Below are 61998 nucleotides of genomic sequence, written 5' to 3'. Positions count from 1 at the left end.
AGATAGATTCCTATTTAAAACAGGGAATATTAGACTCTGGCTCTGGTATAATGCTGGTGGACATATCTAACAAATGAAAAATACTGTTGTTGGATAGGTACCTGGAGGCTAAGCCTGTGATAATTCTGTGGACCAGACCAAGTTGAATTAACACTTCAATTGTTTTCACAGCCAGCCAAGCTGCTTAAAATGCTCGACTGTCAGACGAGTATGAGGGGGGAGTTTAATTACAATTCTTACAAGCTTGTTTTGGCTGGTCTGTAGCTGATTCTTGAGATGTTTGGGGCTGCTGGGGGACCATGATGTGCAGGCATAATCAAAGTGACACTGGATTAGTGCACTTGCCAGAGTCTTTAGGGTGTCAATGTCAAACCATGTTGAGGATGCTGGAATTCATATTTTGGATGAACTTGCGCATGCCTTAAGGAAACATTTGAAGTAGCCTAATCAGATTAAAACATTATGACTGCTTGTGTTTATGCCACATACAGTGGGGCAAAAAAGTATTTAGTCAGCCACCAATTGTGCAAGTTCTCCCACTTAAAAAGATGAGAGGCCTGTAATTTTCATCATAGGTACACTTCAACTATGACAGACCAAATGAAAAAAAATCCAGCAAATCACATTGTAGGATTTTTAATTTATTTATTTGCAAATTATGGTGGAAAATAAGTATTTGGTCACCTACAAACAAGAAAGATTTCTGGCTCTCACAGACCTGTAACTTCTTCTTTAAGGGGCTCCTCTGTCCTCCACTCGTTACCTGTATTAATGGCACCTGTTTGTACTTATTATCTGTATAAAAGACACCTGTCCACAACCTCAAACAGTCACACTCCAAAATCCACTATGGCCAAGACCAAAGAGCTGTCAAAGGACACCAGAAACAAAATTGTAGACCTGCACCAGGCTGGGAAGACTGAATCTGCAATAGGTAAGCAGCTTGGTTTGAAGAAATCAACTGTGGGAGCAATTATTAGGAAATGGAAGACATACAAGACCACTGATGATCTCCCTCGATCTGGGGCTCCACGCAAGATCTCACCCCATGGGGTCAAAATGATCACAAGAACGGTGAGCAAAAATCCCAGAACCACACGGGGGGACCTAGTGAATGACCTGCAGAGAGCTGGGACCAAACAAGGATGCAGGATTTGAGTCCCTGGCGGTGTAGTGTTACTGATGGTAGGCATCAGTAACACTACGCCGCCAGGGACTCAAATCCTGCAGTGCCAGGTGTGTCCCCATGCTTAAGCCAGTACATGTCCAGGCCCGTTTGAAGTTTGCTAGAGAGCATTTGGATGATCCAGAAGAAGATTGGGAGAATGTCATATGGTCAGATTAAACCAAAATATAACTTTTTGGTAACTCAACTCGTCGTGTTTGGAGGACAAAGAATGCTGAGTTGCATCCAAAGAACACCATACCTACTGTGAAGCATGGGGTGGAAACATCATGCTTTGGGGCTGTTTTTCTGCAAAGGGACCAAGACGACTGATCCGTGTAAAGGAAAGAATGAATGGGGCCATGTATCGTGGGATTTTGAGTGAAAACCTCCTTCCATCAGCAAGGGCATTGAAGATGAAATGTGGCTGGGTCTTTCAGCATGACAATGATCCCAAACACACCGCCCGGGCAAAGAAGGAGTGGCTTCGCAAGAAGCTTTTCAAGGTCCTGGAGTGGCCTAGCCAGTGTCCAGATCTCAGCCCCATAGAAAATCTTTGGAGGGAGTTGAAAGTCCGTGTTGCCCAGCAACAGCCCCAAAACATCACTGCTCTAGAGGAGATCTGCATGGAGGAATGGGCCAAAATACCAGCAACAGTGTGTGAAAACTTACAGAAAACGTTTGACCTCTGTCATTGCCAACAAAGGGTATATAACAAAGTATTGAGATAAACTTTTGTTATTGACCAAATACTTATTTTCCACCATAATTTGCAAATAAATTCATTAAAAATCCTACAATGTGATTTTCTGGATTTTTTCCCCTCATTTTGTCTGTCATAGTTGAAGTGTACCTATGATAAATTACAGGCCTCATCTTTTTAAGTGTGAGAACTTGCACAATTGGTGGCTGACTAAATACTTTTTTGCCCCACTGTACTTATATGTATATATTCTTATTCCATTCCTTTACTTAGATTTGTGTGTATTAGGTAGTTATTGTGGAATTGTTATATGACATGTTAGATATTGCTGCACTCTCGGAACTAGAAGTACAAGCATTTCGCTGCACTCACAATAACATCTGCTAACCATGTGTATGTGACCAATAAACTTTGATTTGAGGCGAAGGTTCACAGGACAACGATCATAAGCATACAAACCAAGACAACACAGGACTGGCTTCGAGACAAGTCTCTGAATGTCCTTTAGTAGGCCAGCCAGAGCCCGGTCAAACATCTATAGAGAGACCTGAAAATAGCTGTGCAGCGACACTCCCCATCCAACCTGACAGAGCTTGAGAGGATCTGCAGAGAAGAATGGGAGAAACTCCCCAAACACAGGTGTGCCAAGCTTGTAGTGTCATACCCAAGAAAACTCAAGGCTGTAATTGCTGCCAAGGTGCTTCAACACAGTATTGACTAAAGGGTCTGAATACTTATGTAAATGTGATATCAGCTTTCTAATTTTTATACATTTGCAAAAATGTCTAAAAACCTGTGGGGGGTATTGTGTGTAGATTGACGAGGGGAAAAAACTATGTATTCCATTTTAGAATAAGGCTGTAATGTAACAAAATATGGAAAAAGTCAAGGGGTCTAAATACTTTCTGAATGCAGTGCATGCAGTCACGCAAACAAACATACATACATATATATACAGTGGGGAGAACAAGTATTTGATACACTGCCGATTTTGCAGGTTTTCCTACTTACAAAGTATGTAGAGGTCTGTCATTTTATCATAGGTACACTTCAACTGTGAGAGACGGAATCTGAAACAAAAATCCAGAAAATCACATTGTATGATTTTTAAGTAATTTATTTGCATTTTATTGCATGACATAAGTATTTGATCACCTACCAACCAGTAAGAATTCCGGCTCTCACAGACCTGTTAGTTTTTCTTTAAGTCGCTCTGGATAAGAGCGTCTGCTAAATGACTTAAATGTAAATGTAAATGTAAGAAGCCCTCCTGTTCTCCACTCATTACCTGTATTAACTGCACCTGTTTGAACTCGTTACCTGTATAAAAGACACCTGTCCACACACTCAATCAAACAGACTCCAACCTCTCCAAAATGGCCAAGACCAGAGAGGGTGTAAGGACATCAGGGATAAAATTGTAGACCTGCACAAGGTTGGGATGGGCTACAGGACAATAGGCAAGCAGCTTGGTGAGAAGGCAACAACTGTTGGCGCAATTATTAGAAAATGGAAGACGTTCAAGATGACGGTCAATCACCCTCGGTCTGGGGCTGCATGCAAGATCTCACCTCGTGGGGCATCAATGATCATGAGGAAGATGAGGGATCAGCCCAGAACTACATGGCAGGACCTGGTCAATGACCTGAAGAGAGCTGGGACCACAGTCTCAAAGAAAACCATTAGCAACACACTACGCCGTCATGGATTAAAATTCTGCAGCGCACGCAAGGTCCCCCCGCTCAAGCCAGCGCATGTCCAGGCCATCTGAAGTTTGCCAATGACCATTTGGATGATCCAGAGGAGGAATGGGAGAAGGTCATGTGGTCTGATGAGACAAAAATAGAGCTTTTTGGTGTAAACTCCACTCGCCGTGTTTGAAGGAAAAAGGATGAGTACAACCCCAAGAACACCATCCCAACCGTGAAGCATGGAGGTGGAAACATCATTCCTTGGGGATGCTTTTCTGCAAAGGGGACAGGACGACTGCACCGTATTGAGGGGAGGATGGATGGGGCCATGTATCGCTAGATCTTGGCCAACAACCTCCTTCCCTCAGTAAGAGCATTGAAGATGGGTCGTGGCTGGGTCTTCCAGCATGATAACGATCCGAAACACACAAGCCAGGGCAACTAAGGAGTGGCTCCGTAAGAAGCATCTCAAGGTCCTGGAGTGGCCTAGCCAGTCTCCAGACCTGAACCCAATAGAAAATCTTTGGAGGGAGCTGAAAGTCTGTATTGCCCAGCGACAGCCCCGGAACCTGAAGGATCTGGAGAAGGTCTGTATGGAGGAGTGGGCCAAAATCCCTGCTGCAGTGTGTGCAAACCTGGTCAAGAACTACAGGAAACGTACGATCTCTGTAATTGCAAACAAAGGTTTCTGTACCAAATATTAAGTTCTGCTTTTCTGATGTGTCAAATACTTATGTCATGCAATAAAATGCAAATTAATTACTTAAAAATCATACAATGTGATTTTCTGGATTTTTGTTTTAGATTCCGTCTCTCACAGTTGAAGTGTACCTATGATAAAAATTACAGGCCTCTACATGCTTTGTAAGTAGGAAAACCTGCAAAATAGTCAGTGTATCAAATACTTGTTCTCCCCACTGTATATACACACACACTGCGTTTACACAGGCAGACCAATTTATTTTATTTTTACTAATTGGTCTTTCGACCAATCAGATCAGCTCTGAAAAAAATCTGATGTGAAAAGATCATGTGATTGGTCAAAAGACCAATTAGTGGGGGGAAAAAAATCAACATTTGGCTGCTTGTGTAAATGCAGACATTCATGCTAAACACAAATCACAACTGTTTCTAACATACTTATGATTGCTAAATACTGCACAATTTAAACACTTGCCCCCAATCCCCCTTCCCAAAACACGTGTAAATATTGGACTTTAAATTGTGCCTTAATGTATTATACTTATGCTAAGATGTTTATTCTATTCTACTGAGCCATTTACTTTATGTTCGTATTCTTAGTTTATTATTTCTTATTCTTGTATTGTCAAGAAGGAACCTGCAAGTATGCATTTAGTTTGGACGGTGCATACCATGTGTCCTGTACATACGACTAATAAAACTTGAAACATGTCCGCGCAGACAACAAAATGTGTGCGTTCGTCATGATGCTCCGAAACTGTGTCCATCCATACACACAGTCTTGTGCAGCAGCCTATAAAATCTAATTTACTATACAACTAACTGTACGAGCTGGGCTTGATAAACTTGAAATATAAACCTGAACAACACTGCCCTCATCAGGGCACCAAAAGGCAACAAACCTCGTATATACTCCTTTACTGTATGAACCACTCTGGTATGAATTTATGAGGTTACTTAAAATGCCCCCTTCAGGACAAGAAAAGATCTTACACCTAGGAAACGAAAGACATGAAATTGTTTTATTTAGGCCTATTTCCAACTTCTGATGAAACAGGAGCGATAAGAGAAAGCAAGGGAAAGAGAGACTCTGGCCTTGGTGTTTAAAGTCAGTAAACAAGGAAGGTAAAAAAAAATCAGATTTCTTGCTGTGAAACCATAGTCTCTTCTCACAAAAACAATCACTTTGCGTTATTCATCTGGTCAGGTCTTGCAAGCCCCTTGAAGACGTGAATCTTCCCAGCCCCGGTTAGCTCAAAGTTGTAGTCTATTGTGACGTAGGGAGGCTCTCCCACAATTCTTGTCTGTAACAGAAAGAGGATGTGGACTAAGATAAAGCAAGAATATGTAGCAAGAATGAGTGACTGAACCAAAATAACCTGATAGCAAAAGCTGACACCGATGGAGAGGAACAGGACAGGCCTGCAATATTTGAATGGTTGGGTTTGGCAGTTGTGATTTTTCAGTTTTTTATGCATATGTTTAATAATAATTTATATTTGAGTGTCAAAGTCAAACAAAGACATCTTACAGATGATTGAGGAGCGGAGAGTACGACACTGCACGCAGTGTTTAGATTACTTAGTGTTTGGGATGTATCCTTTTGTCTTACCTGTCCTGTGAGGAGGATGTTGGGCAGTGTGACAGCACACAACAGAAGACCGTTGACCTGACGGAGGACTGAGGGAGCTACAGGTGTACAGATCACGTGCCATGTCCACACCCCCAAAGGACACCTGCTGAGAACAGAGGGAGATCCTCAATTGCATACTCCTCGCCTCCTTCCTCAAAACCCATTGGAGGAGAAGGACCTCTGGATGGGGTGAACTCAGAGAAGTAGGGCAAGAAAATCTCTGACAAAGGCTTATATATCAGCTTAATGAACAAGTGATACTGGCAAGTGCAGAGTGGGTTTGTCTTTTCTCCAAATAAAATGGCAAGTATCTTCCTTCAGCAGAAAAATTAATATCCATATCCATGGCAACCAAGAAAGCTGTTGTCTTGTTGGGACTCTTACATTTCGCCCGGGCGCCCCACACCTTCAAACTCTGGGTGAATACTGAATAGAGTATCTCCACTGGAGAGGATGGGATTCAGAGTTGCCCTCCCCCAGGGCTGACTGGGCAGGAGGGTGTGTCTGCCAGCCATGTGATGACCTCAGGGGTGAGTTGGGGGCACATGACTTTATCCCCACTACTGAGCTGCACCACGTGAGAGACGGAGCAGAGGCAAATGATGTCCACCAGCAACTGAAAGCCAAAACCTGAAGAGGCAGACACATGTCAACAGGTCAGTATGAAGAATTCAACAACAAAAAAGTATTAATTACTACGCATTATTACTATGCATTATTTATTTGTTGACATGTGTGCTTGTTTCCCTCCTTTTTGAGGATTGGGTGAAACATGAACATGGCAGCTTGGGACAAATGTAGCTGTTTTTTCCCCAGGTTGCCAAGAATATGGCGTGACCTTTGACCCAGCCCATTGTGTTGATGACTATGGGCATCTCTGTTATACAAGCGCCACAGGGAGTTGAGACTCCAGATAGCGGTCCAGGTCTGTTTCACAGGACAACTGGCCATAGAATCAAATCAAACTGTATATGTCACATGCGCCGAATACAAGTGTAGACCTTACCGTGAAATGCTTACTTACAAACCCTTAACCAACAGTGCAGTTCAAGAGTTAAGAAAATGGCGAGGAAATATTTACAAAAGACTCAAGTAAAAAATAAAATAGTAACACAAGAATAATGAGGCTATATACAGGGGGTACCGGGGGGGGGCTTATTAATTGTTTGGCAGTCTTATATCATGGGGGTAAGCTGTTGAGGAGCCTTTTGGTCCAAGACTTGGCGCTCCGGTACGGTTTGCCGTGCGGTAGCAGTGAAAACAGTCTAATCTTGGTGACTGGAGTCTCTGACAATTTTATGCACTTTCCTCTGACACCGCCTATTATATTTGTATGTGTGGAACTGCTATGCTTTATCTTGGCCAGGTCGCAGTTGCAAATGAGAACTTGTTCTCAACTAGCTTACCTGGTTAAATAAAGGTGAAATCAAATAAAATATAGGTCCTGGTTGGCAGGAAGTTTGGCTCCAGTGATGTACTGGACCGTACGCACTACCCTCTGTAGCGCCTAACGGTCAGATGCCGAGCAGATTCCATAACAGGTGGTGATGCAACCAGTCAGGATGCTCTCGATGGTGCAGCTGTAGAACCTTTTGAGGATCGGGGACCAATGCCAAATCTTTTCAGTCTCCTGAGGTGGAAAAGGTTTTGTCGTGCCTTCTACACAACTGTTTTGTTGTGTCTGGACCATGATAGTTCATTGGTGATGTGGACGCGAAGGAACTTGAAACTCTCGACCCGCTCCACTACAGCCCATGTTAATGGGGGCCTATTCGGTATGCCTTTTCCTGAAGTCCAAGATCAGCTACTTTGTCTTGCTCACATTGAGGAAGAGGATGTTGTCCTGGCACCACACTGCCAGTTCTCTGACCTCTTCCCTATTGGCTGGCTCATCGTTGTCGTCTGAAAACTTAATGATGGTGTTGGAATCGTGTTTGGCCACGCAGTCATGGGTCAACAGGGAGTACAGGAGGGGACTAAGTACACATCCCTGAAGGGCCCCAGTGTTAAGGATCAGCGTTGCAGACGTGTTGTTGCCTACCCTTACCACCTAGGGGCGGCCCGTCAGGAAGTCCAGGATCCTGTTGCAGAGGGAGGTGTTTAGTCCCAGAGTCCTTAGCTTAGTGATGAGCTTTGAGGGCACTATGAGTGTTGAACGCTGAGCTGTAGTCAATGAACAGCAATCTCACATCGGTGTTCCTTTTGTCCAGGTGGGAAAGGGCAGTGTGGAGTGCGATTGAGATTGCATCGTCTGTGGATCTGTTGGGGCGGTATACAAATCAGATGCTGTTGATGTGAGCCATGACCAGCCTTTCAAAGCACTTCATGGCTACCGACATGAGTGCTACGGGCGGTAATCATTTAGGCAGGTTACCTTCGCTTCCTTGGGCACAGGAACTATGGTGGTCTGCTTGAAACATGTTGCTATTACAGACTTGGTCAGGGAGAGGTTGAAAATGTCAGTGTCAAGTGTCTTACTTGACAGTTGGTCCGCGCATGCTTTGAGTACACGTCCTGGTAATCCATCTGGCCCAGCGGCTTTGTGAATCTTGACCTGTTTAAAGGTTTTGTTCACATCGGCTACCGAGAGTGTTATCACACAGTCATCCAGTACAGCTGGTGCTCTCATGCATGCTTCAGTGTTGTTTGCCTCGAAGCTAGTATAAAAAGGCATTTAGCTCATCTGGTAGACTCGCTTCACTGGGCAGCTCGTGTCTGGGTTTCCCTTTGTAGTCTGTAATAGTTTTCAAGCCCTGCAACATCCGACGAGCGTCAGAGCCAGTGTAGTACGATTCAATCTTAAACCTGTATTGACACTTTGCTTGTTTGATGGTTCGTCGGAGGGCATAGCGGGATTTCTTATAAACATCCGGATTAGTCTCCCGCTGGTTGAAAGCGGCAGCGCTAGCCTTTAACTCGATGCGGACGTTGCCTGTAATCCATGACTTTTGGTTGGGATATGTACATACGGTAACTGTGGGGACAACGTCGACAATGCACTTATTGATGAAGCCAATGACTGAGGTGGTGTACTCCTCAATGCCATTGGATAAAAACCGGAACATATTCCAGTCTGTGCTAGCAAAACAGTCCTGTAATGTACCATCCATGTCATCTGACCACTTCCATATTGGGCGAGTCACTGGTACTTCCTGCTTTCGTTTTTGCTTCTAAGCAGGAATCAGGAGGATATAATTATGGTCAGATTTGCCAAATAGAGGGGCGGGGGGAGCTTTGTATGCATCTCTGTGTGTGGAGTAAAGGTGGTCTAGGATTTCTTTCCCTCTGGTTGCACAGGTAAAAATGTGGTAAAACTGATTTAAGTTTGCCTGCATTAAAGTCCCCACCCACTTGGAGCGCCGCTTCTGGGTGAGCATTTTCTTCTTTGCTTATGGCCTTATAGATTTAGTTGAGAGCGGTGTTAGTGCCAGCTTCGTTCTGTAGTGGTAAATAGACGGCTACAAATAATATAGAGAACTCTCTTGGTAGATAGTGTGGTCTACAGCTTATCATAAGTCGGAAATCGGTATTTTTGGGCGCCGATTAATTATATATATTTTTAACCTTTATTTAACTAGGCAAGTCAGTTAAGAACACATTCTTATTTTCAATGACGGCCTAGGAACGGTGGGTTAACTGCCTTCTTCAGGGGCAGAACGACAGATTTTCACCTTGTCAGCTCGGAGGATTCAATCTTGCAACCTTACAGTTAACTAGTCCAATGCAATAACAATCTGACTCTCTCTCGTTGCACTCCACAAGGAGACTGCCTGTTATGTGAATGCAGTAATCCAAGGTAAGTTGCTAGCTAGCATTAAACTTATCTTATAAAAAGCAATCAATCATAATCACTAGTTAACTACACATGGTTGATGATATTATCTAGTGTCCTGCGTTGCATATAATCTGACTGAGCATACAAGTATCTAAGTATCTGACTGAGCGGTGGTTAGGCAGAAGCAGGCACGTAAACATTCATTCAAACAGCACTTTCGTGCGTTTTGCCAGCAGCTCTTCGTTATGCGTCAAGCATTGCGCTGTTTATGACTTCAAGCCTATTAACTCCCGAGATGAGGCTGGTGTAACCGAAGTTAAATGGCTAGCTAGTTAGTGCGCGCTAATAGCGTTTCAAACGTCACTCGCTCCGAGCCTTCTAGTAGTTGTTCCCCTTGCTCTGCATGGGTAACACTGCTTCGATGGTGGCTGTTGTCGTTGTGTTGCTGGTTCGAGCCCAGGGAGGAGCGAGGAGAGGGACGGAAGCTATACTGTTACACTAGCAATAATAAAGTGCCTAAAAGAACATCCAATAGTCAAAGGTCAATGAAATACAAATGGTATAGAGGGAAATATTCCTATAATTCCTATAATAACTACAACCTATATTGAAGACTCATGTTTAAAGGAACCACCAGCTTTCATATGTTCTCATGTTCTGAGCAAGGAACTGAAACGTTAGCTTTCTTACATAGCACATATTGCACTTTTACTTTCTTCTACAACACTTTGTTTTTGCATTATTTAAACCAAATTGAACATGTTTCATTATTTACTTGAGGCAAAATTTATTTTATTGTTGTATTATATTAAGTTAAAATAAGTGTTCATTCAGTATTGTTGTAATTGTCATTATTACAAATTTAAAAAATAGTCCCCCAAAAAATTGCCCGATTAATCGGTATCGGCTTTTTTGGTCCTCCAATAATCGGTATCGGCATTGAAAAATCATAATCGGTCGACCTCTAGTTGGGAGAATGTAAAACATCAGCCATGTTCTTCGGTGCCATCTTCTTAGAAGATCATGTGCTCTGGGGCCCACTGGTGTGTGAGGGGGGGACCTAGAAACCACAAGACAGACAGACAGACAAGGGTTCATTAGGGTTAGTTAAGACCCCAAACATTTATAGGGTTTATTAAAATATTGCCGAAATGCAGGTAGTTCAAGTGTACTTGCCATTTGAGTAATGAATGCATTGGAAATTGTATTTACTGCACTAAAATGTATTGCACATGTGATTGTGATGGAAGGCAGTATAGTACATACCCAGCAGTGGCTCTCTAACAGTAGACAGGGAGAGACAACCTGAGGGAGTGAACTCTGTCTGGCCCAGGTCACACTCCAGGTATTCTACACTTGCAGTGCTGCGCAAGTGCACACACACACACACACACACACACACACACACACACACACACACAGTTATTGCTATGGGCATTGTATCACTGCAGAACCTTTCAACCAAACAAACAAAGTAACAAACACTACTTACTGGTTTAGTAAGGTACTGATGAAGTGACGGTTGAAGGTGGACTTCCCAACATTCTTAGCACCACATACTAGAATAACTGGAAAGCCATCTAGCTCCTCTGTAGATGGAAAATAACAATCAATAAGTAATCTAGTTAAAACATCTCAGTATCCCTCATGTGGAATAAAACGTTGTGGCGAAATCTTGTACAGAGCCTTCACCGTGCACTGCAACTTTAAGAGTGCGTCAGCAGTCAGGAAGGAGGAACTAAAGATAGTTCTTCCAAATAGCTCTTCCGGCTCTGTGTGGGGCTCTCGGTTGGCGCGGCAGTTTTGACAGTGTGTGCAACTCTTTGCGAAAGTCGTGTTTGTTTTCAGTGTGCTTAGTTTGTAAAGTGTTGAAGTCAATCGACAGTTTTTACTGCCGGTGTTACTGCTCATCGTGTTTGGAATGTTTTGGGACCGCTCCTGTCATTGATCGCATGGATAAGTAGCAACTAGGGTTAAAAGGTTCGGAATCTTTCTGATAAATTTCAGGAATTTTTCTGGAAATTTTCCATGGGAAGCTTAGCCCTGGAATTTTGCTTAAATTCATCAAAAAAGTTAGCTTATAACAGTGAACCTTTTTTTGTGGGATACACAACGCAATTCTAGGTCTTGTGGCATATTATTTTGGTTAAACTACCCCCCAATTCAATAGAATTGCAACCCTCTGCATGCACAACTCATTCTTCAGTCACATGTGCAGTGCACTCTTCCATTACACATACAGCTAATTCTCAAGATCTTGCACACTAATAAGATGCTATTGAGTCCATACTACTACACTGTTTGAGCCAAGGACTACATGCTTTCTGGTAAGTTTTGATGACAATACTGGGTGGGGTAAATATATTTTATATGACATACATGATGTTTTGTTAATGAGTACATAGTAGCCTACAGCAAAGTCTGCTAAATCATTTCTAACTTGTTAACAATTTCTGCTAGTTAGTTTTTGCTACCATGTGGGTTTTAGCTTGTTTGAGCCTGCTAACTGAGGAGTGTTAATTCACCTATTTCCATACATATTTCATTTTTTTTTTAAATCTTACAAATGAGTTGTTTAATGTAACTGCTTAACTATTTCTCTGTTTTTTTTACTAATTTATTTTCTAATCTTACAGGAAAATGCCCATGGGCACTATCTGATGTGTGAAGACATTTCACTGCAGCCAATGTAGAAGGAAAAGCTGTGTACATTTGCAAATAATGTGCCAAATCATATGTGAAGAATGCCACAAAGATGCAGAATCATCTGGCCAAGTGCATCAAGTTCCCTCAGCGCTCACAACAAGCAACCTCTGACAAAAGTCCCTCTACTTCTATTCCAGGTGAAAATGATGAATCAGACACCTTCTTGATAGCAACAGCTCATGGTCCTCATGGAATCAGAAGTTGTTTTTTTTTACTCAATAGAAGAATGTAGTCAGAAATGCTGATGAATGTCTGGCTCAAGCTGTGTATGCAGCTGGTTCACCTCTGATGCTCACAGGCTATGTGTATTGGAAGAGATTTCTGAATGTTCTTTTCCTAGCATATACCCCTCCAACTAGACATGCTTTATTTTCTCATTTGCTGGATGCAGAGTTCAAGTGAAGGTCAAGCAAATCATAGAGAAATCAGACTGTATTGCAATCATGTCTGATGGGTGGTCGAATGTTCGTGGGCAAGGAATAATTAACTACATCATCTCCACCCCTCAACCAGTATTCTCAAAAATCTTTATCTTTACCCCTCTCTAACAATACCACTACAACAGAACATGCTTGTCTATAGAAAAGGACTGAAGGGGAACTGTGTGTCATGCTAAGATAGCAGGGCTGTGTGTGTGTTTAACTGCACAAGCGCTAACAACGCTGCTGAGAGCCTCCCTGCAGGTCTGTGACATCAACATGCCTCCGGCTGTTTTCCTCAGTGGGGTCATGCAAAACCAAATGTCACCTTTATTTAACCAGGTAGGCCAGTTGAGAACAAGTTCTCATTTACAACCGCGACCTGGCCAAGATAAAGCAAAGCAGTGTGACAAAAACAACAATACAGAGTTACACATAAACAAACTTAGTCAATAACATAAGAGAAATCGGGTGGGTGTTGCTATGGTGACCAGTGAACTCAGATAAGGTGAATATTTACCTAGCAAAGACTTATAGATGACCTGGAGCCAGTGGGTTTGGCGACGAATATGTAGTGAGGGCCAGCCAACTAGAGCATACACGTCGCAGTGGTGGGTAGTATATGGGGCTTTGGTGACAAAACGGATGGCCTTGTGATAGACTACATACGGTTTACTGAGTAGAGTGTTAGAGACTATTTTGTAAATGATGCCAGAGAACGGTGTGTCCAGCAAGTCTGAGCTGTCTCAGATGTCTCTCTATCAATGAAATGTATTTATAAAGCCATTTTGACATCAGCATTTGTCACAGTAACTCTACAAAGAAGAGGCAGGCAGCTTATAGCTGGGATTGTAGTTGCCACTAGAAAGTCAAAAGTGTAGCCTAAAAGCCTGCGCACGTACCTGACTCTTTTGCATGACCATAGTCGTTTCTTTTAAAATAAAATCTTCTAACTCACTCCGAAATCCTCTGACATAAGAAGTACTAGGATACCCGTTCACACCCTGATCAGCAAAAGTTGGATACCAAGCAGTACATCTCCGTTGATTCTCAGAAACCCCTATAGCTAACAAATGCAAATCAGGTTGACACAGTGCTTTATTGTTAACTAACGTAACTGTTCCACCATGTGAAGCAGCCAGTCGCCATCTGATTAAAGTTACATTATTTGGCTAACCGACATCCCACCATAAACACCGGCGGCTACAGCGTTCGCTTCCAATTTAACTGCAAAACGAGCTTGCTATCCACCTCATATTAGTTAAGATACTTAAAATAGGGATCATTTGTGACAATAACCAGCAACTACACCGTCAAAACAAAACATGTTGTGTCTCCGCTCATTACCACAGCCACAAAGTCATATTTATGACTAAACCCCGCCTATTTCTCTTATTGAAATATAATCATAACCTTAACCACAGTGCTAATATTATGCCTAACCGTACCCGTAAGACCAAAAAGCTATTTTTAGTTTTCATACGTTTTTACGGGCATTTTGACTTTGTTCCTGTGGTAACTAGGGATATTGCTAAAACATAATGAACCTTCAAGGAGTTCACGCATGCTCAGCTGTTCATGTAGGGTGCGTTCGTATATTCACTCTGGCTATTTAATCCAATTTCAGAGTAAATGATACATTTACGAATGCTCAACGCCCGTAGAATATGGCCGGTATCAGTAAACGTCGGCAAAAAAAACGCAATTAAATGGTTGCCAGCAGCATAGTTAGACACCAGCGCTCTGGATAACATGAAAACAGCCCTAGCCTCTGCTAGGGCGAGTAAAGTAAAATGATCAGAGTGAAGTGTTCTCTAATTTGTGTCTGGAAGTAGCTAGCTTGGGTGCCTGACTGCTGTTGTGTGGTCAGAACGCTCGAATCAACTCTACTCCTCAGCCAGAGCGTCCAGTGTACGCTCCGAGAGCGAAACGCTCTGAATTTACGAAAGGAAAATCTGACAACGGTCTGAATTTACGAACGTCCTGAGCGCACTCTAAGTGCACTCCATATTGAATTTACGAACACACCCGTAGCTAGCTGCTTGTGGAGTAGACCGACAGCTGACCATGCATCCACAAAACTGAACATAAACTCGAATGCAATTCTATAGCTATACGATCGTATAATTTAAACGTGATGGTTACATTCTAAATTACACACTATTTCAATTCAATTTCACAGCACGGCGCTAGCGTAAACGTCACATCCGGTCTCAACCGCCTGGCCTGGACCAAAAAGAAAGCAATTAATGTTCCTGAGACGTTAGTCAAAATAACTTTTTATAAATTATATTATATTCACTGCACCATACCGACAACTGATAGCAGTGATACGAATGTCAGGATCCTGCAAAGGTGAGGGTGACTCGCATCTCTGTTTCTGCTGGGCAGATGAGTTTAGGGAGCGTCTGTATAATGTCTGAAACGTCGAGGTGCGTAGCTAGCTAGGGGTATAGGCCTAACGTTAGCTAATAATGTCTTAAGTATTACATTTGTCTGTGTCTAATCTTCAACAAATTCTATTTATTTTACTATTCAATTATCTCATATGTTGGTATATTTGAAACTGCTCAACCCCTTGTGCAAATGTCCCATACAGTGAATATCTAGCTAATAATGCACTTCATCTGAGGTCTGGACTCATTTATACATTATGAATTGCTGATGATGCTATTGCATTTTCAAGAATGCTAATAGCGTAATGATATTAATATAAAATAAAATAAACCTATTTTCTATCAGTTTTTGTGAATTTTCATCTGTTTTATGACCCTTTCAGCTGCATAACACTGAATCCAGTGTCCCTTGCAAGCAGCAATCTATTATCAAGGGTGAGAAATGCATACAAAGGTGAGTAGCAACCATGCCCAACGGGTTTTGTCCTTTCTGAATGAGCAGAGGAGTCTCAGCTCGTTCTGTGATGCCAAACTGACTGTAGGAGGTGGTGGGAGGGTGTACAATGCCCATCGCAATATCCTGGCCTGTTTCAGTGGGCGGTTTCAGGAGTCCGAGCCAACCACCACCATGGTTAAGGAGGTCTCCCTCCCAGAGGAGTTCCCCACTGATGGCCTGGAACTGCTTCTAGACTTTTTCTATACCGGGGAGTTAAACCTTGACTCTCTGAATCTGGAGAATGTGCGACAGGCTGCAGACAGCCTATGTGTACCAGATGCGCTCGCACTTTGTCAGCAGTTTGCCACAGAAGGGACAGTTTCTCCAGAAGGACTGCAGTCTGCATGTCTTCTGAGCCATCATTTTCAGCCAATCTCAGCTGTAACTTATGTAGGAACCAAGGTCACCCTAAAAAGAGGGAGGCCCCCTAAAAAAAGAGGGAGGCCCAAAAAATCCCAAACCCCTAGTAGCGGCACAAGTAAGAAGGATTGTCTGGAAGCTACCGCCACCACAACTGCCATCACAACTCGCTCTGGGAGTAGGGTGAAGGCCTCCAGAAGACCGTTTGGAGAGGGCCCCGGTGTGCGTCTCCTGCCCCATGTGGGGACCACTAGCAGGGGGACTCCACCACTAGTTATTAGCCTAAAGGATAGGAGTGATGGGGCTGAGGAGGAGGGACAACGCCTCCCTCAGCCTACAGATACAACAGAGGTAGGCTACAATATGTTACCTTATCCTAAAGTGTTAATGTAAGATTGAGTGTGGCCCTCCACACAATGTGCCTACAGATTTGTAGGTTTTATACTAGAACTATACAGATGGCAATATGATGCATCAAATATTGTCTCCCAGTTGCAGGTGGATGGCCAGAAGATGTGATGAATGACCATAGAGATGATGATTCATTGTATTTGATTATTTGACAGGTAACAGATGTGTTCGGCAACCTTGTACCAGATTTGAGCTACAAAGCTAATTCTCATCTGCAGCCTCTTGATGAAGAAGACTATGATGATGATGATGATGGCGATGGTGGTGATTTGGTGGAGGGGGTAGCTGAGGACACTGATGAAGAGTATGTGCCCCATGCCCTGCTGCCTACCTCCTCCAGCCCCAAAGGCAGACGTAAAGGACCAACCAAAGCTGTCAATAAAGAGAACGGTGAACGGGCAGCCAAGGGGTCTACAAAGGGCTCTGTTCAGTGCCCCACCTGCAATAAGACCTTCCTCAGCAAGTATTACCTCAAAGTACACAACAGGTATATACATAACTGCTATCATATTGTATTGACTTTGCCATTCACCATGTCTATATTAAACCACCTTTGTCTTTACAGGTGTGTCCTATTTAGATAACTTATATTTAGCAAGAGAGACCTGAATAATGAAAAATACCGGTATTATTGAATGACTAGTGTGAATAGTGTGTGGTTTCTGTTCTTCCTGTGTTCCTCAGGTGTCATACAGGTGAGAAGCCCTTTCCATGCTCTAAGTGTGGAAGGAGGTACTACAGGAAGGAGAATCTGATGGACCACCAGGCCAGAAACTGCAACTGTGGTGAAAAAATAAAAGTGGTGAGTGACCAGCAGGACCAAGGCCTTGTTTACTAGGCATCAATAGGAAGGAAACTGAGCATAAAGGGGAGGGACTACCTTGACATGTCCAATAAGTAAGTAGCCTTGGCTAATGCACGCTGGAAAGGCTTATGTGGCAGGAGCCAATCTCCTGTTTGTGTAGCGTGAGGCAGCTTGATGTACAAGTACACCTCCTGGACCGGACGCTAGTCTACCGCAGGGCCTTACCCCCAATCTCCTTCATGCTAAGTGCCAAGTGGAGACTCATCAGGTCCCATTTTTACAGTCTTTGGTATGACTTGGCCAGGTATTGAACTCCCAACTTTCCAATCTCAGGATGGACATTCTAACCCCAAGGCCACTGACTTGTCCAATAAGTAATACCATAAATGATACAATGCTTTAGGTTTTCCCTCATGTACTGTATGTGTGTATTCTTGTGTTTACTACAGGTACACAACTGCCTTCAATGCCACATGTCATTTGACAGATTGGGGGATCTACGTCTGCACACGGTCTCCCATACAGGGGAAATGCCCAATAAGGTCCAGTACCTACCACAATATTTTTTTTTTTACCTTTTATTTAACTAGACAAGTCAGTTAAGAACAAATTGTTATTTACAATGACAGCCTACCGGGGAACAGTGGGTTAACTGCCTTGTTTAGGGGCAGAATAACAGACTTTTACCTTGTCAGCTTGGGGATTCGATCCAGCAACCTTTCAGTTACTGGCCCAACATTCTAACCACTAGGCTACCTGCCGCCGGATACACAGTACTGTGAACATGTCATTAATTGACATTGTAAGACTTATCTCTCTGGTGTGTTTTGTATCAAACTCATATTGAGTCATCGCTTGATCTTGTATCTATTTCAGTGTACGTCATGCTCGGAACAGTTCATGCATAAAAAAGATTTAAGAAGTCACGAAATCAAAATCCACGGTGCACCCAAACCACATGCAGTAAGTCTCTCTCTCTCCTTTGTGTTAATTGGTCTGTTTTTTCATGTATTCAATCCTTTATTCCTTCTGCATTATTGTCAAGATTTATGACTGCTTTCTTGCTAATCACCTTCTAACCTGTGATAATAATTTTTCCTACAGTGCTCTCTGTGCAGCAAAGCATACCTGTCTAAAACAGAGCTGCGTCTGCATGAGGCGTCCAAGCATCGCGGCGAGAAGCTCTTTGTGTGTGAGGAGTGTGACCATCGAGCCTCCAGCCGACACGGCCTGCAGATGCATATCAAAGCCATTCACAGGTGGGGCTGAGACTGGCCATGGTAGTGGAAGAGGGGTTTGTTACCATGGGGGAGCTAGACTGTTTGAATCAGCCTTACTGTCGTGTTAAATAATGTGACGTCCCTGTTTGTCTTAATTTCTCAGAAACGAGCGTCCATTTGTGTGTGAGTACTGCAACCGTGCGTTCACCCAGAAGGCTAACCTTAACATGCACTTGCGGGTTCACACTGGAGAGAAGCCCCATCAGTGCCACCTCTGTGGGAAGACCTTCCGGACACAAGGTAACAACTTCCTCTTGCCCGCCATCCTCTCACTAGGCCCTGTAGATGGCAGAGCAGGACAAACCCGTTTCTAACAACAAACATAGCTGCTCAGATCATATGTTATGATTTAGTCTCATAGTAATCGTTTAGATACACCGGTTCTGTCTCACAGACTAACACAAACTCTCACGTTAACACCCAGTGTGCTTTCACATGGTCTATTCCAATGCTCAACATTGTGCTTGTGCCAATGCTTATGTCTGTTCATTGTGTGATTTCAGCCAGTCTTGACAAGCACCACCGAACCCACACAGGAGAGCGACCTTACAGCTGTGAGTTCTGTAACCAGCGCTTCACAGAGAAGGGACCAATGCTCCGCCATGTTGCCAGCAAGCACCAGGAGGACCGCCCTCACTGTTGCAAGATATGTGGCAAGACCTTCAAGGGTGAGAATGGCCACATGAGATCGTGGCACCACAGTTAAAATATATTTCTTTCCTGTCATGTTGAGTTTACACAAAGCTTTGTAGGACTAAGTTCTTTGCCTAAAACAGGCTTAAGATTATTTATTTTCTATTTTATTTAGCCTTGATTTAACTAGGCAAGTCAGTTAAGAACAAATTCTTATTTACAATGATGGCCTACCCCAGCCAAACCCTAACCCGGACGATGCTGGGCCAATTGTGCACCGCCTATGGGGACTCGCAATCAAGGCTGGTTGTGATACAGCCTGGAATCGAACCAGGGTCTATAGTGACGCCTCTAACACTAAGATGCAGTGCCTTAGACTGTTGCGCCACTCGGAAGTCATTATCATTAGCGCTATAAAATGTTTGGGAATCTCACACTTAATGAGTAGATTGCTTCCAGAAGTGATTCCATCCCGACTTCAGTTGAACAAGACAAGTTTGCCATATGTTTTCTTATTGTCTTGTTTACTCCGCTATCCGCCAGCCGTCGAGCAACTCCATGTCCATGTGCGTCGCCATCAGGGCATGAGGAAGTTTGAGTGCGAAAAGTGTGGCTACAAGTTTACCAGACAGGTAGGCCATGCATTTCCAGTGTGCTAGCTTGGTTCTTCAAATTTCATGCACGCCTCCTGCTCACCCAGCCACTGAGGGGATCATTAAATTTGTATTCAATTGATATGAACGCTGAAGTCTCCTCTTTTTCTCCAGGCTCACTTACGGCGTCATGTTCAGGTCCACACCCGTACAGAGAACTACAATCCACGGGAGAGAAAGCTACGGAACCTGATAGTAAAGGACGTGGGGTTGCAGGATGAGACTAGCCCCTCACAGATACCACCCACTGAGAAGGAGACACCCGAGGGGCCAGCGCCTGTCTCTGGACCCAGTGTCCCAGTCTCTGTTCCTGTCCCAGTCTCTGTTCCTGTCTCTGGACCTATACCTGGACCTGGAACTGTACTAGGAGCCAGTGACATCCTCAGGGTGGTGATCCAGCCCCTTACGGAGGAGGTGGTGTCCAGCCAAGGGCAGATGGATGTGGGCATTAACCAGGACCAAGTGGGCTTTACCCAGGTTGGGGTGGCACAGGGACATGGCCAGGTGGATGTGATATCCATCAGCCAGGGTTTGCGTGTGGCGGGGCATAGCTTCAATGTGACAGATGTGATGGAGCAGACTCTACTGGTCGCAGATTACCCCATCCCTGAGACCACGGTGGAATTGGAGGACATGCAGGAGGATCCTCCTGCTAAGAGCAAGGCCTGAGGACTAAGAGCAAGGCCTGAGGACTAAGAGCAAGGCCTGAGGACTAAGAGCAAGGCCTGAGGACTAAGCGCAAGGCCTCTGAGGACTAAGCGCAAGGCCTCTGAGGACTAAGAGCAAGGCCTGAGGACTAAGAGCAAGGCCTGAGGACTAAGAGCAAGGCCTGAGGACTAAGAGCAAGGCCTGAGGACTAAGCGCAAGGCCTCTGAGGACTAAGCGCAAGGCCTCTGAGGACTAAGAGCAAGGCCTGAGGACTAAGAGCAAGGCCTGAGGACTAAGCGCAAGGCCTCTGAGGACTAAGAGCAAGGCCTCTGAGGACTAAGAGCAAGGCCTCTGAGGACTAAGCGCAAGGCCTCTGAGGACTAAGAGCAAGGCCTGAGGACTTAGAGCAAGGCCTGAGGACTTAGAGCAAGGCCTGAGGACTAAGAGCAAGGCCTGAGGACTAAGCGCAAGGCCTCTGAGGACTAAGCGCAAGGCCTCTGAGGACTAAGAGCAAGGCCTGAGGACTAAGAGCAAGGCCTGAGGACTAAGCGCAAGGCCTCTGAGGACTAAGAGCAAGGCCTCTGAGGACTAAGAGCAAGGCCTCTGAGGACTAAGCGCAAGGCCTCTGAGGACTAAGAGCAAGGCCTGAGGACTTAGAGCAAGGCCTCTGAGGACTAAGAGCAAGGCCTCTGAGGACTAAGAGCAAGGCCTCTGAGGACTAAGAGCAAGGCCTCTGAGGACAGGACAGACTGGTTAGTATCTCACACTGCTAGACATTCTCATTGGAGAAGCCTAGAGCAGCTTGAGTACTTCAAGAACTCCCACACTGTGGCTACTCGCTCTGCTCTGCAGTCGAAGCATTCATTTAATTTCAGTCATTATTGTAACCATGTTTTCTGTCTAAATTACTGTACAGAAAAACTGGTTCCCACTCAGCCCAGTAGATGATGAACCCCTCAAGACATTCCCCTACTCTGTGGGCATCTTATTCATTTTGCCTGTGCATTGGGTCTGACGATGTAATATAAGTTGGCTTAGGTTTTATGAAGTTTGTTCAAATTTATTTATATAGCCCTTCGTACATCAGCTGATATCTCAAAGTGCTGTACAGAAACCCAGCCTAAAACCCCAAACAGCAAGCAATGCAGGTGTAGAAGCACGGTGGCTAGGAAAAACTCCCTAGAAAGGCCAAAACCTAGGAAGAAACCTAGAGAGGAACCAGCCTATGTGGGGTGGCCAGTCCTCTTCTGGCTGTGCCGGGTGGAGATTATAACAGAACATGGCCAAGATGTTCAAATGTTCATAAATGACCAGCATGGTCGAATAATAATAAGGCAGAACAGTTGAAACTGGAGCAGCAGCATAGTCAGGTGGAAGTTGAAACTGGAGCAGCAGCATGGTGTGTTTTTACACAATTTGATGAGATAAGTCAATAGGTCAGGTTGTGAGAAGTGAATGTAAATCAATGGGATTGTCTTGCATCATCAAGTCAAACGGTAAACAGAATAAAGTGGCAGTCCTGCCTGCAGTTTTATTGTAATCACACTGTAAGGATGACCTCTACAGTATACAAACAACGCACATATGAAAAACTGTTGGGACAACACAAACATCTTGTATGAAAACTAAGAAAACACACAACTGAATGGCATTACAGTAAGTAAACAATACTAAAATTAACTTTAGTCAAACACATGTTGCACAAATAAATTGAGAATGTGTTACCACCTCCAGTTACCATAACAGCGGTTGTCACCGGTATCTATCTTCATATGTACCTCTGCCTCCTGTTGCACTAGGAAAACACACTAACGTTATATGAACTAACACTACAAATACATTTTCATAAATAAAACTAAACCATTCTAATAAAATATTAAAGCATCTATAATAAAATAAATGCACCTTGAAAGAAAATATGACCAGTACTTCATGCAGGCTAGATTGGTAGTCGTGCCAATTAGGTGTAAACAGTCAGTCTAGATGAGGGAGAGCAAAACGGTGATCAGCATCTGATAATCTATCATATCAATAAAACAGGGACACATCTATTTAATCTATCACTTTGATGGGGTTTTAGCAACCCAGTCCCAGTTGCATCACATGCTCTGATTCCATCCTAAGGTTCCATAGTTGTACAGCACTGGACAAGTCTCCAGATTAATTTCGCAATGGTTATCAAAGCTGGTTAGTGCTAGAAAACATTGTGGTGATTGTAAGATCAAAAATAAAAAAAGATATACAGTTGAAGTCGGAAGTTTACATACACTTAGGTTGGAGTCATTAAAACTTGTTTTTCAACCACTCCACACATTTCTTGTTAACAAACTATAGTTTTGAAAAGTCGGTTAGGACCTCTACTTCGTGCATGACACAAGTCATTTTTCCAACAATTGTTTACAGAGATTATTTCACTTATAATTCACTGTATCACAATTCCAGTGGGTCAGAAGTTTACATACACTAAATTGACTGTGCATTTAAACAGCTTGGAAAATTCCAGAAAATGATGTCATGGCTTTAGAAGCTTCTGATAAATTATGTCAATTAGCCTGAGTCAATCGGAGGCCTTGAAATACATCCACAGGTTCACCTATCTTCAAACTCAGTGCCTCTTTGCTTGACATCATGGGAAAATCAAAAGAAATCAGCCAAGACCTCCACAAGTCTGGTTCATTCTTGGGAGCAATTTACAAATGCCTGAAGGTACCACGTTCATCTGTACAAACAATAGTACGCAAGCATAAACACCATAGGACCGCGCGGCTGTTATACCACTCAGGAAGGAGACGCGTTCTGTCTCAGAGATGAACATGCTTTGGTGCGAAAAGTGCAAATCAATCACAGCACACCAGCAAAGGACCTTGTGAAGATGCTGGAGGAAACAGGTACAAAAGTATCTATATCCACAGTAAAACGAGTCCTATATCAACATAACCTGAAAGGCCGGTCAGCAAGGAAGAAGCCACTGCTCCAAACCCACCATAAAAAAGCCAGACTACTGTTTTCAACTGCACATCGGGACAAAGATCGTACTTTTGGAGAAATGTCCTCTGGTCTGATGAAACAAAAATGGAACTGTTTGGCCATAATGACCATCGTTATGTTTGGAGGAAAAAGGGGGATGCTTGCAAGCCGAAGAACACCATCCCAACCGTGAAACACGAGGGTGGTAGCATCATGTTGTGGGGGTGCTTTGATGCAGGAGGGAATGGTGCACTTCACAAAATAGATGGCATCATGATAAAGGACAATTATGTGGATATATTGAAGCAACATCTCAAGACATCAGTCAGGAAGTTAAAGCTTGGTCGCAAATGGGTCTTCCAAATGGACATGGACCCAAAGCATACTTCCAAAGTTGTGGCAAAATGGCTTAAAGACAACAAAGTCAAGGTATTGGAGTGGCCATCACAAATCCCTGACCTCAATCCCATAGAAAATTTGTGGGCAGAACTGAAAAAGCGTGTGCGAGCAAGAAGGCCTACAAACCTGACTCGGTTACTCCAGTTCTGTCAGACGGAATGGGCCAAAATTCACCCAATTTATAGGAAGCTTGTGGAAAGCTACCCGAAACGTTTGACCCAAGTTAAACAATTTAAAGGCAATGCTACCAAATACTAATTGAGTGTAAACTTCTGACCCACTGGGAATGTGATGAAAGAAATAAAAGCTGAAATAAATCATTCTCCCCTCCCTATTATTCTGACATTTCACATTCTTAAAATAAAGTGGTGATCCTAACTGACATAAAATGGAATTGTTATGTTTTTATGAATTTTTAGGATTAAATGTCAGGAATTGTGAAAAACTGAGTTTAAATGTATTTGGCTAAAGTGTATGTAAACTTCCGACTTCAACTGTATAACCATAATCTAAATAATACACTACTGCCTGCCGTAGATTATCCATGTATGTATAGATTTTTCTTTCCCCAAGATGAGACTTTCATACCCAGCCAGTCTATTAGTCCAGTCAATAATATGCCCATTGATCATGATCAATGACAGTGTGGTAGGCAAGTGAATTACATGGGGATCACAAAATTGCACACATGTTCAGTCACATAAGCACAATGTAATGTAATTACAGTCCTATAGTGATCACATCCATGCAGGATCATTTGATCACTCTGTCTTTCCACCTTTTCTGTAGCATCATAAAGAGGTGTATGTTTTCACAGTAAACCTAAAATAGCTGAAACAGTGGTCAGTATGATATTCCCTGACCCATTAGTTTTTGGAGTGTGTTACACTGGGTTGACGTCGTGGTTCTGGTTGAGGTTGTGGTTGTGCATGGCCTGGTTGCGGTGGTGTCGGTGCAGGTGGATGGAGTTAGCCTCGGGCAGGTCAATGGGTTCGAAAGCGTTGGATACGGCGGGCATGAGCTGGCGGAAGATGCTGACACTGCCATGCCAGAAGGTGGGCTGGGGAAGGCGGCCTGCGGGTGTCCAGGTATGGGTGGAGGGGTCATAGGCCTCCACCATGTCAGACAGCTCAAATGTGTTGTCATAGCCACCAGACACGAAGAGACGACCACCCAGGACTGCCACACTGCCTCCTACATGGACCTGAAGAAGGAAATAGTACAAATGTTGATATAAATACTATTGTAAAGGCAGAGGGAAAAATGTGGCAGGCCATAACATTAGCACCTCCTGTGTGTCACATACCTGTGTCATGGGGCTGATCTTGTCCCATTCATTCTTCTGAGGGTTGTAGATGTCGACCTCTGCCGAGTCATCCCTAGAAAGCAAGAATCCAGAGTGAGAAATGTCACTGCTGCCCTGTGGCTCAGTTTGTAGAGCATGGGGCTTGCAATGCCAGGGTCGTAGAATCGATTCCCACAGGGGACAATTATGAAACAAACTGAGACAGCCTATATGGAGGAAGTAAGAGACCTGGCAGTGTGGTGCCAGGATAACAACCTCTCCCTCAATGTGAGCAAGACAAAGGAGCTGATCGTGGACTATTGGAAAAGGAGGGCCGAACAGGCCCCCATTATCATCAACGGGGCTGTAGTAGAGTGTGTCGAGATTTTCATATTCCTTCGTGTCCACATCACCAACAAACTATCATGGTCCAAACACCAAGACAGTTGTGAAGAAAGCACGACAACACCTTTTCCCCCTCAGACTGAAAAGATTTGGCATGGGTCCCCAGATCCTCAAAGTTATACTGCTGCACCATCGAGAGCATGGTTGCATCACTGCCTGGTATGTCAACTGCTCGGCATCCGACCATAAGGCGCTACAGAGGGTAGTGTGTACGGCCCAATACATCACTGGGGCCAAGCTTCCTGCCATCCAGGACCTATATACAGTGAGGGAAAAAAGTATTTGTTCCCCTGCTGATTTTGTACATTTGCCCACTAACAAAGAAATGATCCGTCTATAATTTTAATGGTAGGTTTATTTGAACAGTGAGAGACAGAATAACAACACAAAAATCCAGATAAACGCATGTCAAAAATGTTATAAATTGATTTGCATTTTAATGAGGGAAATAAGTATTTGACCCCCTCTCAATCAGAAAGATTTCTGCCTCCCAGGTGTCTTTTATACAGGTAACGAGCTGAGATTAGGAGGGAGTGCTCCTAATCTCAGTTGGTTACCTGTATAAAATACACCTGTCCACAGAAGCAATCAATCAGTCCGATTCCAAACTCTCCACCATGGCCAAGACCAAAGAGCTCTCCAAGGATGTCAGGGACAAGATTGCAGACCTACACAAGGCTGTAATGGGCTACAAGACCATCACCAAGCAGCTTGGTGAGAAGGTGACAACAGTTGGTGCGATTATTCGCAAATGGAAGAAACACAAAAGAACTGTCAATCTCCCTCGGCCTGGGGCTCCATGTAAGATCTCACCTCGTGGAGTTACATGGTCATGAGAATGGTGAGGAATCAGCCCAGAACTACACGCGAGTATCTTGTCAATGATCTCAAGGCAGCTGGGACCATTGTCACCAAGAAAACAATTGGTAACACACTACGCCGCGAAGGACTGAAATCCTGCAGCGCCCGCAAGGTCCCCCTGCTCAAGAAAGCACATATACATGCCCGTCTGAAGTTTGCCAATGAACATCTGAATGATTTAGAGGACAACTGGGTGAAAGTGTTGTGGTCAGATGAGACCAAAATGGAGCTCTTTGGCATCAATTCAACTTGCCGTGTTTGGAGGAGGAGGAATGCTGCCTATGACCCCAAGAACACCATCTCCACCGTCAAACTTGGAGGTGGAAACATTATTCTTTGGGGGTGTTTTTCCGCTGAGGGGACAGGATAACTTCACTGCATCAAAGGGACGATGGACGGGGCCATGTACCGTCAAATCCTGGGTGAGAACCTCCTTCCCTCAGCCAGGGCATTGAAAATGGGTCATGGATAGGTATTCCAGCATGGCAATGACCCAAAACACACGGCCAAGGCAACAAAGGAGTGACTCAAGAAGAAGCACATTAAGGTCCTGGAGTGGCCTAGCCAGTCTCCAGACCTTAATATCATAGATAATCTGTGGATGGAGCTGAAGGTTCGAGATGCCAAACGTCAGCCTCGAAACCTAAACTAATTACATTGACACCCCCACCCTCCCTTGTTTTTACACTGCTGCTACTCGCTGTTTATTATCTATGCATAGTCACTTTACCCAAACCTACATGTACAAACTAACCTGTACTAACCTGTACTCCCGCACATTCCCGGTACCCCCTGTATAGCCTCATTATTGTTATGTCATTTTGTTACTTTTTCTTTGTTACTTTATTTAGTAAATATTTTCTTAACTCTTTCTTGAATTGCATTGTTGTTTATGGGCTTGTAAGTAAGCATTTCACGGTTGTATTCGGCACATGTGACAAATAACATTTGATTTGATGCATTCAATCAGTGTTGTCGTACTCGAGACCAGTCTCGAGACCACATATTAAGTATCTTGGTCTTGATACATTTTTACTCGGTCTCGGACAATGAGGACTTGTAATTTATTCCTGAGACCGGCCAAGACCAGTGGAGGAAAAAACTGATTATCAGCCCCTGTTCAGTCAGCACATGAGTCTGCTTTGCCAGGCCAGATATCCACACCCCTTTCATTACACATTTGTATATCTTATAGACTATTAAAACCTGGGCTTTCTACTTTACTCGCAACATTACTGTCCTTTACTTTTGTTGAAACATATCCTAAAACCTTGTCACGCTCTTTGGAATTTCTTTGCTCCCCTAGAAGAGGAGACGGGGAAATTATTTGAGAGTTGTGCACTCGCCTAGGGTAGGCCGGGGGAAATTGTAACATTTAGAATTTTTATCTTATTTAGAGACTATGGTTAGTGAAAATTTGTAGTAGCTCTCTATTTTCCCTTAGAATAAAATGTTCAACATTCTGAATGGCTAAAGAATCCATAAGTTCTTCTGAAATATTGACACAGAAATACTGTACATTTTGAGCTCTTATTACTGTGGTCTTAAATTGGAATCGCATTGTTCTGGTCCCGGTCTTGACTGTGTCTCGCCCCGTCCCGGTCTTGACTCTGTTTTGTCTTGGTCTTGACTCGGACTCGATTTGTCTTGGTCTTGATTCGGTCTCGTTATGTGGTCTCAAACACAACATTGCACTCAATACTGTAAGTCGCTCCGGATAAGAGTGTCTGCTAAATGACTAAATGTAAAACGATATACCATTCATGCTCCCCTTCTGTTTAACAGCTACAGCTGTCCTTAACATTACGACAGAAAGATTGACCTCTATGTACTTCCACATTGTTTAGCAAGTTTCTATCTCATCCAACCTTTATAAAGTTGATCCCATTTAGATTTAAAATAATTTTCAAATACTTTTTCAGTGTCCCACATTCCTGTCCATATTCTCCTCACCTGACAAAGTAGATGAGCCCATTGAGGGTGACCGTCTTGGGAGCGAAAGACCATGGTGGCAGCTCGCCACAGTTGACCAGGGTCCAGCGGTTGGTGTCCACATCGTAACACTGTATGGCCATGTTGTCCTCCCCTGTTGTGGTCATGGAGCCGATGGCGTAGAGACGCCCCTTACAGGTGGTGGTGGAGCAGTTGTCCATAGAGTGCAGCATGGCGGGCAGGGCCTCCCAGCAGTCCAGCGCGTGGTCGTAGCGCTCCGTGCTGTCTGGCGCCACCACATACAGCTGACCTCTGAGGACACAGGAACTGTGGTACTCCCGGGCTTTGAGCATTGGCGACACCTCGGTCCACTCGTTAACGCTGGAGTTGTAGCGCCACACGCCATCATAGAGACGCGAACCGTCAGATCCTCCTAGGGTGCAAAGGACAGGAGAGAGGTGTGTTTGAGATGGAAGAGATCCACAAAAGACATGCTGTTCTTCACATGTGGTCAGGTTACAGCTAAGTGGTGCTAATTGAAAACCCATGCATCACCCTTCGGTGTTCTAGCACAGAGGAAATCACCAATAGGTCAGACATGAGATCTGGGTATAAGCTTTATGTGGAAGAATACTTGCCACATTTTATATGCTGAATAACTTGGCAACTGAATAATGTATCTTCATTTCAATACTTCTTTCAGTTTCCTCAACATGTGTTGTACTCATTCTATGTCTGTTTAGCAGCTGTAGCTTCACCTTGTAGGTTTAATGAATACAAGGATGTTGAATCAACCTGTCACCTTTCATAACACTAGCCCATTTCCCAACCATGTGCTCTGTGCTGCAGCCACCTGCTGTAAGGTATGAGAGCACTGCTAATGATTTATGACCCCCATCACTGTCCTAACAGAATTACAGGCAGCGTGTGAGGGCCTGAGATGTTTTCTCAATGGAAACACTCTTCCTGATCCGGAAAGCCATTCGCAAATGATGATGGCCTCTTTGAGAGACCTAGTTTCAAGTACTATTTAAAAGAGGTGATCATTGCTTGATTGAGCTAGCCTGGCTTAATTAATGAACCAATAGGATCGTCCTAAAACGGTCAAAACTGACCATCTCCAGGCGGGTTCAAATACACACTCAAAATATATAAAATATTTCAAATAGTATTTGAACCCAGGTCTGTGTCTCAGTGAGCCCACCAACTACTGCTGCAGTCTTGGCAGGACACCATGTTCCTCCCACCTAGCTAGCTCACCTCAACGCTCCTCCCTCTCATATAGCCAGAGTGGCTGGCTGTGGTTTATTTAAACTCTTACTGACTGCCTGCTATTTCATAAGATTCACTGACTTGAAAGCTGCAGAGCATTCTGGTAACAGTGACTAAGACATCACACAGCAACTGTAACCACTTATGTAAACTGCTGTCCGTTGTATATAAACACATCACACTGATGTAGATTGTGTTTTAAACATATAGCCTAACCTGCAGTATAAAGAAAGATTTTATGCTGCTATATCCAGTGAAATTCCATACATTTTATACCTTTTCACATTTATAAACTACCAATTACCCTTCATTAATCCAATATAAAATATGCCTTGATAGTTATGTGTTACCAAACAACATAAATAGTGTGTACAAGAGTGTATAACGAGCATTGTCAACCTACCTGTGACATACATATCATTGCCCAGGGCGGCCATACTGTAGCCCCCTCCCAGGTGATCGGGGAACTCGGCCAGGTAGCGCCACTGTCCAGTCTGAGGGTTATAACAGTCCACAGTGACCAGCTCGTCACAGTCCTGGTCACAGCCGCCCACCACCACCAGGATCTCAGCCAGGCCGGTGGAGGGCCGCGGCCGCATGCGTTGGCAGGGTCTGTCATGCCGGTCATACTCACACGACTGGAAGCTCCGGGCCTCACTCACCATCCTCAGGCAGGAGGGGGAGAGGTAAACCAGGGGGTCACTTTCCACGTGGGCGAGTAGATAGAACCGACGTACAAAGGGTAGTCTGACCTGCTCCAGCAGCGTGGGCCAGTAGTGGAGCCGCCTCTGTAAGTCTGCTTTAACCCAGCGCACCGCGATCTGATAGACCGTCTCCTCCTTGTCCACACACAGCGCATCGTCCGACACGAACTCCAGCAGCCGTTTCCAGGGCAACCGCTTAAAGTCCTTGCCTTTGGCGAGGTCCACAATGTTCTTGAGGACGAAGCGGCGGGCGCTGACAGCCAAGTCATGGCAGGCGTAGGCCTCTGCAAAGTCCTGGATCTCCAGGCAGTTGGAGACGTCTAATCTCTGCTCCAAGAAGGCACAGCAGGCCTCTTTAACGGAGGGGAACTGGAACAGGTCGGCCGTCTTCAGCAGGAGGTCTACATTATCCTGGGTGACTGTGACTCGGCCTGTATAACAGAAGTCCACCAGCAGGCCCAGTAGTTCAGCAGACACCTCGTGAAGGACCACGCGGTCCATGGCGCTCTCTCTCAGCGTCCCGGCGAACATGGCCCTGAAGTAGGTGCTGGCTGCGGCCAACACAGTCCGGTGGCAATGGAACTCGCGGCCCTCGGCGCAGAGCGTGACGTCAAAGAACTTGCGCTCTGCGCGGAGTTCGTGGATCCCCCGGAGCAGGTTAAAGGCGTGGGCCGTGTCAAAGAAGGGCAGTGTGGATGGCTGTGTCTGCATGACTGGCTTCTCAGACATCACTTCTCTCTCCATCACTCCTCCCTCCATCGCTTTTGTCTGGATCTCTCGAAGAGGTTGTACTTAGAAGACAGGGTTCATCTGAAAACAGAAACACCATTATAATTTCTGTTACAATCACTTCTAAATGGGTTCAGGTTCACTGATTCACAAACACTATACCACACAATCTAAATATGAAGCATACAAACCAAAATAACAACAACTAAATGAGCAACACTGTGTAGGTATTCAACAGAGTTAGCATAAGAATTAGCAAGTTCAGCTACTTACAGAAACCTCTGTTATTTTCAATACAAATAACAACCAGCTGAATTACAGTAAAGCCAATGGTGAGGATCCCCTAACTGAAGAGCCCTACTGGGCGTAATAGGTGGTAAAACAACACAATAAACAAACAGTAGCCTGCCTTCTAGAAAGTAAGACTGTACATTGCACAGCTCCAGTGACTGAGCAGCTCCCTGTCCGTGTTTAAAAAAGAGAGCTTGCCTGTGCCGTGGGTCTAAATATACTTTGACAGGCAGTGTCCATTTCCATTTCCTCTCTTCTCATATACCTGTCTGCCTACCGTACATCCTCCTATCCGCCCCCATGAGGTAGTCGTCAAACTAGAGCCTGCCTGCCTGCCTGCCTCTAGCCTGCTCACAGTCACTCTCAGACTCAAACACTGCACTCATAATACCCACAAATCAGCTTCCTAAAAACAACTGACAAACGAAATCAACCATCTGTTTTAATCAGGCCACACAAGAACTACCTCTACTTGACGAAGAGAAAGTCTTAGTTATTTGACAACTGGTTTAACACTATAAATCACTGCGTCATGTCACAATATAATGAGAGCTCCCTGGTTTCTCACTGAAGAGTTATTACCAGCTGCTGTAATAAGGCCATACACAGAGAATTACCCCATCTTGACGAGCAGAGTCTCACAGTTTCTCAATGTTACAATGTGTTAGGAGCTGATTTAAAAACTGTCAGCGTGTGTCATGACTCTTGCGAGGCTAATTTAAAGAGAACTCCTGGGTTTCTCACTAAAAGCCATTTATTTTCAAAGGCTGCCATAGACTTGAATTAGCTGATTTTGATCAGTGTTATTCTACAGGTTATGACATTGGGGCGCTTCAACAACAACCAGTCATCTGAAGGGCAAGTAAAAACTTTGGAATTGCTACATGCAGGGCTTGACTTTGACTGAAATAGGTGCTGGTACTCGTGTTGGGTGCTGGTACTGTTTATATTTAGGTGAAGGAGTTCCACAATATGTTTGAGCTAATATTCTATAAGAGGAACAGGAGCTTAAGCAGTAGAACATATGTGTTCCGGTGAGCTCCAGCCCAACATGATTCCAGGTGGGATTACGGGATACTCATGTCTTCTTAAAATACACAGGTATGTTTCATGAAGGGCAAGGCAGCCATCTATCTCCTGGCCTTCTACGGCAGAAAAAACAACAAGCTGACGAGCATTGAGCCTCAGCCTAGTACATAGCTCACATTCCACACCAGGATTAAACAATGGAGTCAGCCGTTGGTAGGTCAACAGAGCCCTGTGAGCGATGAGCCAACTCCCACCAATGACAGCGCAGGGATCGGGATCGGCTAGATTCAGCCACGGGACGTTTTTTAAATTTATTTTTTGCTTTTGAGCGGATGATCAGGGCTCCAGAACATACACTGACCAAAAATATATAAGGAAATCAGTCAATTGAAATCAATTGAATAGGCTCAAATCTATGTATTTCACATCAGCAGGAGTACAGATATGCTTCTGTTTGTCACAGATACCTTTAAAAAAAAGTTAGGGGGCGTGAATCAGAAAACCGCTCAGTATTTACCGTGACCACCATTTGCCTCATGCAGAATGGCACATCTCCTTCCCATAGAGTTGATCAGGCTATTGATTGTGGCCTGTGGAACGTTGTCCCACTCCTCTTCAATGGCTGTGTGAAGTTGCGGGAACTGGAACACGCTATCGTACACGTTGATCCAGACAGAGCATCCTAAACAGATGGTAAGCTACAGGACTGTTTTGCTAGCACAGACTGGAATATGTTCCGGGATTACACCACATCAGTCATTGGCTTCATCAATAAGTGCATTGATCACGTCCCCCCCACAGTGACAGTACGTACATACGCAATCCAGAAGCCATGGATTACAGGCAACATCCGCACTGAGCTAAAGGCTAGAGCTGCCGCTTTCAAGGGGCAGGACTCTAACCCAGAAGCTTATAAGAAATCCCGCTATGCCCTCCGACGAACCATCAAATAGGAAAAGTGTCAATACAGGACTGAGATTGAATCGTACTACTCCGGCTCTGACGCTCGTCGGATGTGGCAGGGCTTGCAAACCACAACAGACTATAAAGGGAAGCACAACCGAGAGCTGCCCAGTGACACGAGCCTACCAAACGAGCTAAACTACTTCTATGCTCGCTTTGAGGCAAATAACACTGAAACATGCATGAGAGCACCAGCTGTTCCGGAAGACTGTGTGATCACGCTCTCCACAGCCAATGTGAGTTAGACCTTTAAACAGGTCAACACTCACAAGGCCACAGGGCCAGACGGATTACCAGGACGTGTACTGCGAGGATGCGCTGACGAACTGGCAAGTTTCTTCACTGCCATTTTCAACCTGTCCAAGTCTGTAATATCAACATGTTTTAAGCAGACCACCATAGTTCCTGTGCCCAAGAACACTAAGGTAACATGCCTAAATGACTACCGACCCGTAGCACTCACGTCTGTAGCTATGACGTGCTTTAAAAGGCTGGTCATGGGTCACATCAACGCCAATATCCCAGAAACCCTAGACCCACTCCAATTTGCATACCGCACTAACAGATCCACAGATGATGCAATCTCTATTGCACTCCACACTGCCCTTTCCCACCTGGACAAAAGTAACACCTATGTGAGAATGCTATTCATTGACTACAGCTCAGCGTTCAACACCATAGTGCCCTCAAAGCTCATCAATAAGCTAAGGACCCTGGGACTAAACACCTCCCTCTGCAACTGGATCCTGGACTTCTTAACGGGCCACTCCTAGGTGGTAAGGGTAGGTAACAACACATCCGCCTCGCTGATCCTCAACACAGGGGCCCCTCAGGGGTGTGTGCTCAGTCCCCTCCTGTACTTCCTGTTCACTCATGATTGCACGGCCAGGCACGACTCCAACACCATCATTAAGTTTGCCGATGACACAATAGTGGTAGGCCTGATCAACAACGAGACAGTCTATAGGGGGGAGGTCAAAGACCTGGTCATGTGGTGCCAGGACAACAACCTCTTCCTGAACATGATCAAGACAAAGGAGATGATTGTGGACTACAGGAAAAGAGGACTGAGCACTCCCCCATTCTCATCGAAGGGGCTGTAGTGGAGCAGGTTGAGAGCTTCAGGTTCCTTGGAGTCCACCCCCCCTTTTACACCGCTGCTACTCTGTTGTTATCATCTACGCATAGTCACTTTAATAACTCTACCTGCATGTACATATTACCTCAACTAACCGGTGCCCCTGCACATTGACTCTGTACCGGTATCCCCCCCTGTGTATCATATCGCTATTGTTATTTTACTGCTGCTCTTTAATTACTTGTTACTTTTATTTCTTATTCTTACTCATATATATTTTTTTAACTGCATTGTTGGTTAGGGGCTCGTAAGTACGCGTTTCACTGTATTGTCAACCTGTTGTATTTGGCGCATGAGACTAATCATATTTGATTTGATTTGAAACATGCAGAATGGGTGACATGTCTGGTGAGTATGCAGGCCATGGAAGAACTGGGACATTTTCAGCTTCCAGGAATTGTGTACAGAGCAAACCTGGCACCATCCCTACGATAAAGCACGGTGGTGGCAGCATCATACTGTGGGGATGTTTTTCAGCAGCAGAACCTGGGAGACTAGTTGGGGTCAAGGAAAAGATGAACGGAGCAAAGTACAGAGAGATCTATGATGAAAACCTCCAGAGCGCTCAGGACCTCAAACTAGGGTGAAGGTTCACCTTCTAACAGGACAACGACCCTAAGCACACAGCCAAGACAACGCAGTAGTGGCTTCGGGACAAGTCTCTGAATGTCCTTGAGTGGCCCAGCCAGAGCCCGATCGAACATCCCTGGAGAGACCTGAAAATAGCTGTGCAGCAACGCTCCCCATCCAACCTGACAGAGCTTGAGAGGATCTGCAGAGAAAAATGGGAGAAACTCCCAAAATACAGGTGGGCCAAGCTTTTTTTTATTTTTTTTTTTTTATGTAACCTTTAACTAGGCAAGTCAGTTAAGAAGAAATTCTTATTTACAATGACGGCCTACCAAAAAGCAAAAGGCCTCCTGCGGGCACAGGGGGTTAATTTTTTAAAATAAAATATAAATATAGCTGTTGGAGGAAATTATAGTTGAAATGATTAATTATGTATACATTTTTAATTAGAACCATTTATTCTAATACTATTATGTTATGGTATGAAATGCCTTATCTCAGTTCACTGGTCACGATGGCAACACCCATCCGTAGCACGCGCTCCAGCAGGTGTATCTCACTGATCATCCCTAAAGCCAACACCTCATTTGGCCGCCTTTCGTTCCAGTACTCTGCTGCCTGTGACTGGAACGAACTGCAAAAATCGCTGAAGTTGGAGAATTTTATCTCCCTCACCAACTTCAAACATCAGCTATCCGAGCAGCTAACCGATCGCTGCAGCTGTACATAGTCTATTGGTAAATAGCCCACCCATTTTCACCTACCTCATTCCCATACTGTTTTTTATTTATTTACTTTTCTGCTCTTTTGCACACCAATATCTCTACCTGTACATGACCATCTGATCATTTATCACTCCAGTGTTAATCTGCAAAATTGTAATTATTCGCCTACCTCCTCATGCCTTTTGCACACATTGTATATAGACTGCCCCTTTTTTTCTACTGTGTTATTGACTTGTTAATTGTTTACTCCATGTGTAGCTCTGTGTTGTCTGTTCACACTGCTATGCTTTATCTTGGCCAGTTCGCAGTTGCAAATGAGAACTTGTTCTCAACTAGCCTACCTGGTTAAATAAAGGTGAAATAAAAATAAAATAAAAATGGGTTCTTGGTTAGGCTGTTACTGAAAATGTAAGTCAAACAAATTAATTGTCTGTACCTTGCGGGTTTAAGGGAGAGGGATGATATATCTTTTCAGACAGATAAGAATGTTTGTTTGGTGTTCCATTAGTGGAGAAAAGTATATATTTTAGACAGATTGGAATGTTTGTTTTATGAGGGGAGTAGAAGAAGGTCTCCAGACCTGAAGACACCGCGCTATTGTGGGGATCGGAGAAGGTGTGTGAAACTGATGACGTCATTTTATGTTCTCTCTTTACAATGTAATGTTCTTTGTATTTTGGGTCAGTACTCTCTTGAATTAAACGCTATTACCTGACTTTTAAGACTGGTCTCGATCTATTTCATGCATAATTAATGAATTTACAACTCATTAATGAAATAGAGAGAGTGTGAATTTGGTTTTGGCTACAAAACATATAGGAATTTAGAATTCCTCTAACAATAGCACAAACACATCACGCAACAGAGACAACACAACACTACATAAAAAAAGACCTAAGACAACAACATAGCAAGGCAGCAACACATGACAACACAGCATGGTAGCAACACAACATTACAACTGAATAGCTCCCGCGATATGCAACTTTTCAAGGAAGTCAGGAACAATACACTCAGACAGTTAGGAAAGCTAAGGCTAGCCTTTTCAAGCAGAAATTTGCTTCCTGTAGCACTAATTCCCAAAAACTTTGGGACACTGTAAAATACATGGAGAATAAGAGCACCTCCTCCCAGCTGCTTCTGCACTGAGGATAGGGAACACTGTCACCACTGATAAATCTACAATAATCAATCATTTCAAAAAGGATTTTTCCACAGCTGGTCATGCTTTCCACCTGGCTACCCCTACCTGGCCAACATCTCAGCACCCCCTGCAGCACCCCCGCGCTTCTCCCCTACCCAAATCCAGACAGCTGATGTTCTGAAAGAACTGCAAAATCTGGATCCCTACAAATCAGCTGGGCCCTCTCTTTCTAAAATGATCTGCCGAAATTTTGCAGCCCCTTTTACTAGCCTTCAACCTCTCTTTCGTATCATCTGAGATCCCCAAAGATTGGAAAGCTGCCACGGTCATCCCGTTCTTCAAAGGGGGAGACACTCTAGACCCAAACTGTTATAGATCTATATTCATCTTGACCTGCCTTTTTAAAATCTTTGAAAGCCAAGTTAATAAAGAGATCACTGACCATTTCGAATCCCACCTTAACTTCTCCACTATGCAATCTGGTTTCCCAGCTGGTCATGGGTGCACCTCAGCAACGCTCAAGGTCCTAAACGATATCATAACCGCCATCGATAAAATACTTTCTTTCGACTCTGTCAACCACCGCATTCTTATCGGCAGACTCAATAGCCTTGGCTTCTCAAATGACTGCCTCGCCCGGTTCACCAACTACTTATCAGATAGAGTTCAATGTGTCAAATCGGAGGGCCTGTTGTCCGGATCTCTGGCAGTCTCTATGGGGGTGCCACAGGGTTCAATTCTCAGGCCGACTCTTTTCTCTGTATACATCAATGATGTCGTTCTTGCTGCTGATGATTCTCTGATCCACCTCTACGCAGACGACACCATTCTGTATACATCTAGCCCTTCTTTGGACACTGTGCTAACAAACCTCCAAACGAGCCTCAATGTCATACAACACTCCTTCCGTGGCCTCCAACTGCTTTTAAATGCTAGTAAAACTAAGTGCATGCTCTTCAACCAATTGCTGTCCGCACCCTCCCGCCTGACTAGCATGACTACTCTGGACGGTTATGGACAACTACAAATACCTAGGTGTCTGGTTAGACTGTAAACTCTCCTTCCAGACTCACATTAAGCATCTCCAATCCAAAATTAAATCTAGAATCGGCCTCCTATTTCGCAACAAAGCCTCCTTCACTCATGCTGCCAAACATACCCTCGTAAAACTGACTATCCTACCGATCCTTGACTTCGGCAATGTAATTTACAAAATAGCCTCCAACACGCTACTCAGCAAACTGGATGTAGTCTATCACAGTGCCATCCATTTTATCACCAAAGCCCCATATACTACCCACCACTGCGACCTGTATGCTCTCATTGGCTGGCCCTCACTACATATCCGTCACCAAACCCACTGGCTCCAGGTCAACTATAAGTCTTTGCTTGGTAAAGCCCCGTCACCATAGCAACACCCACCCGTAGCACGCACTCCAGCAGGTATATTGTACTGGTCATCCCCAAAGCCAACGCTGCCTTTTCTTCCATGCTGCCAATGACTGGAACGAAATGCAAAAATCACTGAAGCTGGAGTCTTATATCTCCCTCCCTAACTTTAATCATCAGCTGTCAGAGCAGCTTACCGATCATTGTACCTGTACACAGCCAATCTGTAAATAGCACACCCAACTACCTCATCCCCATATTATCACTTACCCTCTTGCTCTTTTGCACCCCAGTATCTCTACTTCCACATTCATCATCTGCACATCTATCACTCCAGTATCAATGCTAAATTGTAATTATTTTCGCTTCTAGGGCCTATTTATTGCCTACCTCCCTACTCTTCTACATTTGCACACACTGTACATAGATTTTTTAATTTTTTATATTATTGACTGTACGTTTGTTTATGTGTAACTCTGTTGTTGTTTTTGTCACACTGCTTTGCTTTATCTTGGCCAGGTCGCAATTGTAAATGAGAACTTGTTCTCAACTGGCCTACCTGGTTAAATAAAGGTGAAATAAAAATAAATAAAATAAACAACATGGTAGCAACACAACATGGTAGAAACACAAAACATTGTACAAACATTATTGTGCACAGACAACAGCACAAAAGGCAAGAAGGTAGAGACAACAATACATCACACAAAGCAACCACAACTGTCAGTAAGTGTCCATGATTGAGTCTTTGAAGGAATAGATTGAGAAAAAAAATCCAGTTTGAGTGTGTTGTTGCAGCTCGTTCCAGTCGCTAGCTGCAGTGCACTGAAAAGAGGAGCGACCCAGGGATGTATGTGCTTTGGGGACCTTTAACAGAATGTGACTGGCAGAACGGGTGTTGTATGTGGAGGATGAGGGCTGCAGTAGATATCTCAGATAGGGGGGAGTGAAGCCTAAGAGGGATTTATAAATAAGCATTAACCAGTGGGTCTTGCGATGGGTATACAGAGATGACCAGTTTACAGAGGAATATAGAGTACAGTGATGTGACCTATAAGGAGCATTGGTGGCAAATCTGATAGCCGCTCGAGAGTATCCTTACCTGCCGATCTATAAATAACGTCTCCATAATCTAGCATGGGTAGGATGGTCATCTGAATCAGGGTTAGTTTGGCAGCTGGGGTAATAGAGGAGTGATTACGATAGAGGAAACCAAGTCTAGATTTAACTTTAGCCTGCAGCTTTGATATGTGTTGAGAGAAGGACAATGTACCGTCTAGCCATACTCCCAAGTACTTGTATGAGGTGACTACCTCAAGCTTTAAACCCTCAGAAGTAGTAATCACACATGTGGGGAGAGGGGCATTCTTCTTACCAAACCACATGACCTTTGTTTTGGAGATGTTCAGAACAAGGTTAAGGGTAGAGACAGCTTGTTGGACACTAAGAAAGCTTTGTTGTAGAGCATTTAACACCAATTCCGGGGAGGGGCCAGCTGAGTATAAGACTATCATCTGCATATACATGGATGAGAGAGCTTCCTACTGCCTGAGCTATGTCGTTGATGTAAATTGAGAAGAGCTTGAGACCTAGGATCGAGCCTTGGGGTACTCCCTTGGTGGCAGACAGTGCCTGAGACAGCAGATTTTCTGGCTTTATGCACTGCACTCTTTGAGAGAGGTACTTAGCAAACCAGGCCAAATACCCCTCAGAGACACCAAAACTTAGCCGACCCACAAGAATGGAATGGTCTACCATATCAAAAGCTTCGGCCAAGTCAATAAAGATAACAGCACAATATTGCTTAGTATCAAGGGCAATGGTGGCATCATTGATGTCCTTTGTTGCAGTGACACATCCATAACCTGAGCGGAAACCAGGTTGCATACCCGAGAGAATACTATAGACATCAAGAAAGCCAGTCAGTTGATTATTGACAAGTTTTTCCCAACACTTTTGGTAAACAGGCCAAAATAGAAATGGGCATATAACAGTTAAGATCAGCTTGATCTCCCCCTTTTAAATAAAGGACGAACCGTGGCTGCCTTCAAAGCAATGGGAACCTCCACAGAAAGGAGAGACAGGATAAAAAGGTTGGAGAGCTTGGTGATGATAGGGGCAGCAACCTTAAAGAAAAAAGGGTCTAAACCATTTGACCCAGAAGTTTTTTGGGGGTCAGGTTTATATATATATTTATATATATATATATATATTTTTTTTTTCCCGTTTTCTCCCCCATTTCGTGGTATCCAATTGTTTTTAGTAGCTACTATCTTGTCTCATCGCTACAACTCCCGTACGGGCTCGGGAGAGACGAAGGTTGAAAGTCATGCGTCCTCCGATACACAACCCAACCAAGCCGCACTGCTTCTTAACACAGCGCGCATCCAACCCGCATCCAACCCCGCACTAGCTCTCTGCAGTTTCACCAGATGTTGGCCTGGTGGGACGTTCGCGTCTCACCTACCCTAGAGAGGTTAAAGAGCTCAGCCATGTGCTTCTTGTCAGTAACAACCACATCCTCAACATTAAGGGACATGGGCAGCTGTGAAGTTTTATTCTCCAGGTCTTTAACCGTTTTCCAGAACTTCTTGGGATTAGACCCACAGAGATAACTTCTCCTTAAAGTAACTAACTTTGGCCTTCCAGATAGCCTGAGTGCACTTCTTTCTCATTTCCCTGAACAAGAGCCAGTCAGCCTGAGTATGCGTGTGCCGAGCATTTCGCCAAATGCAATTCTTGAGCTGGAGTAACTCTGCAAGATCATGGTCGAACCAGGGGCTGAACCTGTTTTTATTTCTCATTTCTTTATGGGGGTGTGTTTGTTAACAATACCACTGAAGATATAAAAAAAGAAGGTCCAAGCGTCTTCGACAGAGGGGATCAAGCTGATTCTATACCATTTTGCAGAGGCCAGTTCACGAAGGAAGGCTTGCTCATTAAAGTTTTTTAGCAAGCGTTAATGACAAATCAGGACAGTTCGTTTCACTGAGCAGTCATTACGAACACAGGTTGTAAAACAGTGATCACTAAGGTCATTACAGAAAACACCAGACTGATACCTATCAGGATTATTTGTGAGGATAACATTGAGGAGAGGAGCCTTTTCTGGGTGTTTGGAGTCATACCTTGTGGGACTGGTAATAATCTGAGAAAGCTTAAGGGAGTTACATTGCTTTACGACCTGTCAGGTGGTTTGAGCATGTCCCGGTTTAGGTCACCTAGCAGGACAAATTCAGACTTAGTGTAAGGGGCCAGGAGAGAGCTTAGGGCAGGTAGGGGTCATACCCAAGAAGATTAGAGGCTGTAATTGCTTCCTAAGGTGCTTCAACAAAGTACTGAGTAAAAGGACTGAATACTTATGTAAATGTGATATTTGCAGTTCTTTTTTTAATTATACATTTCCAAATATTTCTAAAAAACGTTTTTTTGCATTGTCATTATGGGGTATTGTGTGTAGATTGATGAAACAATTTAATCAATTTTAGAATAAGGCTGTAATGTAACAAAATGTCAAAATAGTCAAGGGGTCTGAATACTTTCTAAATGCACTGTAACTTGGGGGGCCAAATAAACCACCTGCGGGGCAAATTTGGCTGTAGGCCGCCAGTTGGGAAACCCTGCCCTAAAGGTTACTCTACAGAAGCAGGCTTGAAACCTGGGTAAGTGATTGTCAGGTTAAAAGGGATTATTGCATTTCCTTGCAGAATGTTCTGGTTGATCAATTCTACATAAGTTTATGTGTTAATTCATATGGTACAGTATTATTATACAAACTAACTACTGTAGTGCCTTTATGGTTGTAAATTAAATTGGATAATATCTATCCACACTACTAGTCCTTCTTGCCCACGTCTTGTGTGCAAGTCAGTATGATACCCTACTCTGTAACTGTAGATGACAAGAACTGTCAAAAAACTAACATATTTGTTAGAACTAGATCAGTGGGTCACAACATAAAGAGTAGGTAAGTGATTCCCAAAGACCTGAGAGGGGTATTGAGCAACTTATGGGTTGTGTGTTTACCAACCTAAAATAGCAGAGAGAAAGTGATTGCCTCACTCAGAGGGACAGAGAGAGCAGAGTTGGGTGGACAAACTGGAGAGGAATACAGAGAGTAGTGTGACCATCAGGCACCATGTGACTAGAACTTACCCACCAACAGAAAGCATATTATGTATATTAGAATGCAGACTGATGCATGCCACTACCCTCACCACATTTCATTACAGTAGTTGCCTGTGTGACTGGCCCAGGAACTAGGAACTTGACTCATGCCCTATAGTTAGGGAGTATGGCCTCCTTGGACAAACCCCTTAAGATAGGGCTAACATGGTCAGTCATAGATCTTAATAAACAGCCAGTCATCATCTAACAAGTTTCTGGACTGTTTACAGCAGTCTTGGGTGGAAATCAGGAATGGCTGATGATGAGCTAAGCTTGGTAATAATGGTAATATATTAGTTGCTAGGTATAATTTCCTTCTAAATACACAATTTGACATAAATTAATGTAGGGTTGACAGTAGGGGAAAATGTCACCACTTGGTTTCTCAAGAGGATAAAAGAACAAGGCCTCACTTTCAGCCTGAAAGTCTTCTTTAGGTTATTTTTATAATACGGCTGAAGCTACAGGATGTAAATGTAAACAAAACTTTTTAAGTCCTCAAATGATATGAAAAGCTCCCAGAGAAGAAGGCTAGATTGTTCTTAATGAACGTGTAGCCTACAGTCAAAATATGAATTATGCTATTAAGTGTGGTTTCAGAAAGTTCTCAAATCCAGCTATGGAATGTTTATTTGGAAGCTAAGCCTATTCTGTGTACATGGATGGAGAAAATCAAAACCAGACGGAACCGTTTTGCTTAGAGCAGGTCCTTCTACTAGACTATTCAGCCAAAACAACAACATCTGTTGACCCCTGCTGATAGGACATGGTAAACACCAACTTAGCAACACCATTTATCTAATTACTCTCGGTTCAAAACCAAAACCATGGCTCCATAAAGTGCCTAGTCACCACTCAAAATGAGCTTCCACAGACACAAAGACCCATTAAAAAGAAAGAACAGTGATTAAAAACCCAGGATGCATTCTAAAAAGCCTGATGTCTAGTTTAATGCCGATGTGCAAAACCGATGTCTAAGGTGACGTGCATACCTATATAACGTAGGTACATGATGTAATGACGCCATGTAAAATGTTGCGCTACACGTGCAACACAGCATTCCTAACCTAGCCCACAATGTCTGCTGTGTGGATCGAGCAGTCAACAAGTCGAGCAGTCATTTGAAAGAGTAAGGAAAATTCAGCGAGACAACTCAAAGGTTGAAATACATTAATGCCAAGATAATGGAATTCATTGCCCTTGACAATCAACCGTTCTAGCCACGTGTTGTTCGCCTATTGAAATTGAACTTCAGTTCATGAAAATAAATAGCTAGCCAGCTACTTAACCCTGTTGCCCAAAGCTAACGTTATAAGCAGCCAGCTACCTTCATCTGGTTAGTGAGGCTCGACGAGACCGAGTTTTGTGTTGTGAAGCTAGCCACAATAAGGATTAGGCACAATAGTGGAATTTGCGGATTGCCTTCAAAATAAAAGTACCTATTTGAAAGCGATGCAGAAGGTTACATTTGGTGGAATCATGCCATATTTAGACTAGATAATGTTAGACAAGTTTGGAATGTGAAGCAATGAAATGGGGTATCAGTCTACTCGGCGACACCCACAGAACACAACAGTGAAGAGTTTATGAAAATATTAGCGCTGTAGCTCTTATCGCGGGATTGTGACTGTGAAATCACCTCCCCAGTCAGCCTATTGTGTGTACTGACATTCATATTGCACTGTACAACTTTACCTAAGGATTGGGGATCAATGAAATGTGGTATCAGTCTACTCAATACCCAAAATAGTTTTTCCCAATGTCCTCCTCAGAGCTATCAGACTCCAAAACATCCACACAGTATTGTTTTTCCTTGGGAATAGTGTTCAATACACATAGGTTGACAATAAATGTGTCTCAATTCACAGTTGTTTCAGATTGCTGCAATAAGAGCTACGACGCTAATGTTCTCTGGGTGTCACTGAATAGACTGATACCCCATCATTGATCCACAATCCATAGGTAAGGCTGTACAGTGAAATAAGTATGCCCCCGATGCAATTCTAAAGTATATCCAGTGAGATTTCAACAGATATTTGTCAATGAACAAATAGTCTTTTGTTAATTTTATATAACAACATTCCAACCTCGTTTAGCATGGTATATTCAATTATGGTATAATTCTATTATTTGTATTAACTTGCATCACTGGCAATTACATACTTTTCTTTTGAAGGCTAACCGCAAAGTCCACTATTGTAGCTAATCCTTATTGTGGCTAGCTTCACATAGATGGGTCCTGTCTTTATAAATAAGGGTTATTTTAGATGATGACGACTAGCTAACTATAGCTACTGAAACAGATTATGTCGTTTTGCTATGTTTTTGGGGAAGAACATTGTTTGCATCCATGAGTTAACTATAGCTTTTTTTTATGACCAGCACTGTAGATGCGCTAGACAACTTTACCAGCACCATAGCATACGTATCGATGAATCGTTGTGACATATGAAATACGAGTGATTGTGTAATCAATGTGTAATAACTACATAAAAACATGTATTAACGCATTAATTATTATGTGACGTGCAGTCATATTCAGGTCCTGATTGGTCAACAAGCTTATTTGACACGTCAAATAGTGTTATTTGACACGTCAAATAGTGTTATTTGACACTGTATCTTTTTTGACACGCAAAGACCCAAACAGCGTTCCATAGAAATCCTGGTTGAGAATGAAGCGACTGAACAAATGAACAACGAAACAGCACAGCGAGTAAGTGAAAGAAATAGGTTTTGATTATGTTTTACTGGTAATGGGGACATACTAAATGCCAGAGGTGTGGACTCGAGTCACATGACTTGGACTCGAGTCACAAATACGATGACTTTCAACTCGACTTTGACTTTCACACCAATGACTCGTGACTTGACTTGGACTTGAGCCTTATGATTCGACCTGACTTGATACCCTCCCCAAGTCCAAATATTAAAAATTATGCTATTAAAAAAAGTGTGCAGCACATCAACTCTTCATTTAACAGATTACAGTTTGAATCAGACAGCAGCCAATCAAATTGTGCCAGCTGAGAAACAGTTGTGCGTGGCAGTGCAGAGGAACATTGGCAGGTGAATTCAGATGGAGCCCATGGAAAGATGATACCCAAAATTATTATTTTCGGATATAAAGATGACACTGTATCAACACAAAATGGATTGCAACTTGCAAAACATGCGCACAATTTCCAACTTTGTTCTACATTTGAAGCTACACAAAGAACGGTAAGTCGTGGCTAATATAGCCGACAGCTATATATTTTGTATTACTTTACTAGTGTATCATGTAGGCCAACGTAACATTAAATCAATGAGCCTCCACAGAGTCAGTCAGTGCGGGAACGTGATCATTGCACCCAAGATTGAGCTACAATTGGCTAGGCAGTTGGTACCCTAAATCATGCCTGATGTTACTACCGTACCTAAAACCATTGACATACACTAGCCTAATGTAACCACACAGAGAGAGAGAGTGTGTGTGTGTTAAGGTTGGGCTATTGTGTACAAGCCTACATCGCCTGATTGTGCCCCATAGCGATCATCAATCACTATTGGGGGGGATATGGAAATATGTTTATTTGGAAAGTAGTAAATATATAGATATTTTTAAAAGCATTCATGATTTACGTAAATATAATATACTAACTATTACTCTTGTTAAAAATATGAAATGGTATTACATTTGGTGAAGAGCACATTATGACTTGTTTAGGACTTGAAACTTAAAGTTTAGTACTTGACTTGATACTTGACGATCTTGACTTGAGATTTGAGTGCCAAGAATTGTGACTTGTAAAACAATGACTTGGTCCCACCTCTGGTAAATGCCAACAAAATAACTTTCTGATCAGTGTGGTGCGTGTGTGTAACCTTTATTTAACTAGGCAAGTCAGTTAAGAACAAATTCTTATTTACAATGACGGTCTACCCCGGCCAAACCCGGAAGACGCTGGGCCAATTGTGCGCCGCCCTATGGGACTCCCAATCACGGCCTGGTGTGATACAGTCTGGATTCGAACCAGGGACTAGTGACACCTCTTGCACTGAGATGCAGTGCCTTAGACAGCTGCATCAGTGTGTGTGTGTTAACTATTTAACTGTACTAGAATGCTTAAAAGGCCACTAAAATGTTAAATATTGGTTATCAGTATCAGGTTTTTTTGCAAGGAAAATATTGGATATCGGTATCAGCCAAAAAGGTCATATCGGTGCATCACTATCTCTTTTGCCAACTCTTATGGTCGGCAGGTAGCCTGGTGATTAGACCGTTGGACTTGTAACCAAAAGGTTGCAAGATCAAATCCCTGAGCTGACAAGAATCCCTTGCCCCAAGGAGGTTAACCCACTGTTCCTAGGCTGTCATTGAAAATAAGAATTTGTTCTTAACTGACTTGCCTAGTTAAATAAGGAAAAAAATCAATAAAAAATAATTATTAGGCAAGACATCACAAATCTGGGACCAGGCTAATACTTGCACCTGGTAGGCAAAAATAAATGTCCATGACAACACAGCTGCTACAGGGCCTGCATACCAGGGGCCATGAGAACCAACTGAGTGGAGTGAGCTAAAGCTCTGGGTTCTCCATAGCTGATCCCATGCAGCCTGGTTTGGCCATAAAAAGGCAGGCTAGTCAACCACTGGTCACATTCCATCTGGAGAGAAGAGGGACAGTTTGATCCCTGCATGTGGGGCTACTTAGATAAGAGTAACACCGTTGGAGGTGGAGGACAAAGCCTGGTATGCTGACAGAAGGGCACATTGTCTTTGCTCACACCAACGTATAACTTGAATGTACTTTTCCATAACACCGATGGATAAGAACAACGTCCATAGTTAGGGACATATATCTACAACTAACTGTATGTACCTTCAACAAACATACATACTGCTTTTATTTCATTGTTTACGTTCTAGTCCACCAACCCAAATCCACTGTAAAACATAGTTGTGCCCATTAGCACTGTAATCGTTTGAATTTATGATAATGAAAAAAGTCCACATAGCTACATTATCGTAAATATCATGAATCTTTTTTTTGTCTGTCAGTACAGTAGGTCTCTTCTTATTTAGACTCTGTTAATCATCAACAAGGAAAAATATTATATATTGACGGGTGTGTCTAAGTAGAAACACGAGCAGAAATATCTGGTAGAAACAAAGAGAATAACATGCAGAACTCAGTTATTATTTTATATCAGACATGCATACTGTCCAATCACAACTGTATATATCCTTTCCACCGACGAAAAATCTTCGCAGACATAAAACAGGTCAATAATTAAGTAAATATACTTACCAAATGTAACGTATTCTAGTCAACGAACGGGTTATAGTTTTAAACGCTTAAAAGTTGTTCACATTTCGTATCTGAAAATAGACCTTGATATTGCTTCTCTCCTCCAGTCATCTGCGTCATGATTCCGCGTCGTGTGAAGAAATGGTATAGCCTCTAAATGCTCCTCATTGGATACAGTAGTTGACACAGTGTGACGTTCACAACTTTCAACGTGGTCTCAGATAATTTCGTATTATTCTGTAAGTAAATCGGTGAATTTTTATAAACTAGCAAATCGGTTAAGAACAAATTCTTATTTACAATGACGGACTACTCCGACCAAACCCGACGACCTGGGCCAATTGTGTGCACTGCCCTATGGGACTCCCAATCACGGCCAGATATGATACAGCCTGGATTCGAACCAGGTTCCATTTTGAAGCCTCTTGCACTGAGATGCAGTGCCTTAGACCGCTGTGGCACTCCGATATACTCCAATTAACATAATATGTTACATTTCATATGGTATATGTTAAATTGTAGATGTTCATCATCCATTTCGTATGGTATTTGTAAATCGCTCTGGATAAGAGCGTCTGCTAAATGACTTAAATGTAATGTAAATGTATTGTAATGAAACAGCAGGGAGCAGGTCTCGAACCCTCGACCTTCTAGCCAGTCCAGCGTGCTATCGACTGTGCCGCAAAAGCGTGCTCAAGCGGCAGAGTTGATATCCGCGTTTATAATCCCAGGGTCGTTACACTATGTTATGAATTAGGATTACAATTTGAATGATATGTTCCAAATTTGCTAAATGTACAATATGTTCAAAATTCGCTAAACATATGATATGTTACAAAATCCAATTTGTTGTGGCTAACGTTAGCTATGTGGTTAGGTGTCTAATGCTAACGCTAGCTAGCTGGCTAATGTTAGTTTTATGGGTTAATGTTAAGGAAAGGGTTAGCTAAAATGGTTATGACTGGGGTTAGGGGAAGGGTTGCAAAACAGTTCAAAAGTAGTACGCAGTTGCAAATGAGCTAAAATGCTAAAGATATGATGAGATTTGAACACGCGACCTTTTGGTTGCCTGACCATTATGCACCCACTCACCCCAACCACCCCTCTTTCATTTTGGCCTTAATTAACCTTCTATATAATGAAACCATACTAATTTGATTGTCCCAGATTTACATTTAATTTGTTATGTGTAGTCTATGAGACCTGTCTGCAATTTGTTACAATATAGTTACAATGTAGCAAGAACATGTTACTTGAAACCACTGGGAATTTGACCAAATATTTGTCTAAATAGTATGTTCTTGAAGATTTTACCGTATGTTTCCTTGACAATTATTTTTTCTATAGTGTTGTGTCTTCATGATGTTGCTATATTCTGCATCATGAAATTGTGGGCTATTTGTTATTAATGAGAAAATCTGTTGCTAATTAAACGCTATTGCACTCATTAATTGTCAACATTTACTTAGGCTTTTGTAACGTTGATATTTTATTTTATCGGAGCTCTCTCCCTCCCTCTGGCAAAGTAATGGTATCGTGACAATAAACAGATAGCTTTATTTGTCAGCCTGCTGCCATCTCGGGTTGCTCTATTCAGGGTTTCCCAGACTGTCCTGGGGCCCCACCTGGGTGGATGTTTTTTGGGGGGGCCATAGCACTACACAGCTGATTCAAATAACCAACTCATCATCAAGCTTTGATTAAAGTGTGTATATTTTATCTGTCTAGTGATGTTTCAACTTACTTTACTAGGGGCACGCTGACATGGGGTTATGTCACTATGGGGTTATAGTGTATACAGGTACACTGAGAACCAGGAAGAGTAATGTTAGCACCGTTGTCACAGGTGAGAGGAGAGAGAGAATACTTGTCTTACTGTCTCACTATAATGCTTGTGGAATGCACAATCCAGTGACGGAGTTGACGACAGATACTGAAAACAGACATTTGCCTCTAAAAATAAAAGTTCAATACAAACATTTGTAAAATATGGAAAGTGATTCATTTCCAAATCCCCAATAAGAACATAACCATTCTATCAGATATTTCAGTACTCTGACGAAGCTGTTTTGCGGAGTTGACAAAAATAGCATTTAAAAAAAGAATTAAGTAGTATAGGCCTCCTGAGTGGCGCAGCAGTCTAAGGCACTGCATTGCAGTGCTATATGTGTCACTACAGACCCTGGTTCGTTCCCAGGCTGTGTTACAGCCGGCTGTGATCGGGAGTCCCATAGGGCGGCGCAGCGTTGTCCAGGTTAGGGGAGGGTTTGGCCTGGGGGATAGGCCATCATTGTAAATCAGAATGTGTTTCCATGTTAGATCAAGTTTATTTTGTATACTTAAAGTTTCTTTTTAAGTATACACAGTAGCAATTTTAGTTTTTTGTCAGTTGCTTTATGATTCTAAAACCTAATAAAAATTTTGAACCAAAGTTCATATTCTATCAGGCAGATGGAGCTGACAGTGTATGGTTGTGACCATGGTGATTTCAATATTGTTGGTTTAAATCTGTCAAAAGTAGAGAACTTTACAGACCATGAGTGGTCTTGTTGCACTACATGTAGTGAGGACATGAGTAAGGGGTCCTGATGGTATAGCTGACCCTGCTCATTCCTGATTATAATATAGGGTTGTGAGCAAATCTGCGAGAGTTGGCCAAATCTCTGGACAAATTTTTAGGAATCACAGTTTTGAGAGAAATATTCTTTGAAGTCACAGAGGGCTGTTACAAGAAACTATATAAGTCTTTTTCAGTTAATATTTGTTATCTATTATTATTATATGTTAGAATTTTAAAAACTTTTTTCGAAAGTTTGAAATTGGGATCATTTCCTCCAGACAAGGACATTTCCAGGCATAGAGCCGACATGGAAATTCAAATCAAATCAAATTTTATTTGTCACATACACATGGTTAGCAGATGTTAATGCGAGTGTAGCGAAATGCTTGTGCTTCTAGTTCCGACAATGCAGTAATAACCAACAAGTAATCTAACTAACAATTCCAAAACTACTGTCTTATACACAGTGTAAGGGGATAAAGAATATGTACATAAGGATATATGAATGAGTGATGGTACAGGGCAGCATAGGCAAGATACAGTAGATTGTATCGAGTACAGTATATACATATGAGATGAGTATGTAAACAAAGTGGCATAGTTAAAGTGGCTAGTGATACATGTATTACATAAGGATGCAGTCGATGATATAGAGTACAGTATATACGTATGCATATGAGATGAATAATGTAGGGTAAGTAACATTATATAAGGTAGCATTGTTTAAAGTGGCTAGTGATATATTTACATCATTTCCCATCAATTCCCATTATTAAAGTGGCTGGAGTTGAGTCAGTGTCAGTGTCAGTGTGTTGGCAGCAGCCACTCAATGTTAGTGGTGGCTGTTTAACAGTCTGATGGCCTTGAGATAGAAGCTGTTTTTCAGTCTCTCGGTCCCAGCTTTGATGCACCTGTACTGACCTCGCCTTCTGGATGATAGCGGGGTGAACAGGCAGTGGCTCGGGTGGTTGATGTCCTTGATGATCTTTATGGCCTTCCTGTAACATCGGGTGGTGTAGGTGTCCTGGAGGGCAGGTAGTTTGCCCCCGGTGATGCGTTGTGCAGACCTCACTACCCTCTGGAGAGCCTTACGGTTGAGGGCGGAGCAGTTGCCGTACCAGGCGGTGATACAGCCCGCCAGGATGCTCTCGATTGTGCATCTGTAGAAGTTTGTGAGTGCTTTTGGTGACAAGCCGAATTTCTTCAGCCTCCTGAGGTTGAAGAGGCTGTACAGGAGAGGGCTCAGAACACACCCTTGTGGGGCCCCAGTGTTGAGGATCAGCGGGGAGGAGATGTTGTTGCCTACACTCACCACCTGGGGGCGGCCCGTCAGGAAGTCCAGTACCCAGTTGCACAGGGCGGGGTCGAGACCCAGGGTCTCGAGCTTGATGACGAGCTTGGAGGGTACTATGGTGTTGAATGCCGAGCTGTAGTCGATGAACAGCATTCTCACATAGGTATTCCTCTTGTCCAGATGGGTTAGGGCAGTGTGCAGTGTGGTTGAGATTGCATCGTCTGTGGACCTATTTGGGCGGTAAGCAAATTGGAGTGGGTCTAGGGTGTCAGGTAGGGTGGAGGTGATATGGTCCTTGACTAGTCTCTCAAAGCACTTCATGATGACGGAAGTGAGTGCTACGGGGCGGTAGTCGTTTAGCTCAGTTACCTTAGCTTTCTTGGGAACAGGAACAATGGTGGCCCTCTTGAAGCATGTGGGAACAGCAGACTGGTATAGGGATTGATTGAATATGTCCGTAAACACACCAGCCAGCTGGTCTGCGCATGCTCTGAGGGCGCGGCTGGGGATGCCGTCTGGGCCTGCAGCCTTGCGAGGGTTAACACGTTTAAATGTCTTACTCACCTCGGCTGCAGTGAAGGAGAGACCGCATGTTTTCGTTGCAGGCCGTGTCAGTGGCACTGTATTGTCCTCAAAGCGGGCAAAAAAGTTATTTAGTCTGCCTGGGAGCAAGACATCCTGGTCCGTGACTGGGCTGGATTTCTTCTTGTAGTCCTTGATTGACTGTAGACCCTGCCACATGCCTCTTGTGTCTGAGCCGTTGAATTGAGATTCTACTTTGTCTCTGTACTGACGCTTAGCTTGTTTGATAGCCTTGCGGAGGGAATAGCTGCACTGTTTGTATTCGGTCATGTTACCAGACACCTTGCGACAAATGTTTACTTATAAAATCCCCCCGCACACATTGTGTAATGAATGCCTGGACTGCAACTAATCCAGGCCTCATTATCATGGCTTTCTCCCAGCCAGGGCCAAGCTTGGAAATAAATATTTACTCAGATAAAAGCTCTGCTTGAAGGCATATCCAACCCTATCTTGATTTTGGTATAATTTTTTACATATATGTGGGCTTGTCCACTTCCCAATTTTAATCTTAATTCTGATGCATGAGCTGTCTATTTTTTATTGTAGCTAGTGGTATGGCATTTAGTGATGTATGATTTGTCTTTTGATTAGTCTTGATGTATGATGGTTGATGCAAAGGCCTAATAATTTTTAGTGGACAGAACGATATCAATACAGCAATTTGTATTACCATATCCTCAATTAGGATCACATCACAATTTAATGAATGGTTAATGTTTTGACACTGATAGACACCATTGATAGTCAATCAAAGGCTAATCGTCTTTGTAAAAATCTCACGAATAAGGAAATATAGCGTGTATAGGCCTCACTAGTCACTCAATTTGATTTCTTAAGCATATGAAGGACAACAATATGATAATCATGACCTCTATGCTTAATTTACAGAACTGCTTAAAATTCAGAGCATTCTTTGTACCACTAGCACTCAATCATAAGTGAGCAAAAATAGCATGCGAAGAAAATGCATTCTTTAATCTAGGAAAAGGCTTAATGCGGGAATCCTTAGTTGCTACATCCATTTTTGGACTTATAAATTAATGATATATACCCATTGATTCTTAAAGAATATAACTTAATATAAGCCTCTTGAGCTTAGTTCAACTGTCGTACCCCATCAGAACCTAAAATATAACCTTGTTTTATTCCAATGTTTGTAAATAACACTGTATCGCCTCAAAACATGATTACAACTATACCTTTTGGTGTTATGGATGGTCAGCCCTTGCATCCATATCTCTGTCTATGAATTTGATAGTGGTTACAATTCTCCAGGCCCATCCTTTCACTTAAAATTGTTATTGTTTAAATGAAGGATTCTAGCTTTAAATTTCCCCTTGCAGTGCAATTATAACTAGCCTCTCCATGAACTTCCTCTCGCCTCACTTGAGGGTTCCTCAGGTTGTGTAGGCCAGGGAAATGCTGACCACAATACAGGCTCTACTTATAGAAGAAACATTGATTGTACATACATCTAGATACTGACAATATATTGTAGTTTTTGTTTATTGCTGTTCTTAAATTTGTAAGATTCCTAATTAAAATCCTGGTTTAGATTTGCCTTTGTGAAAATATTTTCCTAACCCTATTTGTTCACAGCATGTGTGTTATTCTTATCTGTGAGACTTACCTCATTATCTGCCTATTGTGCTAACCCTTTGCATCATCCAAAATACTAATTTTAGAGATTTGGACTGACAAACACTGTCCAGGGGATATAGAAAATTAAAAAACAACATGTAATAATAGTAGAAGTGGTGAATTTTCTAACTGTTACCTTTCGGACACTAGATGGAGATATTCTTCACTTTGTGGTTTTTAACACCTTTGTCTCTCTTGACTGGTCAGGTTTGAACCAGGAGTTGAAAGAGAAGTATTTATTTCCAGCAGAAAATACACACTGCTCAAAACAATAAAGGGAACACTTAAACAACACAATGTAACTCCAAGTCAATCACACTTCTGTGAAATCAAACTGTCCACTTAGGAAGCAACACCGATTGACAATACATTTCACATGCTGTTGTGCAAATGGAATAGACAACAGGTGGAAATTATAGGCAATTAGCAAGACAGCCCCAATAAAGGAGTGGTTCTGCAGGTGGGGACCACAGACCAATTCTCAGTTCCTATGCTTCCTGGCTGATGTTTTGGTCACTTTTGAATGCTGGCGGTGCTTTCACTCTAGTGGTAGCATGAGATGGAGTCTACAACCCACACAAGTGGCTCAGGTAGTGCAGCTCATCCAGGATGGAACATCAATGCGAGCTGTGGCAAGAAGGTTTGCTGTGTCTGTCAGCGTAGTGTCCAGAACATGGAGGCGCTACCAGGAGACAGGCCAGTACATCAGGAGACGTGGAGGAGGCCGTAGGATGGCAACAACCCAGCAGCAGGACCGCTACCTCCGCCTTTGTGCAAGGAGGAGCAGGAGGAGCACTTCCAGAGCCCTGCAAAATGACCTCCAGCAGGCCACAAATGTGCATGTGTCTGCTGAAACGGTCAGAAACAGACTCCATGAGGGTGGTATGAGGGCCCGACGTCCACAGGTGGAGGTTGTGCTTACAGCCCAACACCGTGCAGGACGTTTGGCATTTGCCAGAGAACACCAAGATTGGCAAATTCACCACTGGCGCCCTGTGCTCTTCACAGATGAAAGCAGGTTCACACTGAGCACATGTGACAGTCTGGAGACGCCGTGGAGAACGTTCTGCTGCCTGCAACATCCTCCAGCATGACCGGTTTGGCGGTGGGGCAGTCATGGTGTGGGGTGGCATTTCTTTGGGGGGCCGCACAGCCCTCCATGTGCTCGCCAGAGGTAGCCTGACTGCCATTAGGTACCGAGATGAGATCCTCAGACCCCTTGTGAGACCATATGTTGGTGCGGTTGGCCTTGGGTTCCTCCTAATGCAAGACAATGCTAGACCTCATGTGGCTGGAGTGTGTCAGCAGTTCCTGCAAGAGGAAGGCATTGATGCTATGGACTGGCCCGCCCCGCCCGTTTCCCAGACCTGAATCCAATTGAGCACATCTGGGACATCATGTCTCGCTCCATCCACCAATGCCACGTTGCACCACAGACTGTCCAGGAGTTGGCGGATAATTTAGTCCAGGTCTGGGAGGAGATCCCTCAGGAGACCATCCGCCACCTCATCAGGAGCATGCACAGGCGTTGTAGGGAAGTCATACAGGCATGTGGAGGCCACACACACTACTGAGCCTCATTTGGACTTGTTTTAAGGACATTACATCAAAGTTGGATCAGCCTGTAGTGTGGTTTTCCACTTTAATTTTGAGTGTGACTCCAAATCCAGACCTCCATGGGTTGATAAATTTGATTTCCATTGATCATTTTTGTGTGATTTTGTTGTCAGCACATTCAACTATGTAAAGAAAAAAGTTTTTAAAATAATATTTCATTCATTCAGATCTAGGATGTGTGATTTTAGTGTTCAGTTTATTTGTTTGAGCAGTGTATAAGGCTGTGTTCAGAGAACTAAAATAATTCCCAAGTAGATTATATTATTTTATTTTCCATTGGCTCACAATTTATTGTAGCAGTTCATTCGTGTCCAAAACTCACATGCCCTAAAATTACATCTTTACATTTTTCTTTCAAATGAATGGCTCATAAGTGTATTGCCAATTATATAGATTTTATCTGTAAAGTGATGTATTTCTCTTAGTTTGCATTAGTCACATTCTACATAGAGTAGATTATAATAAATTATTCCGACAGCAGGATATTACCAGAGGTAAAAAGCCCATCATTAAGAACTTTGACTGATGTCCTCCTCACTAATCACCAGACACTCTGCAATATGTCTCTGCTTGATGAAAATGTACCAGAATACCTGACAAGGATCAAAGAGCATTTAATGAAAAAATATTTGTCCCTATTTAGTTAAAATTCAGTAAAATGATGGAGTACCACGGCTAAGGGCTGTTCTTTGCCACGACGCAATGTGGAGTGCCTGGAAACAGCCCTTAGCAGTGGTATATTGGCCATATATCACAAACACTGAGGTGCCTTTATGCTATAATAAACTGGTTTACAGCCTAATTAGGACAGTAAAAATAAAGGTTTTGTCATACCTGTAGTATACTGTTTGATATACCACGGCTGTCAGCCAATCAGCATTCAGGGCTCGAACCACCTACTTTATAAACATCTGTAAACCACACATTACTCTGCAAGTAGTGGGATGGTCCAGCAGGACTGATTAATGTAAGGCTTGTTAGACGTCCGTCCTCATGACAACTTTACACTGAGTCCAGACGTTTTAGAATTCAGCACACTCAATGTGTAAATTATTGATATGATGGTTCAAGTGTGGCTTTGAATATCAATAAACACCTCAGGAGGGGAGCGGAGAGGAGAGGTGGGGAGGGGAGAGGAGAGGTGGGGAGGGGAGAGGAGAGGTGGGGAGGGGGGAGGAGAGGAGAGGTGGGGAGGGGAGGGAGAGGAGAGAACTAGAGAAGACAGTATGGGGTAGAGACAGGGGACAGACAATCATAGCCTGCTTAGCTAGTAGTATACACAGAATGTGGCCATGCATGTTTCATCTGAGCACACTTTAATATCAGACAATAATAATCATCTTCTTAATTATATTCCCTCCTAATTGTTTTATAGTATTGCTCTTTCATGCGGTGGAAGCTTTAATAACACACCTTGACTTTCCTTTACCAGGCAGACAAAAAGGGGTGAATTCCTGTGAATTTCCACACAAATGCTTATTATGATTGATCCCAAGTGTGGTGCATTTTTATGTCCTCCGACTGGAATTGAAGTGGTTAATTGTTGCGTGCATAAGCCTCATCCAGGAAGAACTTATTTCTATGAGCTCCCATTCCAAGTAGAGCATCAACGGACCATTTTCACTATTCATCAAACACCCAAACAACGCCTTGTTCAATTGGTCATGTTAAACTTTAACTGTAGTGGGCTAAATCAGGGTCACATAGAGTGATTCTTGGTAGTTTAGGTTTATTTTTACAATTTTTACAGGGACAGTGCACATTAATCAACGTCTTACACAGATTTGACTTTGAAGCAAAAGTATACACCTAACACACATGGTTATGGGCTTAAAAAAAGAAGACAACTGTACCATGTCAGATATAGAGTTTACATTTATTCAATGTTTGCATCCCAATAATACACTTTATATACATCACAGAAGACTGAAATATAACAAAACTGTTTGACATAGAAACACTTATTTGTATTTATTTTTTTATCTTCATGAATTAGGAAATTAGGAAAAATATTAATAACATTTCACCCATGAGGTTAAAGAGGGCACTTTTGGTCATTGACTGCAGGAAAGTGCTACATCTGCCATCATAGATGCACATAGTGTCTTAGTTCAATATAGAAGAGGAATAAGCGGTGTGTGGATTTCCACCACAACGCTATGGCAGCCTCTGTAAACACATTGACAATCTGTGTAAAAGGTTAGATTGAATGTACACAGGGGGAAGATTAAACAGATGATTGTGTTGTATTTGACATTGTAACACTTAACATCAAATGCTAGGCCTACCAGTGGTTCCTTCTTTTGTCCATACAGTGTCATCTAAGTAAACCTGTTATTAGGATAACATTCAAATTTGAATAAATACGTCATTCTCTTCAAGAGAAGGCATTGGTGTTGGTTGCAACATTGGGCCAGTAATCGAATACCGGAGACTACAAGGTAAAAAATATATATATCTGTTGCTGTGCCACTGAGAAAGGGACTTAACCCTAATTGCTCCAGGGGCGCTGAATGATGATGACCCTGTCCGTGACCTCAGTCCCTGCGGGTGTCTCCGGGGGTTGGGATATGCAAAAAAAACAAAAAAAAAACATTTCCATTACACACTTGTTTGTAACGGGACAAATATAAGCACCCCACAAAATATGATTATTATTAATAATAATAAGGCACTTACTTTATACTTTACAATAGTCCTAATGTCTTCAATTACCATAGTTGCCATGTATGTATAAGAGGATTACGCTCAGCCATTGCTATTGACTAGCCTTGTGTGTATGTGCATTGTCTTAGCGCAAAGATTTCACTTGTAACCGTTGATTGAGGGACAAGCATTGCGTCGGAGTGACGCCACCTCACCTGAGTAAGACGATGACTGTATGTGCTGTTGAACTTTAGGGTCAGGTGGGCAACCTGCGTGCGTGCTCAATTGGTTGTTTGTTGATCCGTGCTGCCTTAGCCCATACTGCTAGCTTTCTGTCAAGCATGTCACAAACAATGTCTTTCATTTAGAGGGCAAAGCCACTGCTTTTGTTTCCCGTTGTCTCATTGGATGACAATCATAAGCTAAAGATCTGTACCCTTGTGGACTATAGCTGACTGTCAGCCCTTGGTTTTAAAGTCATTATAAACCTTTATTGCTCATTATTCCTAAAGGCAATAGACTGTACATGTTTAAATTCAAACTAGACACATCCACATGGGATGGAAAGGATTTATCTCAGTACAACCATTCAACACTTGCCTGAACAATCTAGTCTAATGTTGTTTTTCGTGAAAAAGGACACAAGTCTGCTTAATTATCATGATAAATCATATCTTATGTCAGATTTTCTGGACTCTGGACTCTGATGGTGCACACAAGTTGATGTGCATTTCATAACACTACTAATATTACCTCTGTAATATCATGTTACACCTCTGTGATATCATATTATACCACTAATATTACCTCTGTAATATTAATTTACACCTCTGTGATGTCATATTATACCACTAATATTACCTCTGTGATATCATATTGCACCTTGGATATTACCTCTGTGATATCATATTACACCTCGGATATTACCTCTGTGATGTCATATTACACCACTAATAGGACCTCTTTGATATCATATTACACCACTAATATTACCTCTGTGATATCGCTTTACACCACTAATATTATCTCTGTGATATCATACCAAACAACACTTTGGATATTCTCTGCTGGTACATCTGCAGCCACTGAGTCCTACTGCACGGAAGTAAAGAATAGATGGTATTAGTGAAAATATAGAGTACCAGTCAAAAGTTTGGACACATCTACTCATTCAAGGGTTTTTCTTTATTTTTACTATTTTCTACATTGTAGAATAATAGTGAAGACATCAAATCTATGGAATAACACATCTGGAATCATGTAGTAACCAAATAAGTGTTTTACAAATCTCAAAATATAGTTCATATTTGAGATTCTTCAAAGTAGCCACCCTTTGCCTTGATTACAGCTTTGTCACACCCTGATCTGTTTCACCTGTCCTTGTGATTGTCTCCACCCCCTCCAGGTGTCGCCCATATTCCCCATTATCCCCTGCGTATTTATACCTGTGTTCTCTGTTTGTCCATTGCTAGTTCGTCTTGTTAGTCAAGTCAACCAGTGTTTTTGTTATCAGCTCCTGCTTTTCCCAGTCTCTCTTTTTCTCACCCTCCTGGTTTTGACCCTTGCCTGTCCTGAATCTGAGCACGCCTGCCTGACCACTCTGCCTGACCCTGAGCCTGCCTGCCGACCTATTTGTTTGCCCCACCTCTGATTTACTGACCCCTGCCTGCCTTGACCTGTTTATTGCCTGCCCCTGTTGGAATATTAAACCATTGTCAATTCAATGTGTCTGCATCTGGGTCTTACCTTGATTCCTGATACTGCTTTATTATCATGATGAATCATATCTTAAGTCACATTTTTTGGACTCTGATAATGCTTACATCAAATCAAAATATATTTTAGATTCTTTAGAGTAGACACCATTTGCTTTGCACACTCTTGGCATTCTCTCAACCACCTTCACCTGGAATGCTTTTCCAACCGTCTTGAAGGAGTTCCCACATATGCTGAGCACTTTTGGGCTGCTTCTCCTTCACTCTGTGGTCCAACTCATCCCAAACCATCTCAATTGAGTTGAGGTCGTGGGATTGTGGAGGCCAGGTCATCTGATGCAGCACTCCGTCACTCTCTTTCTTGGTCAAATAGCCCTTACACTGCCTGGAGGTGTGTTTTTAAATTATATATATATATATATATATTATTATTTTTTTTTAATTCACCTTTATATAACCAGGTAGGTCAGTTGAGAACAAGTTCTCATTTACAACTGCGACCTGGCCAAGAAAAAGCAAAGCGGTGCGACCAAAACAACAACACAGAGTTACACATGGGATAAACAAACGTACAGTCAATAACACAATAGAAAAATATGTATACAGTGTGTGCAAATGAAGTAAGGAGGTAAGGCAATAAATAGGCCAATAGTGGTGAAATAATTACAATTTAGAAATTTACACTGGAGTGATATATGTGCAGATGAGGAAGTGCAAGTAGAAATAATGGTGCGCAAAACAGCAGAAAAACAAAAACAAATATGGGAATGAGGTAGGTAGTTGGTTGGATGGCTACTTACAGATTGGCTGTGTACAGCTGCAGCAATCGGTGAGCTGCCCTGACAGCTAACTCTTAAAGTTAGTGAGGGAGATACAAGTCTCCAACTTCAGTGATTTTTGCAATTCGTTCCAGTCATTGGCCGCAGAGAACTGGAAAGAAAGGCAGCCAAAGCAGGTGTTGGTTTTGGGGATGACCAGTGAAATATACCTGCTGGAGCGCGTGATATGGGTGGGTGTTGCTATGGTGACCAGTGAGCTGAGATAAGGCGGAGCTATACCTAGCAAAGACTTATAGATGACCTGGAGCCAGTGGGTTTGGCGATGAATATGTAGCGAGGACCAGCCAACGAGAGCATACAGGTCGCAGTGGTGGGTAGTATATGGGGCTTTGGTGACAAAACGGATGGCACTGCGATAGACTGCATCCAATTTGCTGAGTAGAGTGTTGGAGGCTAAATTATAAATGAGATCGCCGAAGTCAAGAATCGGTAGGATAGTCAGTTTAACAAGGGTATGTTTGGCAGCATGAGTGAAGGAGGCTTTGTTGCGAAATAGGAAGCCGATTCCAGATTTAACTTTGGATTGGAGATGCTTAATGTGAGTCTGGAAGGAGAGTTTACAGTCTAGCCAGACACCTAGGTATTTATAGTTGTCCACATATTCTAAGTCAGAACCGTCCAGAGTAGTGATGCTAGTCGGGCGGGCGGGTGCGGGCAGCTATCAGTTGAAGAGCATGCATTTAGTTTTAATAGCATTTGCATTTAAGAGCAGTTGGAGGCCACGGAAGGAGTGTTGTATGGCATTGAAGCTCGTTTGGAGGTTTGCTAACACAATGTCCAAAGAAGGGACAGATGTATACAGAATGGTGTCGTCTGCGTAGAGGTGGATCAACGAATCACCAGCAGCAAGAGCAAGAGCAACATCACTGATATATACAGAAATAAGAGTCAAACCGAGAATTGAACCCTGTGGCACCCCCATAGAGACTGCTAGAGGTCCGGACACAAGGCCCTCCGATTTGACACACTCTATCTGAGAAGTAGTTAGTGAAGCAGGCGAGGCAGTCATTAGAGAAACCAAGGCTGTTGAGTCTGCCAATAAGAATATGGTGATTGACTGAGACTGAATCGAAAGCCTTGGCCAGGTCGATGATGACGGCTGCACAGTATTGTCTCTTATCGATGGCGGTTATGATATCGGTTAGTACCTTGAGCGTGGCTGAGGTGCACCCGTGACATGCTCGGAAACCAGATTGCATAGCAGAGAAGGTACGGTGGGATTCAAAATGGTCGGTGATCTGTTTCTTCACTTGGCTTTAAAATACTTTAGAAAGGCAGGGCAGGAGGGATATAGGTCTGTAACAGTTTGGGTCTTGGGTCATTGTCCTGTTGAAAAATAAATGATAGTCCCACTAAGCACA

General features: G+C 43.1%; 3 protein-coding genes across 8 annotated transcripts; 1 reads left to right on the top strand and 2 right to left on the bottom strand.

Moving 5' to 3' along the window:
- Nucleotides 1-5269: 5269 nt before the first annotated feature.
- Nucleotides 5270-15191, bottom strand: LOC135572575 (polynucleotide 5'-hydroxyl-kinase NOL9-like). 4 transcript variants are annotated; one of them, XM_065020834.1, is made up of 7 exons: nucleotides 13315-14123; nucleotides 11162-11258; nucleotides 10936-11033; nucleotides 10632-10729; nucleotides 6279-6524; nucleotides 5874-6000; nucleotides 5270-5565 (listed from the first exon to the last, which is right to left on the bottom strand). In XM_065020834.1, the coding sequence occupies exons 5-7, from the start codon at nucleotides 6407-6409 to the stop codon at nucleotides 5443-5445; spliced, it is 381 nt and encodes a 126-aa protein (XP_064876906.1). In that variant the 5' UTR covers nucleotides 6410-6524; nucleotides 10632-10729; nucleotides 10936-11033; nucleotides 11162-11258; nucleotides 13315-14123; the 3' UTR covers nucleotides 5270-5442. The 4 variants fall into 4 exon arrangements, 2 of the variants coding, with proteins under 2 accessions (XP_064876906.1, XP_064876907.1); XR_010464415.1 differs by lacking the exon at nucleotides 13315-14123 and adding an exon at nucleotides 15107-15191 and having other exon boundaries at nucleotides 6279-10729; XR_010464414.1 differs by having other exon boundaries at nucleotides 6279-10729; nucleotides 13697-13797.
- On the top strand, nucleotides 11438-22016 carry LOC115132438 (telomere zinc finger-associated protein-like). Of its 3 annotated transcripts, XM_029665087.2 has the most exons (12): nucleotides 11438-11996; nucleotides 12306-12512; nucleotides 15574-16397; nucleotides 16613-16944; nucleotides 17142-17259; nucleotides 17712-17804; nucleotides 18139-18225; nucleotides 18367-18521; nucleotides 18646-18782; nucleotides 19046-19210; nucleotides 19719-19807; nucleotides 19943-22016. In XM_029665087.2, exons 3-12 carry the CDS (start codon nucleotides 15633-15635, stop codon nucleotides 20495-20497), a joined length of 2496 nt encoding a protein of 831 aa, XP_029520947.2. In that variant the 5' UTR covers nucleotides 11438-11996; nucleotides 12306-12512; nucleotides 15574-15632; the 3' UTR covers nucleotides 20498-22016. The 3 variants fall into 3 exon arrangements, with proteins under 3 accessions (XP_029520947.2, XP_029520949.2, XP_029520946.2); XM_029665089.2 differs by lacking the exons at nucleotides 11438-11996; nucleotides 12306-12512 and adding an exon at nucleotides 15060-15149 and having other exon boundaries at nucleotides 16676-16944; XM_029665086.2 differs by lacking the exons at nucleotides 11438-11996; nucleotides 12306-12512 and adding an exon at nucleotides 15060-15149.
- Nucleotides 21983-47863, bottom strand: LOC115132437 (kelch-like protein 21). Its single transcript, XM_029665085.2, has 5 exons — nucleotides 47741-47863; nucleotides 30001-31111; nucleotides 28347-28758; nucleotides 25149-25221; nucleotides 21983-25046 (listed from the first exon to the last, which is right to left on the bottom strand). The coding sequence occupies exons 2-5, from the start codon at nucleotides 31058-31060 to the stop codon at nucleotides 24726-24728; spliced, it is 1866 nt and encodes a 621-aa protein (XP_029520945.1). The 5' UTR covers nucleotides 31061-31111; nucleotides 47741-47863; the 3' UTR covers nucleotides 21983-24725.
- Between the last annotated feature and the right edge of the window lie 14135 nt (nucleotides 47864-61998).

Source organism: Oncorhynchus nerka, linkage group LG7 (genome assembly GCF_034236695.1).
Source record: "Oncorhynchus nerka isolate Pitt River linkage group LG7, Oner_Uvic_2.0, whole genome shotgun sequence".
Taxonomy (NCBI): Eukaryota; Metazoa; Chordata; class Actinopteri; order Salmoniformes; family Salmonidae; genus Oncorhynchus; species Oncorhynchus nerka.
This window is presented reverse-complemented; position numbering and strand designations above follow the sequence as displayed.

What these genes read in the sequence shown, in the direction of transcription:
- LOC115132438 (XM_029665087.2), top strand. Translation starts at nt 15,633, where the DNA reads ATGCATACAAAGGTGAGTAGCAACCATGCCCAACGGGTTTTGTCCTTT. An exon ending in GTGGTGAAAAAATAAAAGTG is followed by an intron (nt 17,260 to 17,711) that starts GTGAGTGACCAG and finishes TGTTTACTACAG; the next exon opens with GTACACAACTGCCTTCAATG. An exon ending in GTGCACCCAAACCACATGCA is followed by an intron (nt 18,226 to 18,366) that starts GTAAGTCTCTCT and finishes TTTTTCCTACAG; the next exon opens with TGCTCTCTGTGCAGCAAAGC.
- LOC135572575 (XM_065020834.1), bottom strand. Translation starts at nt 6,409, where the DNA reads ATGGCTGGCAGACACACCCTCCTGCCCAGTCAGCCCTGGGGGAGGGCA. An exon ending in GTGGGGCGCCCGGGCGAAAT is followed by an intron (nt 6,001 to 6,278) that starts GTAAGAGTCCCA and finishes CTCTGTTCTCAG; the next exon opens with CAGGTGTCCTTTGGGGGTGT. An exon ending in ACATCCTCCTCACAGGACAG is followed by an intron (nt 5,566 to 5,873) that starts GTAAGACAAAAG and finishes TTTCTGTTACAG; the next exon opens with ACAAGAATTGTGGGAGAGCC.
- LOC115132437 (XM_029665085.2), bottom strand. Translation starts at nt 31,060, where the DNA reads ATGGAGGGAGGAGTGATGGAGAGAGAAGTGATGTCTGAGAAGCCAGTC. An exon ending in CAATGATATGTATGTCACAG is followed by an intron (nt 28,759 to 30,000) that starts GTAGGTTGACAA and finishes TTTGCACCCTAG; the next exon opens with GAGGATCTGACGGTTCGCGT. An exon ending in AGATCAGCCCCATGACACAG is followed by an intron (nt 25,047 to 25,148) that starts GTATGTGACACA and finishes TTCCTTCTTCAG; the next exon opens with GTCCATGTAGGAGGCAGTGT.